This window comes from Python bivittatus, unplaced genomic scaffold, assembly GCF_059951505.1.
Source record: "Python bivittatus isolate LINGU-HERP-01145 unplaced genomic scaffold, Pbiv_v1 ctg000400_np1212, whole genome shotgun sequence".
Classification (NCBI taxonomy): domain Eukaryota; kingdom Metazoa; phylum Chordata; class Lepidosauria; order Squamata; family Pythonidae; genus Python; species Python bivittatus.
The window spans coordinates 8,502,637-8,574,725 of record NW_028277073.1 but is presented as its reverse complement, the minus strand read 5'-3'; the positions used below and the strand labels follow the sequence as shown (position 1 = coordinate 8,574,725).

At 37.4% G+C, this 72,089-nt stretch overlaps 1 long non-coding RNA gene across 2 annotated transcripts; it reads left to right on the top strand.

Annotated features, from left to right (window-relative positions):
- The first annotated feature begins 18,669 nt into the window (after nt 1–18,669).
- LOC148215179 (uncharacterized) lies at nt 18,670–60,445 on the top strand. 2 transcript variants are annotated; one of them, XR_015796721.1, is made up of 5 exons: nt 18,670–18,968; nt 25,747–28,655; nt 39,877–40,009; nt 48,569–48,838; nt 52,655–60,445. It is a non-coding gene; the product is annotated as an uncharacterized LOC148215179 (long non-coding RNA). The 2 variants fall into 2 exon arrangements; XR_015796720.1 differs by having other exon boundaries at nt 18,671–18,968; nt 48,569–60,445.
- The last annotated feature ends 11,644 nt before the right edge of the window (nt 60,446–72,089 follow it).

Sequence of the window (72,089 nt, the reverse complement as noted above, 5' to 3'; positions counted from 1 at the left end):
GCGCTATAGACAAAGGAGAGAGCCCGGAATTGAGGAAGAGATCAGCGCGCGAGGGGGAGCTCCCGGCTGTGCGCGCGACAGAAGCCCCAACGAAGGCAAGGACCACACCACAGGCAACAACAATCAAAGAAACAAGAGAACTGGGCTGAACCTGCCATTCCAGTAGAAAGGGGGGATTACAGGGGGCAACTATAAAGGAGTAATGTAAATGTACCAAGCCAGTCCTGGCTTTGCTTGTGACTGCTACGTTACGCATGAGTAAACCTCTTTTGTGAACCACACGTGTCACGGGAGTTTCTCTGTCGAACGGGGCAAACCTTACAAGACACACACCCTTCCCCAATTGAACTGTAATACCAAATCTGAGTGACCCAGAACTGGTCCCAGATACTGGAGGAACAGCAGGAAATACCCATTTGAGTAAGGAAGTATCTGACATGCAAAATGGGACAACTTGGGGATTTCAGCTTGGACAGGAATGCAGTATCTTGTCAAGACACCACAACTATTCAGGTTTATAAAGTCTGCTGTTCACTGCTACCTCTGCTGTATCTGTTTGTTGCTAAGGTAAACACACATATACATGCACGCACACATAGAGAGACCTTTCATAAGACAACAGCTCTACTTCCCAGGTGCAGCAAGCAAAAGGATGTGGGTGGTGTCTTCTTCTTCCTTAGGGACTAGCCTTGATTGCAATAGCCATCTGTTCTGCCTGATCAGCCCTAGCAGAAAAGTTCCAGTCTTTTTTTTTAAATAATAACTTTATTAAATTTTAAAAGAAAAAGGTAAAATCTAACAAGAATGAATAATTAAGAAAAAGAATAGAAAAAAGAAGGAATAGAAAAAAGAGAAGAAAACAGTGCAGAAAGAAAAAGAAGAAAGAGAAATACAAAAAAAATGACATCCAACTTCTTTTACAGCAGATATAAGTAAACCTTACATTAAACTCTTATTCTCAGTTTACAACATAAGATCCATTTTTCTATTGTCTACTAGTATTACTAAACATCAAATCATATATCATGATTTCATTTTTTCATGCACTGTTTCATGCAAAAAGTCCAAAAAGAGCTTCTGATTAGCATTAAAATTAGTCAATGTCTTTTCTCTAATCAAAGCTGTCAATTTTGCCATCTCGGCTAACTCCATCAACTTTAACATCCATTCTTCCATTGTAGGTAATGTTGAGTCTTTCCACCTTTCAGTGTATAAAAGTGTCACTGCAGTTATCATATATAAAAACAAAGTTCCGTGAGATTTTTCCAATTGTTTATCCATCAACCCCAAAAGAAATGTCTCTGTTTTTGATTGTATATTGGTCTTTAAAAGCTTCTGAATTAATATATGTATTTGAGTCCAAATTTTTTTAGATTTTTTACAAGTCCACCAAAGATGATAAAAAGCCCCCTCTTGTTGTTCACATTTCCAACATATATCTGAAGACCCTTTATACATTTTTGACAATCTTTCTGATGACAAATACCATCAATGCATCATTGTATAAAAATCCTCTTTAAGTTTATAACATATTGTAAATTTCAGCCCTTTCATCCGCATATTTTCCTATTGTTCTATTCGCATATTATAACCAAATCTTTTAGCCCATTTTATCATACAGTCTTTAACTTGTTCATCTTCTGTTTCAAGCCTCAACAAAAGTTTGTACATTTTAGCAATAAGATGTTCATCATTAGTATATAACCCAATTTCAAATGAAAAGCGCCTTCTCTAGTCTTGAGATGTCTAGCCCTTCTCTTTGGTTACCCTCCAGGTAGGCAGTGTTTGCATAGGAAGACTTCTCAGCTATGTGACTCTCTAAATTTTTCCTTACCAAGAAGGGATGGAAAGCAGCTCTGTGAATAACAGTAACGATATGTTACTTGGCATGTTGACTTCATCTGGCTGGGGAAAAAAATGTTAATTCCATCAAAAGTTTTTTTGAGCTGGTTTGTGAGCTGAGCATCATTGCAAATCGGCCATGGTTTTGAGATTGCTCTGTTTGGATTATACATGGTTATACTCTGACAAGATTCCTGCAGGCAAAACAGGTAATCTATCTATAGAATAGATAATTCTGGGCTGAATGGAGACTTTTTCTGCTTAGTTGCTAGGCAATAACAATGGCAGAGAACTGTCCTGCCTGCTTGTGGTCTAGGAGTATCTGATTATCCAATGTGGGGAACAGATTGAACTAGACGGTGTTTTGCTACTTAGGTCTTAACTGGTCAGGTTTAGCATGTATGTGTGTGTGTGATCACAGTGTTGGGGATAACCCTTGTTATGGTATGGGGTCAGGATACTTGAGGACTACCAGTTCTCCAGTAGTTTCTGCCCATACTACCAGATCTCTAGGTCCCTTGTAGGAACAATGCCATCTTATGAGACCTAGGAGGCCTGCCCTCTCTGTCACAGCACCCGCCCTGTGGAACAGCCATCTCTTTGAGGTTTGAACAGCCCTGTTTGTCTTTCAGAAAATCTTAAAAACCAGAACCTTCCCTCAGACTTTAGAGCCAGGATGTGAGTGAAGTTTTGATTCTGTGTTTTGCTCTGTGTGAATGGAAGGGTTAATTGTTTTTACCTTGTGCCTTCTATTGTTATTGTTTTATTGGCTCTTTCACTGTTTTCATGTATATCTTTTGTTTTTATCCCTTGTTAAGACCCAGAGTGGTTTGATTAAGATAAGTGGCCATCTAAGGTTACTAAACAATTAAAGAAGGAAGCAAGCAAGCAAATAAATAACACGTCCTTAGGTAAATTTGCTTCACAGTTTCCAAAGGCATTAAGAGCATTGTGATTTTTTAAAGGAACACAAGTTAAAAATATGTTATTTGTTCAATCTGCACCACTCACAGAAAATGTAGGACCTACAGGGCCATGTTCAAGGTCCTATAGCCCCCTTCAAATGCAGCAGGTGATGGGGACGGATTGGCAACATATCCTTAAGCATGAGGATCTGAAAGGCTTTGATTAATTGGGTCTTTGCATTTATATCCCACCTTTTCTCTGAGAGCTCATGGAGGTTTATCCTAATGTTATCTGCATAGCAATCAAGTGAAACTAATCCTTTCACACAAAAAACATACAAGTATACCCATATATCCCTCTCGCATGGTCAGACAGACAGATAATTTCCCTCCCTTCTTCCAGTAGAAACAGGGAAAAAAAGAATAAGGAAAAAAACCATGGAGATGGAGTAAGGGAAAGAGTAACTATGCTACAAATAGAAAGAAAAGGTACAGAGGGGACAAAACAGGTTGAAGATGAGGTGAGAGTAAATGGTAACTAGACAGGGAAGGAAGACAAGAATCGTTCCTGCTTAGGTGTAACAAAAGGGAAAGAATTCATTGGTCAGACAGCCCCTCTCCATCCACAGCAAATCTTCAAGCCAATCTTCAAAGACATCCATGCTTTGTAGTCTCAATGCTTGCAGCTACTTACATCCCCTGCAAATAGCTTCTTCTAAATAACAAATGTAAGATGGCCATCACCCAATTCAATGATTATCATTATTTGAAAAAAAAAATTCTTATCCAGTAACTGCAGCACTTAAATTTTATATATTTGATAATAGCTTTTCAGAATATTGCAACAAAAGTGTTCTTTTTAGCTTATAATTGGAAGCAAACCAAGAGATGAAAGATAAGAATTGAATTATAAGGCCAAATGTAGATTTGATTTTTTTTTTTTTTTTGCAAAACTGCCTTGTAATGCATTCATTGAAGCTATTCCCAATAATCCAAAATTCATCTTAGTACCTCACAACTTTTTTTAAAAAACTTATGCATTATAGAATTCAACCTTTAAGCAGAAACCATAGTTGGAAAGAACATAGTACTATTTTGAAACAGCAGGAGGCTAAAACTTTTTGTAACTTTTTTCAACAGATGCTCTATGACTGTCATTACTTTTATTTTCATACTAAAATTAAATCTCACTAATTAAAGGGCATTTCTGGAATAAAGCATCTAAACCCATTTTTAAAAGAGTAAATCATGTGAATATACACTTGAAACTAAAACTGATTATTGTTGGCTGATCTTTCTTTAATTGTCACCCAGACAATTTGTTTCTAAATAGAGGTCACTAAATAGCCAAGCTTTTCTAAACTTACAGAAAATATGGCAGAATTGTTAGTGGGAATGTCTTGCCAGTTGTCTTTGATCTACTTCTTTTCCTTCTTTCTACCTTTGTGATTCTCACAAAGATTTCTTTCTTCTTTGGCACTGTTATTTCAATAGACAGCCTCTGGAATGGAGGCTCTTCTGCCTGGTAGAACAGATATACAAAATTTTCCATCATGGTAGCATCTACCATGCGGAAATAATTTTAAGTAGCCTCCGTACAACCATATCATCTAAACAAGTCTTAGATTGTTCAATTTATGTAATGAGAAACCATTCAATTATTATTATGCTGCTAGAATTCCATGATCATTAAAAAATAAAAAATTCCCAGCATCAAAAGTAAAGTAGCTGTTCCAGCCATAATATCATCAGAAGTGTTATTTAGCAAAACAGCTTGCAAACAACTACCAGTCAAAACAGACAAAAGCTTTTCATGATCTGGAGTTAAACATTTGAAATTTATCCATGCAGAATTAATATTTTAAGTCAGATTGAAAACGAGATAAGAAATTCAGAACCCAAGCCTATAAATTTTTTTTAAGAAGTTTAATTAATATAGATAACATTAAAATTAAATATGGTCTTCTGCATTGAAAAAAATGTAATCATAGCTGATAGCATTTTTGCAAACAAACATGTTCCAAAACAAGGAGAAATTGGAAAAACAGCGTGACAAGTTACTTTTGGTTTAACCTAAGTGTTCACTGGTACCCCACGAAGGCTTAAGTTAGACCATTTATTTATTTTTATTTATATATCAAATTTGTCACCACCCATCTCGTTAAAAAGCAACTCTACTGACATACCCCACTAGTTTGATTTCAACAGCCTCACTCATACACATTTGTGCATATTGACAAAGAGTGTGAGCAATAGCACTTAATCTATTAAGTAGCCAACAATTCTAATTTCTTTATTTTGTCTATATATTTGTCATTTATTTATTCATGACATTCCATTTTAGCTTCAAAATAATGCAGTGAAATAAGTTAATTAGATATGAGCGAGAACAGACCAAACACCAAGGAACTGAATTGATATTTTATTTCCTGCATTACACAATTTGTCTTCACTCATGCTGTCATTGAATTAAAGATATGAACAACAGCAGGACTAGAAAAGACTCTGGCTTACTATTGGTATTACAAGCCCAATTTAGTTTGTTAGATTGCTTTAGTGTAAAGGATTTTCTTGACTTTCAAAAGACATGGTATCTTCTCAACAAACCAGCTTCATTCTGTTATTTGCTCTGGACCTTTTGGCTGATTGAAATTAGTTATGAAAAAGTACTCTTGACTCAAAAACAAATGAAAGGACCCTGGTATAGTTACTATATCATTAATATTTTTCCAATGTTGGATAACTGTTGAATCAAAATGTAAAGAAGGGGAGAGAGACTATGTGCTATCAAGTCAGTGGTGGTTCTTAATGACTATGTATGTATATGCATTCTCCAAGATGATCTAGCCCCAGTTTGGCCTTCAAGTTCCCAATGGTGTGTCCATTGTGGCTATAATCAAGTCTATCTGCCTTGCTGCTGGTTGTCCTCTTTGCTCCTCTTTCTTTCCACTTTTCCCAGCTTCTCAAGGGAGTTGGGTCTTTGACTAATGCACCCAAAATAATGTAATTTGGGCCTTTGCATCTTTGCCTCACACGACAACTCTGGATAGCTTCGTTTTATGATCCACTTGTTTGTTTTCTTGGCTATCCATGGTATTCTCAAGTTGTTTCCAACATCAAATTAAAAATATTGTGTAAAAGTTTGCACACTCTGTTAAAGCTCCTTTCATTGGTATTGTTTGTAAACTGGCCTTTTCTGATTTTTTTGGCCACTTTGTTGTTCTCCTGATTTGCTGGGAGAATTTGGATAAAGTCTTTACTGGTTCTTCTTCTGTTGCTTGCCGTATTTTTGTAGGTATTCCATCAATTCCTGTAGCTTTCTGACTTGATAATTATTGGAGCATTGATCCAACTTCATCTTCCAGTATTAGAGGTTCTTGAAAATAGGGGATATGTTCTAAGGTATCTTGGGTGTTGATATCCCCATTACATAAACTTTTGGTGTATTGCATTTCCATTTTTATCTTCTTTGAATCAGTTATCTGTCTACTGGCATTCTTTAGCATATGTATTTGAGACTGGAATTTTTTTCTGAGTTCAAAAATCTTTCGAAAAATGTTCCTTATGTTTCTATGTTTGTTTCCATCTTCAGGTTCTTTAGATATCCTTGTCTCTTCTAATAGCTTTCTAAAATTCCTTCCTGAGATACTTGGCTCTTTTGGCTTGGATGTCTCTTGGCAATTTCCACCATCTGCCCTGATATCCACTTTGATTTCTTCTGCTACTTGGTCTTTGGCAGTCTCTTCATGTTCCTCCTTAACAACTTCTTTGATTTAATTCCACCATTCCTCTGGCTTCCTATTGATGAGGTTCAGGACTTCAGAGCAATTCCTGATGTCTCCTTTAAAATGGTGGGTATATGCTCAAGATCATATTGTGAAAACCAATTGGTATTCTTTTTTTCGCTTTACCTTGACTTGGAACTTGCACATGAGTAGTTCATGATGTGTACCAAAGTCAGCCCCTGGCCACATCTTTGCTGTTATAACTTAACTCTTCCACCTCCTTGTACCAATAATGTAGTCAATTTAATTTCTGTAGATTCTACCTGGTGATGTACATGTATAAAAGCCTTATTTTGGTTGTTTGAAAAATGTGCTAGCAATGAAGAAATAATTGAATTGTAAGAAACTGATAAACCATTTCCTGTTTCATTTCAGCTTCCTAGGACATATAGTCCAACTATTCTTTCTTTCTTTCTTTCTTTCTTTCTTTCTTTCTTTCTTTCTTTCTTTCTTTCTTTCTTTCTTTCTTTCTCTCCCTCTCCCTCCCCCCCCTTTATTTACTTACTTACTTATTTTTCAAATTTGTCACCGCCCATCTCATTGTGGGGTGACTCTGGGTGGTTTACAGTAAAAATAGAATAAATATTGATTAAAATAGATAAAAATTAATTGATTAAAATATGTTAAAATCACACTTCCTTTATGTACTTTCCTCCTTAGTATTTCCAATTTGGCATGCCAGTCTCCAAGCCACAAATAACACATCTTGCCTTGCATGTTCTATTGATTTCAGATTGAATTTGACCATAAAACCCATCAACCTCTTCTGTATCGCTGATTGGAGCATGAACTTGGATAACCATTATATTTTAGGTTGTTTGCCTAGTAAAACTGATATTATTCAGTCATTATCTGCATTGTACTCATGTACTGTCTTTGCTATATCCTTCCTATCAAAGCAGTACCATTCCTTCTTTGCCTTTTTTTTTTTTTTTGCTTGTTTTGGGTGTCCAGAGTAGTAAAGAGTATGATCTTCTGAGTGAGTGTCCAATTCCAGTCCATTTCAGTTCGCTGATGCCTAAGATGCCAATTTGTAGTCAACTCATTTAATATTTCAGTGTGTTGAGATTTCCCATGTTCAGGCTTTTTGCATTCTGCGTTTCCACTGTAATTCTATCTTTACAGCTTCAGATTTTTATTTTTTATTTTTTTTGACATCAGCAACTAGTCATCTGGAAGGTTTTAACGCCATTATGATTCTGAAAGATCCTCAGTTCTTCCTCAATTACATGTTGAGTGCCATTTGATCTGAGAGAACCATCATCTTGCACTCTATTGTCAGTTACTTTATATTGTCTACCCATGTGCTTTTCTTGGTAAAACACAGAGTGGTTTACCTCTGCCTTCTCCCATGCAGCATGAATTGATGCCTTTTTCATTGTCACTAAAGTGATTATCCGCCTCCAACATTTTCCTATACGGTGAAATTCGAAAAATTAGAATATCGTGCAAATGTTCATTTATGTCAGTAAGGCAACTCAAAAGATGAAACCAATATATGAGATAGACGCATTACATGCAAAGCGAGATATGTCAAGCCTTACTTTGGTATAATTGTGATGATTATGGCGTACAGCTTATGAAAACCCCAAATTCACAATCCCAGAAAATTAGAATATTACATGACATCGATAACACAAGGATTGGAAATAGAACAATATCGGACCTCTGCAAAGTATAAGCATGCATATGTACTCAGTAGTTGGTTTGGGCCCCTTTTGCAGCAATGACTGCCGCAATGCGGCGTGGCATGGATGCTATCAGCCTGTGGCACTGCTGAGGTGTTATGGAAGACCAGGATGCTTCAATAGCGGCCTTCAGCTCCGCTGCATTGTTCGGTCTCACGTCCCTCATCTTTCTCTTGGCAATGCGAGGTCAGGCGAGTTTGCTGGCCAATCAAGCACAGTAATCCCATGGTCACTGAACCAGGTTTTGGTACTTTTGGCAGTGTGGGCAGGTGCCAAATCCTGCTGGAAAATGAACTCAGCATCCCCATAAAGCTCATCTGCGGAAGGAAGCATGAAGTGCTCCAAAATCTCCTGGTAGACGGCTGCGTTGACCCTGGACTTAATGAAGCACAGTGGACCAACACCAGCAGATGACATGGCTCCCCAAATCAACACAGACTGTGGAAGCTTCACACTGGACTTCAAGCATCGTGCATTGTGTGCCTCTGCATTCTTCCTCCAGACTCTGGGTCCTTGGTTCCCAAATGAGATGCAAAAGTTGCTCTCATCAGAAAAGAGGACTTTGGACCACTGGGCAACAGACCAGTTCTTTTTTTCTGTAGCCCAGGTAAGACGCTTCTGATGTTGTTTGTTGTTCAGGAGTGGCTTGACAAGAGGAATACGACATTTGAAGCCCTTGTCCAGGATCCATCTGTGTGTGGTGGCTCTTGATGCACTAACTCCAGCCTCAGTCCACTCCTTGTGAAAGTCCCCAACACTTTTGAATGGCCTTTTCCTGACAATCCTCTCCACGCTGCAGTCATCCCTGCTGCTTGTGCACCTTTTTCTACCACACTTTTCCCTTCCACATAACCTTCTATTGATGGGCTTTGATACAGCACTTTGGGAACATCCAACTTCTTTTGCAATTACCTTTTGGGGCTTTCCCTCCTTATGGAGGGTGTCAATGATGATTTTCTGCACAACTGTCAGGTCAGCAGTCTTTCCCATGCTTGTGATTCCTACTGAACCAGCCTGAGAGACCATTTAAAGGCTCAGGAACCCTTTGCAGGTGTTATGGATTCATTAGCTGATTAGAATGGGACACTTTGAGCCTAGAATATTGAACCTTTTCACACTATTCTAATTTTCTGAGATTGTGAATTTGGGGTTTTCATAAGCTGTACGCCATAATCATCACAATTATACCAAAGTAAGGCTTAACATATCTCGCTTTGCATGTAATGCATCTATCTCATATCTTGGTTTCACCTTTTGAGTTGCCATACTGACATAAATGAACATTTGCACGATATTCTAATTTTTCGAGTTTCACCTGTATATATTGCTGCTGCCCGATATAGGCGCCTGCTACTTTAACTGAATAGCTGGGATGATCTTCATGACTTGGGTGACCCTGCAAGGAGTAAATACTGTTGACATACACTCCTGGAATTATCTGCTCATTTCTCCTAGGTACAACCCCATCCTCACCCTCGAGGCAGTACAGCAGGTCTTCGGGGATGGCATATATGTATGGTATTAGCTATATGTCCTGTTTCAGAAGACAAAGCACAGTACACCTGGCATCATGTACAATAACTGGCACAAAGTAATGCCCCAAAATAATTAGCCTAGGGTATTATTATTATTATTATTATTATTATTATTATTATTATTATTCCAATTGAATACGTTTTTGCTGTTTCTCCATGCCATTTCTTTACACTTAGAAATTTGCTGGACAAAAAATAGGCGGTAATTGCTTTTTTGTATTTGTACTCAGAAGCTTATTGCCTAAACTGCAGTAGAATTTCAGTAGAAATGTATGCAACAGGCAAAGATTTTTATGCAGCAATCAATGTTCATGTCTCCATCAGCTTGTGTTTCTGAACTGTAATCAGGTCACTGGAATATTTGAGAACCACTCTCAGTTCTGACTGAGCCTTTTATTCCCAGGTTCCTTCCATAGAAGCAAGTTGTTCCTTCACCACCTTGTCTTTGTTAGTGGCACTTTTACTTGTGAGGGCATATGAGCTAATTTTTATGTCTTAACTCCAATCCATAACTTTTAGTTGGATGAAGTTCCCCTGTTGCATTGGACTGAGTAAACTCAACTTCTGTTTCAGATGAAGCATCCTCCAGGGAAGCCATAGCAACTTTGATAGATGGCTGTTGTGGTTTTCAGCCTCGTGTGGGCATCACACTGTGGTTTGGATCTTCAGTGCACCCTTGCTTTGAAAAATTTGGATGCTTTCCCACTTGAATAAAGGGGACATCAACCAATTCCTATTTTGTTGTTGTTATTGTGTAGAGTTTAGATGACATTGTGAGTCTGGAGAGACTTCAAAAGGATTGCTCCCCCTCCCACGCTTTTGTGAGCACATAAAAATATTTATTGTTGTGTATATTGTGTTTAAACACATACACACATGCACACACATGCATAGAGAGCATTACAGAAATGCTTGCTGTAAGCTTTTAAAGATTTTAGAATATAACCTCATATTCTTCCAAGCAGAAAAGATGTCAAAACCCTTCGAATGCTTTGTTTTGGCACTGAGAAACCTAGCTCATTGCAACAGCTTTACATTAAGCCTGCAATAGGAAACAACTTTCTCTTTTTTCTTTCTTTCTTTCTTTCTTTCTTTCTTTCTTTCTTTCTTTCTTTCTTTCTTTCTTTCTTTCTCTCTCTCTCTCTCTCTCTTTCTTTCTTTCTTTCTTTCTTTCCTTCCTTCTTTCTTTCTTTTCCTTCCTTCCTTCCTTCCTTCCTTCCTTCCTTCCTTCCTTCCTTCCTTCCTTCCTTCCTTCCTTCCTTCCTTCTTCTTTCTTCTTCTCCAGAGGATTATTGAGGAATGTCATGATGACCTTGGAGGGGTGGGGTGTTAATTAAAAAAAACAGTGGAAGTTACAAGAGTAAATGCAAGTGTTAAAGCCTAACACATTTAGTATATTTGTTCTGTCTATATGTATAAATACATGCAAAATATAGAAAACCAGGGACTGCAGAAATGTGACTAATGGACCTTGGCTACAGGTTGCTCCTCATCTGCAGAAGAAGGGCAGCAAAGGTCACTTGTCCAGCTTCAGTTTCCATTATGTGGTTGCCTTGAGCCTCTGGTCTTTTATTATAAATTGGCACTCACAGATCAACTGACTCAGTAGATGTGCTGCTTATTTTCATAATCCTAGTGGCCTTTCACTAGGCTTTTTTCCACAGGAAATTGGAAATCTGATAATTTCACCCTTGACTGTGGGTTAGCCAGGGCCCCCCCTCAAAATAAAGCATGGCTGTTCAAAATGGCAAATATAGAAGGGTTTTGTGAAGCCAATGTTTCAGAGTTTAATTCTCCGAAGAAGTATCAAACATCTCTGTATTCCCAGTAAATCCTGAAAGGATTGAGGTTTGTGTGTGCATAACTATGAATAAGCAGAGAGATGGAGAAATGCAAAGTTTTCATTTTGACATCATTGTTTATATTTGGGATTTGTTTAGATCCGAAAGCATTGTTTGAATAGTCAGGGTTATTGCATCCTCTTCATTTTATTTTTAAGAAATGTAAATCCTGTCAGACATTTCTTTTAGTGAGAGAGTTAGACTGAATGCTTCCAGTAATCTTTAACATGAAAACCAAGAGATTAAAGATTAGGGGACGCTCTGTGACTATCAGGGTATTAAGTCCCTAAACTGAACACATTGCATTAAACTCTGCCTGGTTTTCATTTCCGCCCCTTAAATGCCATCTGTTTAGGCAGAATATTTATGTTTCCTTTCCTTCTTCCAAAGCCATCAGCATCTGGTGCATAGAACAAGATGTTAACTTATTTGCTCCAAATTGTGTCATCAAACTTTTTTTTTTTTAATAAATAGAATATATACAAACACACACACACACACGCACACGTATATAATTAAACTTTTAAACAATAAGATAAAAATTAACACAAACTAATATAAAGTAAGGAAGAAAAAAGAAAAAAGAAAGAAATGAAAGAAAAAGCTAGAAATGCAAAAAGAAAAATAGACAAGAAGGATATAAAGAAATACCTTCTGATATTCTTCACAGCACTTATAAGCACCAATATATTTTACCTTTCTCTCTAAATTGCATCATATTACTCTTCTTCCTATAATCTATCCTATCTAATCATCAGAACCATAAATCACAAGTTTTTTTTTTCATTTTTACACAAAAAGTCCATAAGAGGCTTCCAGTCACCAATAAATGTAGATAGTGTCTTTTCTCTAATCAAAGAAGTCAATTTAGCCATTTCAGCAAAATCTGTCAACCTCACCAACCATTCCTTCATAGTGGGTAGTATTGAATTTTTCCATCTTTGTGCATATAGTAATCTTGCTGTAGTAATCATATATTGAAATAATCTTCCATGGCTAATAAATAGAAGTATTCTTTAAGGATTCTGCCTTGCATTTAAATATATGCAAGTCAAGTTGCTCTTAACCATTAAGAAGTTGTTTTTCTCAACAGATTAACTTCATATTGTTAAAAAAAATTGAATCGATTCTTTCTTGGCAAGAACAAGCTTTTATCAAGAAAGGTAAATTCAACTATTCGCATGTCAATCAATAAATCAGGGGAAGCTTTTAAAATAGATTTCTCCTTGCCATGTTCTTTTTCTAGGCACAAAAAGTTTTTGTTTCCCTTCCAGTATTCAATCATGTGAGCTTCTACCTGCAGTCTTCTAACAAGGGAGGAAGAGTGGTACACTATCAACATAATAAGTAATAATAGCAGCTATTGATAAAATATGACAAAGGTGGTTATATTATCTTATGGGAGGATGACCCTGTACCATCAGGATGTGCAAGTTACTCTCTTTCTTATGTTCTTCATGAAAACCTTCTCTTTCAACATGAGGTGGCTGGAGTAGCAAGGGCCAAAGCTATAACATGCATTTTCTTTTAGAACCTATCAGTAAAGCCACTAGATTGAGATCATTGGCTAAATTTCAAGAGTCCACATATTTAGTGATTGAGGAAGAAATTAGCAGGCACTTTTGGATTCCTCTTTATCTGGAGCCTTTTGGAGGAGGACAAAGTGCATGCAGAGGGGGAAGAAGAGAAAGAGCACTGGAAGATGGGAAATTAAATCGGGTAGGAAGGAGCTCCCAGGAACATGTCTAAGGGCCTGTGCCAGATTTTTCCCAGGATCCTTAGCAGAGCCAGTGAAACCCACAGAAAGCTTTTGTCTGTCATGCTTTATGTCATGTTAAACATAAACAGGACAAAATTGGTGACATACTTAGGAAGTAGTCAACGCTATTTAGATATTGACTTTCTAGATGTTCTAACTGACACCTGAAGAAGAATGTCATTCTCTGATAGGAAAGATGATTCCTATCTGTTAGGAATTTCTAGTTTCATTGAGGAATATCATTCTAATTCTTCAAAATCCAGATGGTGTTAAGTTACATGAAGAGTAGAAATATCTATAAATGCATGAATATACAGTATCTTATACAGCCGTAAGCATGACTCCACCCCCCAGATCAGTGTGGTACAGAAAGAAGGCTCAAAGCAAAGCAGAGGCAGAAGGAGATTTGAGGGGACAACACAGTTCCAGATCCTCTGTCTGATTTATTTTAAATTAGCAATGCAAAGGTGTATATGTAGGGGCATACATTTAAGCTACAATTGGTTGCTAACCCCCCCCCCCCTTTTTTTTTTCCTGAAAGACCTGGCATATTATTTGCTTACCTCCATTTTCACAGAAATCTGCTTCAGTGATACCCAGTTGGTGACACAGAAGATTGGTTGTGTATTTAAAAGCAGAACAAAAACAAAGAAAAACAGCGGGTTCCAATTCTCAATAGGTATTTTGATCAGATTCCTGTATTTCAGTGGAACAATGTAATGCACAAGAGTCTTTAGGTTATTCTACGAGGGTTTTGAATTTGGAGACATCGTTGCTTTACATTTTTGTTTCCTTCTCATTCAACACCTCGTCAGGAAAACCACTTTAAAATGTACATTCGATGTCATCTATATTTCAAAAGGCTCAGAGTTCTCTCGAGTATTTTGCAAATCCATGAGGAAAGAGAAGTTTAGAGGGCCACGTATTTGGTAAAGATCAATTTTAATTATCCTTCATAGTTTCAACAAATCCACAAGATAGTAGATCTCGTCTTTTAAAGCTTAACATAATGCAGTGAACTTTAAGTGGCTGGATTTTCCAAGTTATTATTCTGCATATTTTTAATTAGTTAAAATTTAATTAGTTAAAAAACATCAGATTCATATCTTTGACAGACATTGTTTGAACACTTTAAAATTAAGGTTGCCTTTCACATTTGCTAAACGCTAAACCACACAATTACTTTCTATAGGCCGAATATTTCCCGTGTTCGCTTTGTGCAAGTACAGTTGGCGTGTTTATGAAATCATTCCATACTTTGAAAGAACCCATTATTAGGTTGAGTGCTGACAAGTCATACTGAATCCAGTTTGTAAGACCTGTTCCACTCATATTGTACATTAGAATGTTTTAATTTCATTTCAATTCCTCTGCATTGCCTGTGGATCTCATTGGATATGAGGCTTTCCCCATCACCTGGGTGAGGGTGGGATATCTGGGGGAAGGGCAGAGTTGGATGGGAAGGAGATTGGGGCTTGGCTGACAGGGATGGGGAGCCTTCTTGGGTGCTGATGCTGAATGCTGGGCAGAAGCACCATTAACTTGGGTTGTGCTTGCCTGTCCCTGTTGGTTTGTGGCTGTTGGGATGGGTCCCTTTGCTTTGGGGGTGGGGGAGTGTGGGAAGGGGCAGCGGGTAGGTAAAAGGGGAGAGAGAGAGGTAGGGCATTTCAGTGGTGACAAGCATGAGGAGGTATGGTGGGAGACAGGGAGTGCTCCTGGGAAAGGCAGGTTTGGCATTAGAAAGCAGCACCATGTTCTGGCCTCTTGTGGTGATCCCCAGGACTTGGTTTCTAGAACTTCAGTAGCTCTGGACTCTGGCTGTTGCTCCTGAATGCCAGGTCAGCCTGTAATAAAGCTTCCCTCATCTGTGACTTGATCATGGATAAGAGGGCTAACGTGGCCTGCATCACTGAAACCTGGTTGGGCACTGAGGGGGTAGTTCCCCTCTCTGAAATGTGCCCTCCTGGGTTTTGGAAGGGCACCAGCCACACCTTCAGGGTGTAAGGTTTACCCCGTTGGTCTCAGAGAAACTCTCGTGACACGTGTGTTCAGCAAAGCAGTTTACTCAAGCATAACGTGAGTACAGACAAAGCCAGGGTTGGCTTGGCATAGCTTACATGGTATTTTATAGCTTCCCCGTTCCCGCGCTTTACCCGTTGCTTAGTTACAGATGACCCGCAGTAATCCCCCCTCGCCCAAGTGGCAGATTCAGTCCGGTGCTTTTGCCTTTCTGATTGCAGTCTATGGGTTGTGCTGTTGTTGCCTTTGTTGGGTTTGCCTGTTTGCGCGCAAAGCCAGGAGTTCTCAATCGCTTATTGATTGCTTCGCTTCCGAGCCTCTGCGCTTTCCTTTGTTTGCAGCGCCCGAGGGAAGCCGCGCTGATACAAAGTATCCGCTTGCGGTTTTGAGTTAAGCGCCGCCACCTGTTGCCAATCAGCAGAGCGTCTGCTTGCAGTTTCACCTCCCCTTTTTCTCTGCTCATGCCTGGCCTGCGAAATTGACTTAGGCGAAGCTGAGCGGTGCCTTCGCCGTGCTGGGGCGTGCCAGCTGAATCTGACACAGGGCAGGGCTGGGCCCCTGTTGTTATGTGTGAGTCTCTAGTGGCCCTACCCCAGACATCACTGGATGTGAGACACTTTTTGTGAGATTGGAGATCAGTGGAGATTGCTGATCACTTACCTTCCTCCCTGCAGTGTAGCAGCATCCCTGCCTGTGCTCCTGGACTCTGTGTCCAGGTTGGTAAAGGAGTTCTGGCTTATGGTTCTGGGAGACTTCAACCTGCCTTCCCTGGGCCCAGGTTCTGAGTTAGTCCATGAGTTCATGGCCACCATGGCAACCATGGTGCAACTTATTCACAGCCCAAATCACAGTGGGGGTGGGGGGGGATGGTCACATTGGATCTAGTGTTTGCCTCAGGGCAGTGATGTTGGAATGTTAATATCAGTTCCTCATCGTAGATGGATCACTCCCTCTTGGCCCTAGAGTTCTCCACAGCCACCCCTTGCTGCAGGGAGGCAAGGCCTATTAGATCAGCCTTCCCAGGTGGGTAATGGGCCCATTACAGTTACAGAGGGTGCTTGGGATTTCTCCCAAAGCTGTAGCATGCAGATCAGTGGACCTCACCATGGCTTGGAATAAGCATGCAACGGGGGCCCTGGACCGAATTGTACCTATGTGGTCTCTGGGCATGGATCTCATAGAGCACCATGGTTTACTGAGAAGCTCCGAGAGATGACATGGAACAAGAGACACCTAGAGTGCCAACCAAGCACAGGTAAGAGCCATTATTAGGACTTACCCTCTGGTGATAAGAGTGGCATAACATACTTCTCCAACCTTGTTCAGAAAGCTGCCCAGTGGCCCTATTTCACATGACCAGGTCCTTCCTCAGTAAGGAGGAGCCTGGGGAGTTCTTACAAGGCCACTGTGAGGGATATTCTTGGCATCTATTAGACAAAATTGCTTGACTTCACTCACAATTGAACTCCGGCTGGGCAGATGCTTTGGAAGTGACTGAGACACGTCTGAGCCCTGTTATCTAGGAGGAGTTTGAGACAGTTGATCCTGAGGAAGGGGAAAGGTTCCTTGGGGCTATGAGTTTGGCCACCTGGGTTCTGGCTTCATGCCCCTCCTGGTTAGTCAAGGCCTCCCAGAAGGTGGCATGTAGTTGGCTCTAAGAGGTGGCTAATGCCTCTGTGGGAGGGGGTGGTTTGTCCAGTCTCCAACCTTCCCTTTTTAGGGAAGGTTGCTGAGAGAGTGGTTGGTGCTCAGCTACAGAGGGTCCTGGATGAAGCTGGACTCTTTTCAGTCTGGGTTCAGGTCAGGGTACATTACTGAGATGGCATTGGTAGTACTTGCAGATGACCTTTAGAGGGATCAGGATGGGGTGGTGGCCTTTTTAGATCTCTCAGTGGTTTTCAATACCATCAGCCATGGTATCCTTCTGAGCCAGTTTTGGGACCCAGAAGTGGAAAATACCATTTGCAAGTTTCAGTTGGTGATGGTGGAGGGAAAGGTTGAAATCTAGGCTCCTGTAATCTAGAGTGGCACAGGGCTTGGGTCTCTCTCTTCTCCTCTTTAACATCTACATGAAACTGCTGGGTGAGGTCATTCACCAGCATGGGGTATGGTATCATCAGAATACTGATGATACTCAGTTATACATCTCCACCCCTGGCTAGGCAGGTGGTACTGTTGCAGTGCTGACCAAGGGTCTGGAGGCTGTGAGGGTCTGGATGGGAGGAACCAATTTCAACTCAATCCTGGAAAGATGGAGTGGCTTTGGGTTTTTGGCACCCCAGGGTCTGGGCATATGCCATCTTTGGATAGGATAGTGCTCCCCATGACAGAGCTGGTATGCAATTCATGGATACTCCTAGACTAATGGCCTCTTGTGTGCCAGTTATGCCCTTTCCTGGACTGGGAGGCACTGCTCATGGTCACTCTTGCTTTTTGATTACTGCAATGTTCTCTACATGGGACTGTCCTTGAAATCACCCAGAAATTTCAACTGGTCCAGAATGCAGTGGTGCCCACAGTGTTGGACACCCCTAGGTTCACCCGTATTACACCCCTGTTGCGTGACCTACATTGGCTCCCAGTTTCCTTCCAGGTGCAATTCAAGGTGCTGGACCAGGTTATCTGTGGGACCACCTCTTCCTGAAGGTATCTGCCCACCCCACCAGAGTGGATAGGGTGGGCATCCTCCAGGTCTCCTCCCTCAAGCATTGCTATCTTGTGGGTCCTTGGAAGCATGCCTTCTCGATTGCAGCCTCAGCCCTATGGAACACTTTCCCCCCTGAAATCTACAGGCCCCCACTTTCTTATCCTTCAGGAGAGCACTTAAGACCTGGCTCTTCCCCCAAGCACTGGGATAGGGTGAGGTCAGAGTGGGATGAGAATGTAGCAAGTGGCATCAGGAAAGTGTGGTTGTTCTTTTTCTTTTTTAGTTTTCCTGGTTTTTGTGTTTTTATTTATTGTGTTTTTATTGTTGTATATCTTATTTTATTTTTGGATGGTAAGCTGCCAGAGTTTGGCTTTAAGATAGGCAGCAATAAAAATGTTTTAAATAAATAAGTAAATCCTCATGAGAAGTAAAATAAAAATGAAGAATAGAAGCTGAAATGGTTATGAATAAGTTCATGTGCAAAAAAGAACAAGGCAACCATTTTAGCTGTTATATCACCTAAGTACAAGCAATCTGATTCAGTAGCTAAAAATAGCCAATACAATCTTGGCTGCATTAACAGAAGTATTGCAGCCAGATCACGGGAATTAATAGTTCTATTATACTTAACACTTGTTATACTGCACTTGGAGTTCTGTGTCCAGTTCTGGGCATGACCCTTTAAAAAGATCATGAAGAAGCTGGAGCAGGTCCAGAGGAGAGCTATCAGGGTGATAAAGTCTAGAAACCAAGCCTTATGAGGGATGACATGTTTAGCCTGCAAAAGAGAAGACCCAGAAGGCATACAACAGACATACAACTAAAAGGCTGTCATGGGCAAGAACAGTCAAATTAGTTGTCTGCTGCAACAGATGGAATGGCAAGGACCAGGGTTGAAATTAAAAGAAAGGAGACTCAAGCTGAATATTACGAGGAATTTCCTGATGGTAAGAGCTATAAGTAGAAAAAACAGGTTGCTTTAGGTTTTTGAAAGGGGATCTGGGTAGCCACTTGCCAGGAATGCTTTAGTGGCTTCCTACATAGAGTAGAGACTGAACTACATTAGATGATTTTTAATTTAATTTCTTAAGATGCCCTCTGGACCATTCCAAACCTTCTCCTGGTCCATGCCATTCTGGTGATAGTAACTCTTCTGAACTGGAAGCATTGTGAGGTCTTCCATAGATGACCTGGTTCTGAGACAGGTCTATGTCATCTGGAATACCAATTCTGGATCATCCTGAGACACTTCCATTTGGAGAGTTTACTTCCATTAAGTATTGAAGTGCACCCAGAATATCAGGGTCCAAGTGAAAGTTCAGCCTGGTCCAGAAAGAAATATTAGAGTGCCCCAGAATGTTCTGTTCCTGGATCAGTGAATTTTGCACATCCCTATGTTCTGTGATCTGTGTATGTACAATGTAATATAAGAATGATTGCATATGTATTCAAGATGGCTAGAGCATATTTTATTTTTCCTGTAATACCCTATATGCTTGGGACTTGTATCTTTTTGAAATGGAATGTGTTTGCCCAATACCTCCAAACTCCAAATATAGTCTGCCTGCTGAAGGGCTCTACTTTACCATATCAGTGGATGGAAATGGACATTCTTTATGGGATGTCTCCCTTCCTATGGAACAACTGATCTTCCTTCTCTCACACTTTACTTCCACTAAGTAACCAAGTAAGACCTGGTTAATTTAGAAGGCCAAATTTGGGGGCTGACAACCTGGTAGATGTCAAGACCATGAAACTTAAAATATATAATATTATATAATAATATAATAAGGGCATTATTGTGATTAGGATGTGTCATGTTATTAAATGGTGTGTGAAACTGATTTCCCACACCAATATGATTGTGACGGTAAGGTTAAGTTCTGGATTCCTTAACACTGCTGGTCATGTGTCAAATCTATTTTTGGCACACAAGCCAAAAAATAATGAAGGTGCTGGGTGATTTGGCATTTATTTTAAAGCAATAGCATTTACCTCATTGTGAAGTTGTCTTCTCAAAGTTATAGTGATATGGAATACTGAAATAAAGTCCTGCTATATGTGTCTAGAGTGGTTCTGCAAAGCTTCTTCGGTTATCAAGTAAAGGGAGATATTCCCATTTGCTTCAACAGCAGGAGACTGGAAGCTTTTATCTACTGACCCTAATACAAACTTGACTGCTGTCAGAATGTGTGATGAAAGTAAAATAGAGCATCTCTTGTTGTGTATGAAGGAGGCAAGACAGTAAAAGAACAAAACAGCTGAACTCTGTCTTAAACATAAGGAAATCAGTCTCCTTGGAATAATAGTCCACATCTTTTGATGACTGCTTCATTATACTAAACAAAAGATTGGTAAATTGAGTTTTGTGGGGAGGAAGGTGGGTAACATCCCAATTAGAATAAATAGCCAATTGTACTGATTTGAATTCTTCCCAGTTCAACTGCTTAGAACTATATGACTTCTTAAGCAATACCTTTCAAAACTGAAGTGGGGAAAAATTGGTTATCTAAACAGAGCAGTACACTTTCCTGTAATGCAAGATGCAAAGTGAATGTATAAGAATTAGCAACATCATTACCATTTAACATCAGAAGAAACATAATAAAATATATAATAAACTCTTTGAATTTGCAAGGCAGCTTTTCAATCACAGCAATCATGGATAATAAATATGGTATTAATCTTTCTATAAAACCTCCAAAAATGCTTCTCAGTTTGCCCTTCAACTGTAACATTTAATCCCCAACTAATTTTGTTTGTTCTGTGAAACATGATGAGGCCTGTAGAGATCAATATCAAGAAGAATGTCAAGTTTGTTTGACATTCCATGACAGAATTTCTGCTTTGATGGTACCAACAACCTGGCATATTCAAGAAGAGGAACATAAGATGGATTCCTTTATCCTGGATCAAGGATCTGTCTGAACACTTTTCATTTTGTCTATCTTCAAAAGCTAAGCTGGTTGGGGTTGGACTTGGTTAGTGCTTTGATGGGAGACTACCAGGAAGTCTCAGAGCTGTAGGCTAGACTGAGATGTTGAAAAACATTCCAGAAGAAAGGCAGTATAATGCTGCTAAGAAAACTACTCTCACTTGTGGGCATCTTTACCTTTTCATATATATTCTTTATTATTACAAAGTATGAACTACATTAAAAAAAAAATGCATACACACAATTTTATGTTGGCCCAAGAAAAAGTAAGAAAAAGATGAATTGCATAGAAGTTAATTGATTGTTCCTGGTCAAAGGAATTGAGAAATATCTTTTTTTAAAAAGGTTACTAAGCTAGTGGTGAAGGCACCAGGCTAGAAAGCAGGAGACTGAGTTCTAGTCCTGCCTCAGGCATGAAAGCTGGCTGGGTGACTTTGGGCCAGTCACTCTCTCCCAGCCCAGCCCACCTCACAGGGATGTCATTGTGGGGAAAATAGGAGGAGGAAGAAGTATTAGGTATGTTCGCCGCCTTGAGTTATTTATAAAAAAATAATAAAAGGCTGGATTAAAAAAATCTAAACAAACAAACAAACAGTTAATTGCAAGGGCATGCCCAGGAAGTCATCAGGCTTCAGTTTGACTCAAGGAAAGCTTTACCTTAACCATACTACAATCTCTATGACCATCATAATAATCTACAACATATTTATATCATCATCATCATCATCATCATCATTTCAACATACCATCTAAGTTATTTCTCACAATATGGGCACCACATAGCAGTAGATACAAATTAAATGTATGGACCAACTGTAAGAGTCAGTAAAGGCCTTGGTCTGGCAATTAGGAAACAGCCCAGTTCATCTGAGTTAGCTTCAAAGACTTACCCACCTCACCTGTAGTTTGATTTGAGGCCAACTCTTAATCTCAATTTATAAATCCAAATTTCTGTATCTCTCAATTATTATAATTGGAAATCAATAGGTTATCACAACTTTCTTTTTCCTGTTTGGTGGATTGAATGTAGTTTTCTGCAACCATAAACTTTTATAAGAGGATGAAGTTTTCCAAAATTTCAGAGACAAAAATATAGGCAGGTCCATTCTATATTCTTTTAAATTGTAATTATTTGTTTTTGTTTTTGTTTAAAAAAAACATTGCTGATTATGCTTTTATTTCCAAGCAGAACTGAAATCCATTTTCATAAAAAGTTGATACTTCTGAGATAGTACCTGCCACGTTTTGGATGAATGTGTTCAGAAAATCTGCAAGGACATCTTCTACTTTTAGAAGTTTCCAAAAATGTATTTCTTCTTATGGTTTTGTGGCCATTTGTTATGAAAACGAAATATTATACTGAGAATCTTAAGATACCTGTAGAATTTCAGAAGCTGTTGTGTAGAAAGGAGAATCTTCAAATCTTAGTATTTATTCATTGAGAGAGGAAATTATTCAATCCTCCAGCCCTTTTGGGGGGCAGTTTATATAATTTGAACTTCTCTCTTCTAGAACTATATTTGGAGATCCCCAATGAAAACATTCTCACAGAACTACAATCATTACCATAACTCTCAATTTCCCCTACCTTTGCAGTGCCTTATATGGAGCATCTTGGGAGAAGTCAACTATGTCTACAGATTACTGGATATTATCTCTGTGACCCTTAATTTCCAAATCACTCATGAAGCTTTACAGGGGTTCCAACTTAGATTTAGTCTTCTTCAGAAGAGCCTGTCTCAGTTTGGATATCTCCAAAATTTGTCTGAATTACCTTGATTTGATTCCAATTTACAACTTTTTATTATACTGCCAATACATACTAGTTAATTTACGCTCCCACATTTTCCTCAGCTCTGCCTAATTCCTAGAGGCACAGGCCAGCAGGGAAGTGTCCTCATCTAAAGTCAGTGATTTCAAACTGCTTAAGAAAGCCCATCTCTCTACTACAGGTGGGCTGTGTATGTGTGTTATCTCCTGAGCAATACCTGGAGAATAAAGATCTGAAACTGCAGTGAGTTATATCAGAGGGAAAGCATTTCTCATCTGACTGTTCCTCATGTAATTATATTGACAAATATCTAATTTCTCCCTGAGTTGGTGCCCCTAAGTTGCCCCTATGAGGCAGACCAGGCCAAGAAATCAACTTCACAGAAAACTAAAATCTACTTTTATTTAGATTGGCTAACATAATCTTGCAATTCTGTTTGTGCTCTCCCTCCTTTCTCTTTTATAAATGTGTAAATTAGGGAGGTCTCTGTTTAAGAAGTTTGCACACACTTTCTACATGTCCAGGACTTAATCTATGCTTTCCTTCTCATCTCTGTGGTAACAGCTCTCCCCTCTCTCTCTCAAGATCATCCTCTTTACTCTCTGCAATTGGATGAAGTATTATTGTAATCAGATGTTTTAAGAGGTTCCTTCTCTTTAACAAATCCTTAAAAGATACAATACATTGTACAACAGTTTCTGAGCCTGAGTGAGAAGCATGTTTTTATAGAAAGGATTACAGTTTAGAAGATATGCCTTATTTTATTTATTTTATTTATATTTCAAATTTAGTCACCACCCATCTGACTCAGAGAGTGACTCTGGGCAGTTTACAATAAAAATAAGAATAAAAACCAATTAAAATACAATAAAAACTAATTAGTTATTCATAGATAACTAATATATTCCAAGGAATTGATGGTATATAATAGGTTATCGACCTACAGGAGCATCTTCAGGGTGCCAGCCACTGCCAGGGTTGGTTATCCCTTCTCAAGCCCCATGCACGCTGGTAGTATCAGGTCTTCACACCTTTCTGGAAGGCCAGGGGAGAGGGGGCCTGCCTCACCTCTGGGGAGAGAGTATTCCATTTATTTATTTATTTATTTATTTATTTATTTATTGTTTTTATTTATAGAATAAAAACTATTTTTGGAATTCATGGAAAAAGAATTGGTTTCAAGGAAACAAATGAATCCCAGCCCTTCTTATTTCAAAAAGCAATCACAAAATAACTCAGTGTTTTACTGCAGTTCTGGTTTTAGAAAAGCTAAAATTTGACATATTTTGAAAAGAGGTTTAAGAACACCAAAAGCTTTTTTTGATATTTGATAGCTTTAGGTAATATCTCTTGAATATTACTGTGCTTACAAATAATATGCATTTTTAAAGGAGTGCATTGGAAGATTTATCCATCTTGCCCTGTCATAATTTATTATATAGTCCTGAGCAAGTCAGAGTATTCTCAATTTCAGTTCTTTAGACTATTTTTGCAGTGACACTCAAAGTATTCAGCTAAAGTCAGGCACACTGATGAGAGTAAATTTCTAACGTAATTGCTTGGTAGATAAGAGTGAATTTTGTTAGATGGCAGCTGAGGAAAAAAAAAAAAGTTCAGATGAAAATCTTTACCCCATGTCTGAAATTTAATTTTGAAAGCTCGATGCTAATAAAAAATATTAACATATTAATATTTTGTTGATTCAAATATCCCTCCAGCCTCAAGTTCAGGATCAACAGAAGGTCCACCTGTTACAAAGAAGGAATTTTAATTTTTAAAGTCAAGATATAATATAATTGAGGATGGACAGAAAATTCATTTCAACAATTAGATAAATGATGAGAATTTTGAATATGTATGGAGTGGAATTCTTAATGCTACTTTTTTTTTTCCTACCAACAAAAGCATTTTCACACTTTCAGATATGGCAAATAGATGAGAATTTTACCAAATCCTTATTGCATTAAATATACTTTCTTGTCTAAAAAGGGAAACCACCGGTAGTAATGAACACTTTAAATGTTTCACTGATATTACAAGAACTTTTCCCTCTCTACTGGATTTACAATGGAAGTTTTTTGGGTAGAATAGCTTATATTTTATAAAACTGAGATTTTGTCAAATTTTGAAAAGATGGTTATATGTCTTAAAGAAAACAACCATTTAAATTAAGGCCAATTACAGAAACATAATAAAAAATTTAACATATTTTCTTGCACTTCATGCTAATTTTGAGGACAAAAAGCTTTATTCAAACTCAAGAAACATACTATTGAAAATTAACTACTAGGGCTTCTGAGTGAGGTTCTACAGTAGACTAGATGTCCCTGAAGGAGCAGAGATGGAATTGCAATAGAGATTGGTGATGAGACAGTGAATTCTAGCTGGTGCAGTATCTCTGGACAAGGAGAGATTGTGAGATTCCCCACTTGCACTCTGGACAGCTGCTCCTCATGAGGTCACTGCAGGAACTGAGGTTTTTGCAATCGACTCATGAGTCAAGCAGCTGGGGGTTGAGGGATTTCAATCAAGCTCACAGCTGTAATGTGGCCTATATGGACACAAGGTTTGCAGAAGCCTCATTTGTTAAACACTTTTGAATGTGATTAATTTACAGTTAAAGAGATTTTAATCTTTCTGGATTAAAGGTGGAAAAAAAAGGCTTTAAATGATTTAATTTTTCACCAAAATCTTAAGAATTGGATGTAAGAAAGTTTAAAACAGATAAAGGGGACAGTAGTTTTGAAAGATTAAATTTTGGTAAAAGTGTTTTTGAAAATAATAGAATTAAACAGGCAGACAGACCTGATCTTCATGGGAATATTATTTCTTTAGCATTAGCAAGTGTAGAAAATTGATGGACTTTACAAAAGAAACATAAAGGTAATATGGGCCAGGTTGTGACAGTGACTGTAACTACACAGTGCCATTTATAATTAAAGTATTAAGGACACAGAGAGTAAAAACAGGGGGGGAAAAAGAAGCCTGCCTTTTACTTTCCCTCTTGTTTCACTTTTAGATTACAATATTAGAATGGCAACCACCAGAAAAGCAGCAAAAACAGGAGAAAGGAGGAGGGGATCATTAGAGCAATGTGATGAAAGAGGAGTTCACCAGAATTGCTTCAGAAAATGTTTGCGGAATTAGGCAAAAAGTTGTCTGAATCACTTAATACTGAATTCACAGCTTTTGAAGAGAAAATGGATGAAAGACTTGTAAAGATGTAAGAAGAGATGAAAGAAGTTAAGAAGATGGAAAACTCTGTACAACTAGTGACTGGACATGTAAAAGAAATTAATGGCAAAGTGGAAATTTTGGAAAGTAAGAAAGAGGTTATAAATAGAGAGATGGAAAGAGATTTACTAGATAATCTGGCATTATTGGAGTTGAGAGAGAAGGAATTTTCTTGAGATTCAGAGTGGTCCCAGAGAATTCTGGTGAAGAGTTTAGAGAAAAGGTAATTAAAGCTTTATCATTTTTATTTTATTTTTTTGAATGAGATGAAGAGGATACAGAGGCAGAAATTGATAATGTTTATAGAATAAGTACAACATTTTCAAAATTAGGAAAAGTTCCAAGGGATGTCCAGGTGTACTTTGTCAAGAGACCAAGTTCTGCAGCAGCATGTTAATACAAGGTTGAAGATTGATAATACAGATGTAATTGTGTTTAAAGAAATTCTGATTAGAATACCGCATAAGACAAAAGGTTACTTCTTTCTGACTGATAGACTTAAACAGAAAAAGATTCCATTTCAATGGGACAAAGTGGCAGGAGTAACTTTTACTTTCAAACAGCAGAGGTTTTGACTGAATTCTGTGCAGAAAGTGAAAGAATTTCTAGAAAAATCAAAGAAGAATTGGAGACAATACAAATGGATGTGACAGATGAGACAAAAATCCTTACAGGAAACTGAAAGGGATGATACTAATTAGATGCCACAGATATTGACTTTTCCAAACTTTTGGCCTGATTATGGATTACAAATGCTTAACATGGAATATAAATGGAACAAATGCTCCTCAAAAGAGAAAAAAAAACAATTATTTGAAAAAATTAGAACAAGATATAATTTGCTTATAAGAACATATATTAGAAAAAAGGATATAAAATATATGAAATATATGAAATATAAAATAAAAGAGTTGCTTTATGTGAGATGGGCAGCTATATAAATGTGACATATAAATAAATACATAAATACATAAATATTTGACTTACAAAAATTTGGATGAATAATTTATCTCAGCAGGAACAAAAAAGAAAAAAAAAGAAATGGAGTTGTTTTGTGTATAAACCCCCAATTACAACCAGAACTTATATTGACTGATGAGCATGGTAGATATGTTGGGGTGGAAGTTAATTTGCATGGGGTTAGGACTCTGATATTGGGAATTTATGCCCCAAATGAGGATAAAGCAATGTTCTACAAAGGACTAATGGACAGACTAATGGGTTTTTCTTATGAAAATTAGTGTTTAATGGAAGATTGAAATGGAATGATCTCCCCACACATAGATAGAACTTCTAAGAAAACTATTAAAATTACACAAGGTAAACTACCAAAAGTTTTTTTAAAAAAAAATTTTATGGACAGTTTAGAGCTTGTTGATACATGGAGACATAAAAATGACAATTCAAGAGAGTATACTTATTTTTCTGAAAGACATAGATCTTTTCGAGAATAGACATGATTTGGATTTCAAAGAATTTGACTACTAAGGTTCATAAAATAGAGATATTGCTAAAGACCTTTTCACACCATAATCCAGTGAGTTTGGTTTTTAAATGGAAACCCAGTTCTTTCAGATGGAGGTTAAATGAAATGCTGTTACAGAAAGAAGCAATAGTGGAGGACTGTAAAAAGAAATTAAGAGTTTTTTTTAAAATAAACTTAATAAACATACAGATGTAAGAATAATTTGGGATGCAAGCAAGCTTTCATGCGAGGTAACTTTATACAACATAATAGTGAACTCAAAAAGAAGAGGCAAGAGAAAACACAAGCTATTTTGGATGAAGTAAAAAAAAAAGAAGAGGAATTTAAAAAGTTTCCAATGAAGATAAATATTTCTCAACAAACTGAGCTTCTACAGCAACAATTATCTATGTTAACACTAAGAGAAATGCAAATAAAAATGAATTATGCAAAACAAAACAAAAAAATTGAGTTTACAAATAAACCAGGAAAGTGGTTGGCATACAAATTACAAAAAGAAAAAGAAAAGAAAATGATATTTAAATTACAAGAGGGAGATAATGTAATAACACATAATGTATTTATGCAAAAAGCATTTCATCAATATTATTCCAATTTATAGAAAGGACAAGAAAATAGATGAATACTTAAAGAAACAAAATTTACTGAAGATTACAGCAAAACAGAAACAAATTATGAATGGGCCCAAAACAATAAGGGAAGTTTCTGAAACTATAAAAAAGACTAAAATAGGAAAGGTGCCTGGACCAGGTGGGTTACTGGCTTATTACTATAAATGCTTTGAGGATGAACTTTTACAACTTTAACAAAACATGATGAATTCTACTTTACAGAGGGGAAAGATGTCAGAGAGTTGGAAAGGGGCTAATATAGCATTAATACCTGAAGAGGGACAAGATATGACTTTAACAAGAAACTATAGGCTGATATCATTATTGAATAATGACTACAGGTTGTTAACAATGATTTTGCCTGAAAGGCTGAAAATAATTTTGCAAGAATTTATTCATGAGTATCAATGTGGTTTTTTATCTAAAAGACAGTTAATAATATAAGAAATGTGTTGGACATTTTGGAATACTTGGAGCAACATGACAAGAAGCAAGCATTGATTTTCTTAGATGCAGAGAAGGCCTTTGACAACTTGAACTGGCCTTCCTGTTTAAAGTTTTGGAAGATATGAATTTGGAGATGATTTCATCAAATGGGTAAGATCAATTTACACTTTTTTATTTTTTCTTTTAAAGTTACTTACATTTCAAAGAAAGCACAAATAATTGTCAATGGAGATCTAACAAAACCCTTTGAGATACAAAAAGAAATAAAATAGGGTTGTCCACTGTCTGTTTATTTTAGTTTTTGAAATAGTGAATAGAGATATAAGACAAGATGAGAGAATTGTAGGAGTAAAGGTTTTGAGAAAGAAACATATAAGTTAAGGGCATTTGCTGATGATCTGGTCTTGGTTCTGGAGGATCCATTAAAGGGATAGAGACATTGATGGGAAAATTAAAAGAATTTAGTATACTAGCAGGTTTTAAGATTAATAAACAGAAGGTGAAGATGTTAACAAAAAATATGAAAATAGAAGATCAAACAGAATTGATGAAGAAAATGGAGTTTAAGATTGAGAAAAAAGTAAACTACCTGGGTATCACCATGACTAATATGAATTGTATGTTATTTCAAAAAAATTATGTTAACTGGAATGAAGATAAAAAAGATATGTTAAGATGGGAGAAATTACAATTGTCATTGTTGGGGGGAGTTTCTGTAATAAAAATGAATGTTTGCCTAGAATGATAATTTTTTTTCCAGACAATACTGGTTCTGACGACTGAGGCACCAATTAAACAGTGGCAAAAGGATATGTCTATTTTTGTATGGCAAGGGAAAAAATCATGAGTTAAATATAAGGTGTTACAAGTTGCAAAGGAAAGAGGAGAATTGGGTTTACCTGATCTGAAATTGTATTTTTCAGCCTGCTGCTTAGTCTGGATAAATGATTGGGTTTTGGTGAGAGATAGAAGTCTTTTAGAGTTAGAAGAACATGACCTGAGATATGGGTGGCATGGATATTTGTGCCACAATAAGGTTAACATCGATTTTAAAAATCACTATGTTAGACATGCCGTATTGAGAATATGGAATAGAAATCCAGGTTGTGCCCCAAAACACCTTTGTGGCTATCAGCACAAGAAGCATTTTATAGGTGAGAAGCAATAGGCAAACACAAACGGTTAACATACCATTAGATACTAGAATTCTGTCAAGGGAATACAAAATAAAATCAAGAGAATAACTGCTGACAGAGGGACATAATTATCAATGATTTTCCTATTTATGGTTATCCGAAACATTCAAAGTAGACAAAATAATGTATGACACTGAATATTCTAAGACTGACTTTGAAATGGAATTGTGTACAAATGGTGAACATGTGATCGCTAAAATGTATAAACTTTTATTGAAATTTGAAACAGAAGAAGAAGAAGTGAAAGAATGTGTGATAAAGTGGGCTAAAAGGTTTGGTTATAATATATAGATGGAACAAGGGACACTATGTGGTTGAAAGGACTGAAATTTATACTGTGTTATAACCTTAAGGAGAATTTTTATTAAGTGATGTACCATTGGCATATGACACCAGTAAAATTATCTAGAATGTATAAAGGTACTTCAAATCTATGTTGGAAATGTAAACAACAAGAAGGGTCATTCTACCATGCTTGGTGGACATGCAAAAAAGCTGGAAGATTTTGGGTTCAAGTGGATACACCGATTCAGAGGATTTTAAAGATTAATATACAGTACAATTGAATCCAGAATTTTTCCTCTTGGGACTGATGGATAAACAGTTGGAAAAAAGTCATGGAACTTTGTTTTTATATATGATAAGCACAGTGAGATTATTGTACCCACAAAGATGGAAAGATTTGGCAATACCTACAATGGGGGTATGGTTGGTGAAGTTGATAGAACTTGCTCAGATGGCCAAGCTGATCTGTCTGATTAGAGAAAAAACAATATCTATCTTATTGTTGACTGGAAACCTTTATGGACTGGAAACCTTTATGGTGCAAAACAGAAAACAATGAACTTATGATCTATGGTTTTGACAACTGGATAGGATAAATTATAGAAAGAAGAGAGTCATGATGTAACTTTATACAAAGAGGTAAATCGACAATTGTACTTATAACTGCTTTGAAGAAGTTTAGAAGCCTGTCTAGAAATAGCCATGTCTTTATTTTTTTTTCTTTCTTTCCTAACTTTCTTCTACCTTTTTTCTTTTCTTTTCTTTTTGCCCTTTAGTTTTCTTTTTTATTTCTTCCTTTTTCTTTTTTCATTCTTATTCTATTTTACTTTGTATTAATTTTTACTCTTGTTTTTAAAATATGAAATTTAAAATTTAAAATTTAAAATATGAAAATTAACTACTAGTAGAGCCGAATCAATGAAAGTATTTGTCTATTCATGAAAAATATTTTAAACCTATACTCTCCTGTAGGATTTTAGGCTGGTTTATGACAGTTATAAAGACCAAAATATGCCACTATGTAATGCAATAAAAGTATAAAAGAACTGCACACACTAAAAATAAATCAGACTTATAGCAAACAAGAGAGGAAACTAAAACATAAATCAGCATGTTGAATGTCTTTTGAATGTCTTGACAAATAAACTTGAACTTGTCATATCATCAGAATGATGACACTGTTGTTGTTATATGAGTTTCTGGGCAAAAGGAAATGCCGATGCTAGAGTGTCTACCGCAGATAACAGATCACAGGAGAAGATGACATATGATGGGACATTATGCGTAAGCTTCACCCACAAATGGTTGTCAACAGTTATTGATCTTAGGGGATAATTTTGCTTTGCTTGTTTTATTGAATGTATTTTTATTGGTCAATTACTGAAATAAAGTTCTATCTGTCATATGATGGACCCCATAATATGAATTTAGTAGAAATTGCAAGGTCTATGCCTGTTATTTCCATCCCACAGAACCATTCCAGCAAATGTTATGGTTGAAGCACCTGGATGCCCACCATCCTTTTGAGCACCATGTCCCCAAATGGGGAGATATGGTTTAAGTAAATCAAAATACATCTATAACCTAATTTTAGTGATAACTATGTAGATCATGAAACACTATCAGATGAGTTTTCAGAAGTCAGTCATTTATATTATTTGAGAAGTAGTAAAAAGAAGGATTCCACTATTCCATTGTAGAAAAGTGTGTAAAATAATTGCCAATGTCACCATAAACCAGAAATGTGGCGCTATCGCCGAACCTTATGCCACAACTTGAACTCTCTACCTCTACTATGATAACTCATTAACAGTGAAACTGTTATTTATCTTTGAACAACATTTGAGAATATACTTAAATATTCCAGTCATATGGGTAGGGCCTACATTGTGGCTCTTTCCAACAGATTCTTGGAGTAAACTCTTGAAAGGTACTAGTTCCTTTCAAGGTATTCCAGAAAATGTAGCTGTTCACCCTATGTCTTGTTGTATTCTGTTTCTAACTGATAGCATGCAAAGACATGCATAGCTGTGTTTCCTGAGCCAGTTTGAAAGGTATAAAGTACAGCAACTTCCAGGTTGCCCTCAGGAAATATGGTGTTGAACACCTCCCCAAATTCCCATCCTCCATGTGTAATGCCTGGAGCTTATTATGGAATTTTGGTCCAGAGGGTACCAGCATAGAAAAAGTACAGCTGGGTGAATTCCAAGGCAATCAGTCCTTGAACAGTATATTCCAATTAGTGCTATGCCAAATCTCTCCTCCAATTTCCTGAAAGTTTTCTTTCCCATTTAAAAAAATGTGCTCACTTTATTATTGTGAGGCTGTTGTGGGTTTTATTTCTTTTTTATTATACCTTTCTCCATTGTTTAATTGCCTCATGACCTGCCTACACTTCCCAATCTCAAAAAGCCTCATGGGACATGTTGTCTCCTAAATTCTTTCCCTAATCTTTAATTTAATAGAAGAAATCTTGATTGATTATTTTACCCTGAAAGTTAGAATAGCCTGCTGAACTTTTATTGGTCCCTTGTAACAAAAGTGAATGCAAGAATTCATATTTTGGCCACAAAATTCCAGTGAAATGTTTTCTCTGTTGGTTTTTGCCTCAACTTTTTTTTTTTTTTTATCAAATTAAATGAGAATCTTCACCAAACAATCCAACCCACAAATGTGTAAGATATTTTTAAAAGAACAGTTAGGATCAGTAGAGATTTCTTATTATTGCACAGTAGGAAACATCAAGAATGGATGGCAGGGGAGAAATGAAGGAACAGAGAGTGAATAAATATTGTCAGGCCATATTAATCAAAATAATTCATTCTTAACTTTCTACTTGTTGATGCTTTAACAGCCACACTGTAAGATCAGGCCACCAACCAATTATTGCATCATCTGGCTCTTTTGCATTTTACTAGGTCATTTAACTTTTCTCTAGTGTTATTTCATTGCATTGCCCTTTTCTTACCCAATTTCTTGTCTCTTTACATTCTGTTTCCAGAAACTGGGGAATCAGGAGGAAACAATTTTCCTAGAGTTCCCATTCAGCTTTCTTCTTTTGGCAAAATGCTGAAATCCCATTCTGTTGCCTCTAAATAGAAGATAGAGGTGGAAGAGACCTCTGAGTCACCTAGTCCAACCCAAGTTCTGCTAAAGCATTTCAGACAGATGGCTATCCAGCCTCTAGTTTAAGACCTCCAGTGAAAGTCTTAATGAAGATCTTCATTAAGGTCTTCATTACCACTTTATGAAACAACTGATTCTTATTCCACTGGTTGACAGTCCTTATTGTCAGAACATCTCCTAGTATCTAATCTTAATCTACTTCTATGTAATTTCAATCTATTGGTTCTGGTCCTGCCCTCCAGGGTGAGGGAGAGGAAGCCAACTCCCTCCTCTGTGTAATAATTCTTTAGATATCAGAAAACTGTGATTAAATATTTTTGTGGTGTTCTCTTCTGCAGGATAAACTTACCCCATCCTTTAAACCATTCTGCATAGGACTTGATTTCCAGTCCCCTCATCATTCTGGTAGCTCTCTTCTGAACTCACTCCAGTTTGTCAATATCCTTTTTAGACTGTGTTGTTCAGAATGGTATTGGCCCATATTCAAGGTATGATCCATTAGAACATCCTGATCATTTCCACATGTACTGCTGCTAGGTCTGGTCCCTGCCATCCTATACTTATGGCTTTCATTTTTTTCTCATAAATCTCATCCACTGTTCAAGTGTGTATATATATTTCTGAATCTTCTACTTCGTTTCTAACATGGCAGTCATTCCTTCTAGTCTTTGTCATCTACGATTTTGATAATCATCTTCTCAACCCCTTTATCCAGATCATTAATAAAAATGTTGAAGAACACCCTGTGGCACTTCACTTATTACTACTCCCCAAGATGATGTGGAAACATTTATGAGTATTCTCTGGATAAGGTCATTAAGCCAAGTAAGAATCTATCTAATTGTGGTATCACCTAGCCTCTTTTTACCATTTTATTAATGAAGTTATCATGAGAGACTTTGCTGAATGTTTTGATGAGGTCGAGCTACATTATGTCCATGTCATTTCCCAATCTATTAATTCAGTAGCTTTTGTTAACTGATGCATTTCTATCCAAACACTCATAAACATGCTCTTTAATAATCTGATATAAACTTTTCTCAGTATAGATGTCAAAATGACAAGTCTGTACTTTCCCAGGTCCTCCTCCTTCTCTTTTTTGAAAATAGGGATAACATTTCATCTCCTCCCATTTTCTGGGGCTTCACAGATTTCCTGAAGCTCTGAAAGAGTACACTTAATAGTTCTGTGATCCCCTCTGCTAGTTCTTCAGTACCTATGATATAATTCATCTGGCCATGGAAACTTGAATTCATTTAATTTGGCTAAGTATTCTGTAAAGTTTGAATGGAAAAGCAATGAGACTGAAAATCAATTGCTTTTTATCTAGCATCAGGTCTAGACTTACAGCAACCAGGATCATATTTTAAACCATCAGATCTTGAATAGAACTGAGAAAAAGGTTTCAATTACTCAGTAAATTATATAATTTTAGAGTCAGGGAGTCCTAGTTACTGGATTTCCCCCCAGTCATATGACCTGGGGTGCAATGTTACAAAGGCTGTTTTTGAGTAATTGGCAGCCAGACCATATCTCACTCAATTCTCAAAATCTTATTTTTAACAGAGTTTGTTTCCAATTAATAAGATTTGGGTTGTATTCCCCAGTCTGTTAGGTACAGCCTCTTGCTTCATCTGCAGCATCACAAATCATAACATGCACCACTGTAACTGAAGCATATCATTACAGTCATTCTGTTTTCTCACGACAGTATAGTAACAGAAGGTCCTTTGCTGCGCTGGAAGACTTGATGATAACCTGTATAGTCAGGAACAGAAACTTAAAAAAAAAAAAAAAGCTACAACTGTAATGGAAAGGATTGTATCAAAATGGTTATTTTGCTCAATACATGTCAGGGAAGCAAAAATAAAGACTGGACTGAGGATGAGTCCAGCAATATGATTTGGCATCTAATATTAGATTTAAACTTTCCAGTTTGGGAGGGTAATTAACAACAATAACAAAACAGAAAATAGGCAACAATCTCAAAGACATAGAAAATGGACCCCCTGAAAGCTTCCCCTACCATTGAGCAGAAAAAAGTCACTAACTCAGGCAGAAGATTTGCAATACCATGAAACAGATGCCAATAGATTGTTATTTAATTAATAGAAATACATAGCAATTTTTTTTGCCACAACATGAAAATAATTTGGCTGACTTTAGGCTCAGAGCATCTTGATTTGAGAAGTGTCCCCATTTGGGGGCTTCTGGGGAAGAAATGGCTGATTTCAGCTCTGTTCTTTGTGGTGCCAACGCCCACAGCAATTAGGGGAGCTGGCCTCAGTCCAGCTCTTTGGAATGATCTCTAGATAAGAGATTGACAGGATCACTGTGATGGAATGGAATTATGAAGGTCGAGCTCAGGGAGACAAACATTTTCTTAGCTCGCCAGAACCGCGTGGGAGGATCAAGAGGATGAGACTGGCACCTCCCTGAGGAATTGATTGATGTCAGGCCTAGCCCAAGGAACTCCAAGAGACAATGCTAATTCAGTTCAGCTATGTTTATTAGCTACAACCTCTAGCAAGAATCTTCCCAGACTAAAACCCCAGTTCCCAAAGTCCTCCAGCCACAACAGTGTGAATTCCTCAGGGGGGTGCCAGTCTCATCCTCTTGATCCTCCCACGCGGTTCTGGTGAGCTAAGAAAATGTTTGTCTCCCTGAGCTCGACCTTCATAATTCCATTCCATCACAATCACCCACAGGTACTCCTTACAGAGATTCCCTGTGAAGAGATTGCAATCTAGCAATTTCTAGCAGGTGGAGCACTCTGGGAGTCAAGGGAAACACTGAGCCCAAGCCATGGTGCACTAGATTTACTTTACTTTCTCTTTCAATTAACATTGTAAACTGCCTATTTGTGATTTATTTGGCAATTAAAAACCTCCTGAAAGACAAGTTGCTGTACACTGGGAGAATTTCCTACTATTCTGGGAGGAAGAAGACTAAAGTAAGTTTAAAGATCAAAAAGAAATATTGTAACGTTTGGAAACAGTGAAAGTGAATTAAGAATGTTGATCATGGACAGTTAAGAGACTAGATAGATTTGAAACAGTCTTTTTAAGGATTGTTTTAAATGTTTAAGAAAATACAGAAAGTGAATTTGGATTTATTTGCAAGAAAGTCAGCCCTGGGGAAGTTTTGCTTCTGAAAATAAACACAGGATAAGACTGAGCTTTCAAGGTCAGAGGGAATGAAGGCTAACGGAATGTATGTCTTTTAACATAATGGAGGAATACCCTTCTTCCAGATAAGAATTTTTAGCTGTTTGGAATCAGTGTGTCCAGGAACTATTTTTAAAATTGGGATTAACAGAGGTTGTAGAGGAAGAATAGATTCTACTGGATAAAATAGCAGTGGAGGACAACTTGAATAAGGATTCTAAAATGGACTTTAAAGAAATGCCAGATTATAAGAGAGACATGGAAGATATGGAAAAAGATGCTGTGGATCTGAAGATGGACTCAAAGTTGCTTGATTATGACAATGATATGGAGAAAGAAGCTGTAATGGACCGGAAGAGTGACCCTGAGAATTATCCTATTTTGGACATACAGAAGGGAAATACCAAATCTCTGAAACCTTTTCTGAAAATAAATAGGAAGAGAATGATAGGAGATTGTTATTTGGGGTTTTATTTAGAGACTGAGCTTTTCAAAAAGAAAAGAAAGGAATTCGGAGAGGATTTATCAAATCAAGGTTAAATTGTCCATGTTTTGATCTTGGATTGTTAATAGTGAATTTTCTATTTCTGACCAGGACTGTAAGACAATGATCTATACCTGTAAAAGTGATTTATTTGGCTTAGTTTAAAACACATATGTGATTATTATTGGTCTTTTGTATGCTTAAGGGGAGAGATCTTTTAGGTTTCATTTCTCAGAAAAAACTTAGAAGCTAAAATGCAAAATAGACCTATTGGTTTAAGCTTAAAATATATAGTTTATTATTACTGGCATTTTTGTTTTTGCTGATTAGATTGATTGTTGAATATTTTTGTTATTGTTTAGGGAGGTGATGAAGAAGGTCTTTTTTTTTTTAGGAATACTAGAGAAGGTGTTAAATTACTGTTAATTCATACACTTGTTTGAAGGGAGGGGAAAGTCATCTTTTATATTTCTTTCTTTTTCTCTTTTCTTTCTTTATCTCCCTCCTTCCTTCCTTCCTTCCTTCCTTCCTTCCTTCCTTCCTTCCTTCCTTCCTTCCTTCCTTCCTTCCTTTGTTCCTTTCTTGTTTGTACGTTTTTTAGTTCTGTATTAGTGTGTGTGTGTATATATATAAACTTTAATAAAAATATTAAAAAGCAAGAGAGAGAAGTGTCCCCATTTGGTGTTCCCTCTCAGGAAGTAACTATCTCAGATTAAGCCTGCACACATTTAAGCATACATGCTGTAATAAATAAAGCTGACAGTATTGGGACTATAGAACAAAAACATGGTGTTATCATGGAAAGAAACATTAAAGGTTATTTGAGTGAAAAGAATAATACTGGGAAAACAAGAGTTCCTTTGATCAGGATATAAAATTTACAGACTCAACAGCTAACAATAGAACTACTACACTAGATGTTGTAAGGGAAAAGATTGACCCAGGTTGAATTATTGCCTAATTTCTGAATCTGAACAGAATATGCAAAATACCATGAAAAAGAATTGGGTTGGAAAAGAAGAGAAAGAGGAGATGCTCTAAGCATTGCCTGAGTCCATTCACAGTTATTTTCTCCTGAGACTCAGTCTTCACTTTGGATTAGTCTTCCCATCATCTCTTTCATTTTACTTACATTTTGAATCCAATCTTTTCCTTGTTGCTGTCCTGCATCTTAATGGTAATGTCCAGAGGGGGGATCAAGTGGGCTCAGAGTGACACAAGCAGCACCCCTGTGTTGTGACACACACACACCTTCTTTTTTTGCATGTGTCATGACATGGCATGCATGTTCCAGAGGAGCAGAGCTCACGTGCAATGCTTTAAAGCTGCTTTTGTCAAGCTGATTAAAGCAGCAAGAGCCTGTGGGCACCAGTGTGCCTTAATAAACTAAATTTTATTCTAAATAGGCATTAATGTTGCCAGTTTGTTTCTTAGGAGTTGTAATCTGGTAACACACATCTCAGATGACCTAGGCCTCTGCAGACTGACTTCAATGAGCTTGCTTAAATTGCCCTTGTGATTTTTCGTTTATTCATTAGGTAAGGAAGACATTTTTTTCTTCTTTTGGCCTTGTTCTAATATTCCTGCGAGAAGAAAGAAAAAGAAGGTAGTGCCATCATCATCATCATCATCATCATCATCATTAGATTTAGAGGCCACCCAACCAGAAAAATCACACTCCATATACTATAAAACACAACTGACAGGAGTTTCACAATCTCACAAAGATATGGGAGAACAAGTTTTTAAAGACTTCCAGAACATCGGGGGCTTGGGGGGTGGGGCAGAGAATCTCCTGGGATCTTTGTGCATACGTGTGAAAGTGTAAAGCAATTCCTGATGCTCTGTATCACCCAGGATTTGTCCTAGTTGGATAAGACAGTCTGGTATGGCTAGCAAGACCCTTTACAGCTTGTTGCTATCTTGATAATCTCTTATAGAATAGTTAAATAATGATTTATGCATACATATACCTTAGATCAGGGTTCCTCAACCTCAGCAACTTTAAGATGGGTGGACGTGAACTCCCAGAATTCCCCATGGCTGACTGGGGAATTCTGGGAGTTGAAGTCCACCCATCTTAAAGTTGCTGAGGTTGAGGAACCCTGCCTTAGATAATATGGTATTTGTTCCTTATGTAAAAACATTTCTCAATTATTGGTTTGACAGCAAGAACTTGCTCTAAAATATTACCTAAAACAAAATTTCCAGCCATGCTGGCTTATTTATTTATAATATTTCTTATGTGTCACACCATCACTGCATTTGGGATAGTGCACCTCACATTTTAAAAGCCATTGAATAGAATCATGAATGGATTAGCACATCAGGGGTATCAGCAACATAACATGAGCAAAGTACAGCTTCTATAATTAAATTACAATGTCTAAAAATGTCAAAATTTCAAAATGTGGAAGTTTTGGAGGGAAGATGAACATTGAAGGACAGAATTCTGAAGGACAAGAATTTCAGAGAGCCAAGACCACACTTCTAAGGAAGGATGGAAACCACATACCAAATCTGATTTATTTTCCCTTATATGATTTAAGGCATGCTGGCTTGGGGTGGCAGACTTACCTGGTGGGACACCAGTTTGGGAAAGGGTAGATTTTTCTACTTAGTGACAAATCCACATCTTCACTTGTTTATGTTGCATTCATGTTCCATGACAGCAGTCTACCATGGGAAACATTAGCAATGACTTTGACTAGAAATTTGAAAGGAAGATGCCTTTATTTTCTTTTTCTTTTTAATTATTTATAATATTATAAATATTTTATTTATAAAATAATCATCTCGTATGCCACCTGACTTTCAACATTTGGAACAAAAATCTATTTTCAAAAAAGACATTTTCTACAAATGGACAGGTAATTACTGAAGTTATATAATGAGTGCTCAATATAACATTAATAAGAGATACCAAACTGAGTACATTAAGTTGTTTTCATGATATAAAGAAGTATAAAACGTTGAGCTTAATGCCAAAATTTCCATTATATATTATTATTATTATTTATAAGTGTTAAAAACAAAACACCCTATAAATAATGTAAGAAAATATTTAATTTCTGACTTCCCCCTTCTTATGCTCCAACCCTATCTTCCTTCAGTTTCTTCACAGAGTGGGAAATGGAAGTGAATCATTCACTCTTGAGATTCTAAGAGTCTAAGAAGAACCATCCTGGATGAGACCCAAGTTAAAAACATCACATCCAGCATTCTGTTGCTACTGCAGCCAGTACGGTACAGTATCCAGATGCCAAAGGGAAGCTTGCAAGTGGAAAAAGAAAGATAAAACTCTGCCAGGGCTAAAAGTCCAGGTTGTGTTTGTCTCTCCCCTCTTTCTTTAACAATCATCTAAACTCCTTGAAGAGTTTAGAGACACTTCACAGGACAATAAATGTCAAGCACGCCATTTATAAGAAAAAGAATATCAGAGAGATTGCTATGAACCCACCTACAACAATGTGAATTGGGGTCAGTGATAAATAAAAATACAACAGAGATTAGAACATACTAAGGAAAAATATGTCCTGATATAAGTCATACGCAGAATGTATGGAATATCTAAGTATCTATGAGGGAGGCAGTATATATAAGGCATAGGCAGAGTTCACAAGCTATACCCAAATCAAAGACATCCTGGAAGAGTTGACCAAGGGAACAAATACAGCAGTTTATTTCCAAAACTGTACAGTATTGCTGTACTGGCCTTTTCTTGACTGTAAATATGAAAGCTCTTTGTGAAGGATTAGCAAATAACAAAAATGCTATGGCACGAACAGCCTTATTCTTCATCAAATGGTGTCATAACCTTGCTGGGTTATTTGGCCATAGTAAGCAGGTGTAAGAAGACAGGAGCTTTATTATGTGTATGCATGTAATAGAGTGCAAAATGGTTTGACATTGTCACAGCCCTTTTGAGTGATCAGAGCTTGGGGGGAAAAAACCCACAGTTGTTCCAAGGGTCCTCTCTTGTTCTTAGAACAGGCATGATTTTTTTCGAGCATCACTGTTTGAGTGTTCCAGCTGTTCTGAGTATTGTGATTGGATTGCTGCTTTGTGACTTGTAGTTGCTTTTTCAAATATCTTCCTAGCCTCGAGTTGGAGTTTTGCAGTGTGTGGGTCGATCCACTGCAAATGTATTGTGCTCTGCTCTTTTGGGGCAGGCAACTGAAAAAGTGAAAAGCTGATGACCGCAGGTTGAACAAAGCAAGTGAAGACTAAAAGTGTGTGCACATGCATGAAGTGTGGTGCTTAACACACAAGTGTTGCTGGTGCCGTTGAGCCAGTCGATGCAAAAAGCACTAGTTCAATGCTGAACTTTCAGAGGGTATTTAAAATGCAAACTCTACGTTGGTTTGGGCTGAGCTGGGAAGTGAAGTTTTAGTAAAGGGAAACTGAGCATATCCTTGCGCTCTATTGAAGATGTGCTTCCAGAACAAAGTTAAAAATGCTACAGCTCTATGTTTGTTCTGTGGGAGTGATGACTGATTGATTGATTGATTGATTGATTATGTGACATCAAGTCATTGCCGACTCTTAGCAACCACCTAGATAGATTTGAGGGAGAGCTGCTGAATCTTTTGTCCTGTTGGTGCTGCTAAGCCTTAACTATAAGAAAGACTTCTGGATGCACTTTGCCCCTTCATCCTGTTGAGGAGCTGATGGCACAGCCTGAAACTTCAACTATTTATATTGCTTTTCGTTGTTTTATTTTGCCACTATGCTGTAATATTCAATTTATTCATGAAATAGTTGAGAGCCCAGCTCGATGGTAGCCCTTAGCCAAATGTGGCTGATCTTGCAAAGCTAAGTAGAGCTAGACCTAGTTGGTATTTAACTGGGAGACCACCAAGACATATGAAAACAAGAAGCTAAAGTAGGAATGGGGGTTGGGGGAGGAAACATATTTGAAGAAGCAGCAATGGCAAACTACTTCCATAGGCTTGCGAAAGTGGACAAGCTAGACATGTAATCACCAGGAGCTCAGTGCAGCTTTCAGGAGACTAATTTTTAATTAGGCAACAGCATTTGGCTACAAAAAAAACCAAACAAAAAACCCGGAAAATTCATTAGTTGAACTTGTGAAGTAGGTGAGATGCTACCCAGTGCTGACAGCTAACAACTTGACAAAGGGGATTTGACAAAGGGGATTTTTTTTTAAAAAAAACTCTTTTGAAAAGAAAAAAGGAAAAAGAAATGAAAATAACACAGTACAACTTGTGCTTTCCTAGCTGGCTTATTTATCAATAGGGCAGGAGATACCCTAATTTAAAAGAAAAGGGATTGGATTAGCTCTTTTTGACTAGTTAGTGCGTTGTTTGGACTTAAAATTTAAGTTTACTTAAAAAAATTGAAAATAGGGAGTGTGCTTCTGAGGACAGATTTTAACCTATTTTTCATTGCTGTTTCCAGTATTTCCTATTGGGGAAAAAAAATCCCTATTGGGAAAAAATCTTTTCAAAATAATCTCTGTGGCCATTTTTTATTAAGTAACCACAACCATGAACTGCTATTCCATCTAGTGTTGTGGTTTTGAGGCTTGTTCCAAATTCCATTATTTCCTATGAGTGGAATACTTAAGCCATTCCAATTTTGGTCAACTATCTCAGAATCCCTTTAAGGGACATTTTTAGGAAGCTATTTTGTTCCAAGCTTGAAAAAAAATCATGTTTTCTGCTTTGTGTATGCCCCCATTCATTGAGCAACTCAAGGGTAATGCATGGCAAAGGATAGACAGAAAGTTGATTAGTCCTGTACAATTTTCTGTTTTCTTACGCCTTCATTGGTCATTGTGGTACTGTGCTGTGTGAAGTTCTGAAGGTGGGTTTCACTTCAGTGTTGCTTTGAGGAAAGCACCCTTTGTTGCTTTCTGAAGCAATGTATGCCCCTTCTTTCTGTAAAGAGTGAAGCAAAGGTATCACAGTGCTCACATTGCTCCAGCTGCCTCATGGTCTGGCTACTAGGTTTCTGCCTACTGGACAAGCTGGAGCAACACAACGTTCTTCAACAAAGTGCAGAGTATTCCCTTGCACTGCAGAAACTCTGTTGATGGTAAGGCATACTGTGATCAGTTCACTCAGGCCTGATGAAGAATATCTTCATTTGTAGCACAATGTATATATGTGTAGATATTTTGCTATTAAAACACTCCCTCCAGTGGGACTACTAATAATAAAACATAATCGTAAAACTTAGCAGAAAACAAATTTAAGCTTCATGACAAGAACATCTAAAACTAATTATGGTAGGAACAACAGCTATTTAGCACAACATATTTATAAACACTTCGCTGTCAACAAATCTAGGCTAGGTATTGTAATGGGGAAAGGCTGCTGGATCTAAAAGGAATAGTTCAAAGCTTTTCAAACTTAGATGGCTTTGCTCTTTAGTCTGAGTTTTTCCTTGTGCTTAAGTCTAGTAAAGACTGGTTCTAGACCTCTCCTGCAATTATTATTATTATGGTTGGTCACACAGTCAGCCAGATGCTTAGACTGGATTTGGCATTTTTGTCCACCTGCTGAATCCTTCCCAAGGACCTGGGATAGGCAGATGATGCTGTTTGATGGGGTTAAAGGTATTGTCACAGGATGTAAGCTGTTCCAAGTAAAGGTACCTTTTGGTATGACTGATAGTGATTTTGTCAATGCCGATGGTCTTCAAGTGGTGCTCCAGATGTTTTGGGATTGCACCTAAGGGGACTATTTCTATTGGTACTGTCTTTGGTTTCTTTCGCCATATTTCTATTGGCAGGCCTTTGTCTTTTGGGATTTTCTCCAGTTCTTTCTCTTCTACTCTGCCGTCTCCAGGTATTGCAATGTCCATTATCCAGACTTTTTTGTCTTTCTTATCAACAATTGTTAAGTCTGGGGTGTTATCTGGCAGATGCTTGTCTGTTTGAATTCTAAAGTTCCAGAGCACTTTAGCCTCTTCATTTTCTATTACCTTGTCTGTTTTGCAGTCCCCCCAATTCTTGCTTGCAGGCAAATGATATTCCTTGCAGATATTTCAATGCACCACTGTTGCGACTTTGTCATGCCGTTGTTTGTAATCAGTCTGTGCGTCTGTGTAATCTTCTTGCAGCAGCTGACTAGGTGGTCCACTATTTCTTCAGCTTCTTTGCAGAGACGGCATTTGCTGTCTGTTACTCTCTTCTCAATTCTGGCTTTACATGCATTTGTTCTTAAGGCTTGGTCTTGTGCAGCCAGAATTAGCCCCTCTGTCTCTTTCTACAACTTTCCTGCTCTTAGCCATTGCCAGGTCTTCTTGTTATCTGCCTGCTGTTTGTGTGTGTGTGTGCGCGCGTGTGTGTGTGTGTACTGGCCATGAAACACTTTGCCTTGCCATGTCTCTTTTCTCTTCTTCATTTGGCCTTTCTTATATGCCAGTTTGGCCTTTTCATTATTCAGTAAGCCTAGCTTCAATACATCTTCGTCACTGTCCAGATATTCTTCTAATGCCCTTTTTCCTTCTTCAACTGTCTGATGTACTTGGTACTCCTTGGTAAGTAGAATCTGTCAACTTCACTGCATGGATGAAGGGCATGATTCATTGTCATTATTTTTCTGGTCTTCCTATCCAGGGTTTCTAGTTCTCAAGTCCACTCTTCCAGCTGGGTATCTAATGAGTAGAAGTGCCCAACTGTTAATTGCCTTGATCGCATTTCCTCCACTGAGTTTGGACTTTAAGATCTTTTTCACTGTCATGATGTATTCACTACTAATCTTCTTCTTGACTTCAATGTGCTTGATGTTGTTAGCTTGAAGGATGCCCAGTATTTGTAGTGATCTTCTTCATCCAGACTCTTGATGTTATTTCCATTGGGCATCTTGATTCCTTCAGTTTTCACTATTTTCCCCTGTTATTGGGAAGGGTGGTACATTTGTTCAGTCCGAACTCCATTGCAATATCTTGGGTGTATATTTGGACAGTGTTGAGCAGTGATTCCATTTCAGATGGTGTTTTTCATATAGCTTCAGATCATCCATGTAAAGGAGGTGGGATAGCCTGGCAGATGTTCTTGACATTTGATAGCCATGGCCTGACTTGTCCAGTACTGTTGACAGAGGAATCAATGCCATGACAAACAGTAGTGGTGATGGTGAGTCTCCTTGAAAGATTCCTCTCTTGATGTTAACCTCTCCCAGTCTATCACCACTGAGCAGCAACCGTGTCTTCCATTGTGCCATTGAACTTTGCACAATGTTTCTCATGTTTCTATTGACTCCTGTTATTTCTAGACACTTGATTATCCAGTCATGTGGCAGGGAGTTGAATGGCTTCTTGTAATCAATCCACACTACATTCAAGTTCATCTTCCTTCTCTTACAGTTTTCCAAAATCATCTTGTCAATTAGGAACTGATCTTTTGTCCCTCTGCTGTTTGGGTGGTTTCCTTTCTGCTCAGGTGGAAAGAGCTTGTTTTCAACCAGATGCTGTTGGACTACATCAGCTACAACACCAGTTAGCAATTTGAAAGTTGTTGGTAAGCAGATAATTGGCCTGTAGTTGCCCGGTGCTGCCCCTTTTGTTGGATCTTTCATTATCAGGTAGGTTTTGCCAGATGTTAACCAATCTTCAATTTCACCTCCTTGCAGTATCTGGCTGAACTGCTCAGCAATGAGTGGGTGCAGAGCAGTCAGATGTTTCAACCAACAACCATGCAGTTCATTTTCACCTGGTGCTGACCAATATTTCTTTGGGTTGTCCCACAGCTGCGCCCAGTACTACACTGTTTCTTCTTTGTCACATGTTGACTGGTTCATTGCAGCCTCTCCATTGATGGATTGGTAGAAACATTTCTGATTTGACTGAAATTGAAGATTCTGCATATAGTGTGCAATTCAAGCTTTGTATCTACTGATCTTCTTGGCTATGGCTGTTATTTTTTGCTTTATTATTTCCAGCGCTTCCTTGATCTTCCTTGTTTCTAGGTGATAGTTCTTGATCAGGTCTTCTTTGGTCTTCTTGTTCTTCAGCTTCTTTTCTTTCATCTGTTCTAGCTTGCTTGCATCTGATCTTAGCATGCTGATCTTATTTTCCAACCTGATCTTCCATTTTGGTGGTGCACTGTTTGTTTGTTTGTTTTTTGCTTTTTTGTTGATTTTGCATCCAAGGTATTCAGATCTAACTGGAGCCGTGCTGTACATTAGTTAGTTTGTTTCTTGCAGTGAGCTGGTGCTTATATTTGATATTACAATATTGGCATCCTTTAGTACTTGTGCTAGCTGTTTCTTTGTAACAAGCTTCAATGCAGGCAACCTTATTCTATTCTTTTTGTGCTGTTCTAGATGCTCAGTTATTCTTTCTTTCAATTATTCTTGTTTTTTAGTTAGAGGGCTTTGTTCTTTCTGAAGAGAAGGCAGATGAGAAGGTGCCTGGTTTGGGAACGAAACTGATTCAATAGCTATGCTAGCTTCCTCTATTGCTGACTCCCCCTGGGAGCTACTTCTGGCAGGGCTTCAATTTCTTTGCCCTGGGTAGACCTTTGCCATTCTTCCAATTCTGCTTCTGTGAATACTTTATTTCATAATATAAATCAACGTTGATCTGCTAGCCTCTGTTTTGTTACTTCTGATTCTGGATGTTCTTCTTGCCAGAACTGGTGCATTTCAGATATCCTCTTCTCATTGGACTTGATTTGTAATAGCAGATCATTATTTCTTTGTTTTCAATCTTTGTATATTTACAATGGGTAAACAATTTTTCTTCCAGTAGTCCTGAAGCTGCTGGCCCTGGTTGCTCAGCTAACAGTCCTGAGTCCTGTATCCCACTTGTCACCAGATGTCCAGGAACTAGAACACCTAGTGTAGTCCTTGGTGACCTGGGCAATGACCGATCCAGTATAGGTTTCTGTAAATTATGTCATACTATATTGTTTAAGGGAGAGACACTCTTTGTCTGGCTCCTCTGATGAGACCTGTCCAGTATGGTTGAACCTCTGGCATAGCTGTCATCCTCCTCGGAGCATGCAAGCCCCACAACCATGTCAAGATAGTGCCTCACTGGGGGTGGTTGTTTTTGTTGTTGTTTACATTTTTATCCCACTTTATTATTTTTATAAATAACTCAAGGCAATGAACATACATAATACTCCTTCCTCCTATTTTCCCCAGAACAACCCTGTGAAGTGGGTTGGGCTGAGAGAAAGTGACTGGTCCAAAGTCACCCAGCCAGCTTTTCATGCCTAAAGTGGGACTAGAACTCACCATCTCCTGCTTTCTAGCTTGGTGCCTTAACCACTAGACCAAATTATTGTTGTTGTTGTTGTTAAAATTTATACATTGCCTGACCCCCAACAACTCTGGGTGTTTCACAAGTAAAAACAGAAAACAAACAAACAAAACACAATAAAATAATACAATACTAAAATCAAGGAATAAAACATGGCAAAAAACAACAACCAACCAACCACCCAACCAACCAAACCAGGTAGTAACAAACACCCACCCACTCCTCAGAAGGGGCTACACAAGGCCTTGGCAAAGGGCCAAGTCTTCAAGGCCCTCCAATTCCCCAGCAGAGTGGAGATCACCCAGATCTTGGGAGGAACTTCATTCCAGGAGGCAGGCACTGGGGCAGAGAAGGTGCACTTTTGGGGTCCTTCTAGATGGCATTGTCTCATTGAAGGAACGTGGAGTACGCCAACACTGCCAAATCAAATCAGCCAAGCAGATACTATGGGAGATCCATTGTTCTTTTTATGCTATATGCTAATGGAAGTAAAAAAAGAGATAGCTGTTAAAGAGGAAGAGGAAGAGTTGAAGTAAGTTCTTTATAAAGTTTTCTGAACCAGAAACTCATTAAATATATAGGTGGTGTTTTCAAATGGCAGCTATAATTAATGATACAAGCCTGAGCCTGATTTGCCTTCCAGACAAATAACCTTTGAATAAAACAATACAGTATATTTTTGTAATTTTATCACTCTCCAGGACAAGACATACCATAAAGCACCAAGCCTCCCTTTCTTGCTATTAAACTCTGAAGCAGGCTATTTAGATGGGATGATAAATACAATGACAGTTTCGGGAATCCAGCCTATTGTTCCAGCTGCAATCATGCTGTTCTGCAAATTCTTACTCCATTTGAATTACAACTCACAGCAGTCCCAGCCAGCATGAACAACAATAAGGGACACTGAGATCTAGAGTTCAGCAGTATCTGGATGACCATCAGGGTTACTCCTCCTTGAATTGCCCCCTAATTCTCTTTAGGTTTGAGAGTCCAGGATCACAATGAAATCCTCAATTCTCCAAAGACCAAAAGAGATTCTGAGCCAATGAAAAATGAAATTATTCAGGATGATGCACAAAAAAATTATCTAGTGTAATGTGGCAAATAAGGTATAGCAGAGGAAGGTCTTAAACCAGACATCCATGTCATCAGGTGGCTGTACTCCCATAAACATGATAGTTAATGAGAACCATATAACTGGAAAAACTCAGTTTAGGAAAGATGGATTAGAAAGAATTGACTAAATAACGATATCACCACCTCTTATATACTCAGTTGCTTACTGCAGAAAATCCTGTTAATAATAATAAAAAAATCCACATACAGGGGTTTTTTTTTTTGGAGGAGGGGATGTCAATGTATGTGAAACAAAATGGATTTAAGCCAGTAATACATCAGTTCATGTTTTGGTGCTAAGCAGATGATTTGTTTCTTTCACACTGGTGAATTTAAGACCTGAATTTAAAGCAGTGCCAGCTGCTATTTAAAGTGTAAATAATATCTATTTTATTTTTCAAAGACTAAAAAAATGCATAACATTCTATACCTTCTCTGTTTTCACAGCTGACTGAACAATGGAATTGCTGTTGATGATGGAACAGAAAGGACAGGAGGGCTATAGACTAGCTGATCTCAGAAAGTGAAACAAAAGCTGATTTACACTTGGATGGAAGGCCACCAGAAAGCATCTTAGAAAACAGTGATAAACAAATTCTGTATATTACCAGGAAAACTGTATGAATGTTATCTGTGTCACCAGGAGCTGAGTGTACACAAATGAGCCTTTATCCTTCCTATATTCCAAAGAGTTCAGGGTGACTTACAAGTCTTTAGGTATTAAAACATTTGTTTATAATAAAAAAATGTAGAACTAGTGACAAAACATATGTAATCATATGTATCTTCACAAAGTAGTATTGTAAGGCTTGTTGAACTCAGGCTGTTGAAATCAACAACTCAAAATTATTTAAATTTCCTTTAAAAGAGATCACATAATATCAGGCTGCAGATCAAAGACTTTGGGTATGTTGCGATATTTTCCAATGTATATCTTAAAAAATAAAGAACAATTAAATATTTATAATTAGGCTCTTTATTCTCGGGAAAAAAGTATTTCTGTCAGTTGATACCCAGTATTTGTTCTATTGCCTTTTAAAAATATAACTAACTTTTTCCTCTGTGAACCTTCATCATTCTCCAAATCCATATTCTTTTATCTTTATCCTTCCCCGATCTGTTTGTCTGACCTTTAGCATAGCCCTTGTTATTCTCTGTATCTAGCTGTAAGAACTGCAGTACTCAGTTCCCAATGAAAGCAACTTTCTTCTTTGAATCTGCATTGGTTTCGTTGAGAGTTTAATTTATTGGAAAAGCAGTGCACAGCTCTAGAAGCATAGCTGGAACTGAGTTCCGCACACACCAAAACTAAATTTTATTTCTCCCCCATTGTCCCCCTCCCTCTCGAGTCTTGAGACTCTTCTGCACATGGCGATGAAATCCTCAGGTTCCCAGGTTGGTATGGCCTTGGAAGTCCTGGGTGCCAGATAACAGCCCATCTGCGCTTAACGGTTCACATTCCATTCCTTCCCCCCCCCCCTTCTTCTCTAATGGCACAATCGAGCAAGCGAACTAGCATAGCTGGATTGCAAGGTTCTGACACTAGCCTGTTTGAAGTTCTGCAGCCTTTCCAACCCCTCCCTTCATTTTCATTTTTACCCACTCTCTTGAACACATACACACATACACGTAGACACATGCTATTGTTGATCTTTGTCTTGTCTTGGGTAGTGAGCCTTTTTTACTGTGTGAGCAGGACTGACATAGTATATTTGCAGTTATATAACTGCCTATATTATGTACACTATTTCTTTATATCATAAAGATATGCATCAGTGGTAACATATATACCAATTAGACTTTCTTTTATTAAAAAAAAAAGATGTTGAACAACCAGATCATTATACATCATTCCTAAAAGAAGGTAACCCAACAAGCCATTGATTGATTGATTATGCGCCATTAAGTTGTGTCAATTCTTAGATAGATTTTCTTCATGATGATCTGTCCCTAACCTGGTCCTTCAAGTTTTCCAATGGTATTGTCATCACCGCTGTAACCCAGTCCATCCACCTTGCTGCTGGTTGTCCTTCTTTTTCTTTCTACCTTTCCCAGCATTACAGCCTTCTCCAGAGAGCTATGTCTTGGCACAATGTGTCCAAAGTAGGATAATTTGAGCTTGGTCATTTGTGCCTTGAGTGAGAACTCTGGGTTAATTTGTTCAATGATTTGTTTGTTTGTTTTGGCTATCCACGGTATTCTCAAGAGTCTTCTCCAACAGCAAAGTTCAAAGGTATCATTACTTTTCCTATCCTGCTTCTTCAAAGTCCAACTTTTGCTTCTATAGACTGTCACATGGAATACCTAGCTTGCACTATTCTGATCTTGTATGTATAGACACATCATGGCATCTGTGCCACCCTAAGGCTGCTAAGTGCTAATCTGCAACATATTCATTGACTGCTTGTTCTTTTACTGCTGATGATTGACCTTAAAAGAGAGAAGCTAACTACCACTTTGATATCTTCATTGTCAGTTATAAGGCTGGTTGTTGTACCTGTTGCCATTAGTCTTATTTATATTTAGGTTTAATCCCATTTTTTTTCAATGTGCTCTTTGACTTTATTATTACAGCTTTCAGATCTTTTGCATTTCTAGCTATCAGAGTAGTATCATCAGCATAGCGTATGTCATTCACACTTCTTCCTCCAAATTTAAAACCATGTTCATTTTCTTTCAATCTAGCTTCCCTTGTCTCATTCCTTTGCTAATGTGGGCCCAGTGTGTTTTGTCATGTTCTGTCTGTACTGTGGCTTCCTGGCCTGTATATAGGGTTTGCATGACACTAATTAGATGTTTAGGGATTCCCATTTTTCTGAGCATGTTTCACAGCTTGACATGAGTAACACAATCAAAGACCTTTCTGTAATCCACAAAGCACACACTGACTTCTTTTTGATATTCTTTGGCTTTCTCAATTATCCAGTGTGCATCAGCAATATGTTGATATTCCTCATCTTTTTCCAAAGCCAGCTTGAACATCTGGCATCTCTTTTTCCATGTAGGGTTGTAATCTGCATTAGGTGATCCTAAGCATTATTTTTGTTACCATGGGAAGTTAAGGATATTGCACACTCTGTTAAGTCTCTTTTTTTAGTTTTGGAATGTAGATCGATCTCTTCCAATCTGTTGGCCACCATCATTCTCCAGATTTGCCAGCACAGCTTGGTTAGAACCTTCTTCTTCTGTTGCTGTAGCCTTCATATTTGGTAATGACTGGTTTGCTGATCTAAATTCATTTTCTTGCACTAGAGGTTTTTGTAGGCAGGGAATATCTTCTAAAGTATCTTAGATGTTGACATCTCTATTGTACAGTATTTCATTATATTCCTTCCATCTTTCTTTGTTTTTTTTTTTTTTTTAATTGGTTACTATCTATCCATTAGTGTCCTGTAGCATACCAATTTGAGGTTGGAACCTCCTTCTGAGTTCAGACCACAAGCTATACAGCACAGAAAGTGAGTAGTTAGAAGGTTGTATCCTCTGAGTTCTTTAATAAGAGCAAATTTGTCTTAATCTTTGAAAGTTTCTAATTTTAAATTGAAATAGAACATTTTCAGCATAGATTCAAGAAAGGCCTTTTATAGCTATTTGCTGGATAGATTGCAGACTGCTTGTGCTCTTTCTTCATCTTTGTTTAAAAGAGGTACTAGGAGAATATTTTAAACTTCATTGCAATGAAATCTTTGAAACTGTCTTTCTGAAATTTGTCAGGGTTAATGTCCTTGTTATTTCTACCCCTTTTGTGCCAAAAAATTACAGAGCTGGAGGCATTTTGATATTTTTCCATTATAGCCTATGGCAAAATCTTCGAATAATCTGAACATTGAATCTGTTTGCTTTTGATTCCTGCCACCTTCAAATCTCAATTTTAAATCAAATCTAGGTTGATTTCTAAACATAAGCACACATACACATGTCCATGCATGCAAACATATACACAGCAGCACATTACAATGCTGACAGCAATTTTTGAATTTGGATTTATAGTTTCTTCCTGGACTGTTCACAAGACAAGATGCAAACTCAGTATATCTTGGAAGATCAGCAACTTTCTGCTCTCAGAGAAAGCTTTTTTGCTAGTGGAGCACAAAAAGTCTTGATTATGTAAAGAATTAAGTGGATTTTAATCAAATTTGTTCTGATTAACCTGTGTGAGGTTTTGGCTTTGAAAAGGAAGAACAATAATTCAGTACATTCCTTGCTGCTAGCATTTGGTAAAGTTGTTGTTTTGGTGAGAGCAGCAAAATATTTTCAGCAAAATAATTATTAAACATTAGAGTATATTCATTGTCATACAAAATCTCTGATTGAAATGACATTTAGCAATGGAATGAATTGCAGGAACCTATAAGAGGATTAGGATCAAGAAAATGTGATATACCCATAACTTTAATGTTAAAAAAGAACAGTAAGAACTGGTGGTTTTCTTCATGAAGAGCTGCATCTGTGAAAAATCATATCTTCTCAAAGGCATTCATAATTCCTTTTCAATTCAATTTGTTGATGCTTAAATTTCTTCTTTTTTTTTAGGAATTGCATTCTGCTGCACAGTGGCTGGGAAGTTCTCCAAGACAGCAACATGAAAAATGATTATTTCCCTTTCTGTATTTCATGTGGAGGTGTAGTATTTACTGATGAAGAAGAGCATGTTCCTTTATGGAACCTCAGAAACACAATCTGGGATCTCTTTAGTCAGACAACAAATTGTAGATTGTTAGATTTTAGTTTAAATTCTTGCTAGATTTCTGATTCAGAGGAATCTTTTAAATATTTGGCTTGTGATATGTTCCTCCAGCAACTCAGGCTATGCCTACATAGAAGCCTATCTATCTATCTATCTATCTATCTATCTATCTATCTATCTATCTATCTATCTATCTATCTATCTATCGTTGGTTCCATAGAGGACTGCTAAATGTTCTAACATGATTCAGGAACCCAATACTGCATTTTGAAGAGTAAAGCAAATGCTGGAAGGTGGTATCTCCTGGAATATAAGCACTGTAACGCTCCATTAAAAGCTCCAGAAAGGATGAAATGAATACTTCTGGATACCTGTATATATGCCTGTAGCTCATACAAACAGATAAGGACAGATAATTTGCATGAAATTAGATCTCAGATGAAAAATATACCTGCATTGGTATCAGAAGATCATTCTGTATGTGCTGCTAATATGAGCAACATTGAGACTTTGACAGATGCTCTCATGTGAATTAGCAATTTAGAAAATTATACAGAAAGTTTTAGGTAATGGCAGATCTCCTTTCAAATTTACACAGTGACCTTATGGGTGAAGGTCATCAGAAAAAGATGATGGGTTGAATGTAGATTTCTTTATGTAGGAATTCGAAAATCACTGCAAAAATATCTCCCCAAATACATACATGGATATGTTATGTAAATGAACTAAGGATTTGATCCTGCCTTCCTTTAATTATATAGCCTCCCACTTGCCAAAGAACTCTGGGTTCTACCAGAGGATTAAAAACACTAAAGTACAAAATAAGAATTCATTAAGCACACAAACATACACCATGTCAGGGGCAAATAATTAACATACCACACACTAAATGGGATTACATGATAGGCAGGCATGGTAAAGTACTATTAAGTCCAGGTGAAGATTTTCTGGCACCTGTGTGTCTGGGTCCTGAAAAAGCACATTGCATGGAAGATTGGTTTAGTTTATAAATTAATCCATCCAGTTTGTAGTGTAGAATATTATGATGATTTTAGGATTTCTTAATTGACAAATGTTTCAAGCTTGAGTGGGTAAAACATTAGCTGAACTGAAAACTGTAGTGAATGAAAGCCCTCAGGGAAGTGTGGTTAGTCCCACCCTCTTTAATAGAATGATAAATTATTTGCCTTACATTTTCTCACCAGGTGTGGAAGTAAATTTATATGCAGATGATTGTGATATATAAATAACAGAAAAATGGATATGGCTGTGAGAAAACTGAATGAAGCTTTAATTAAATTGGAAGAATGGCAAAATGTATGGAATTTCCAGCTTTCTTTGACTAAGATTAACATGGTATCTACAAGGAGGCAGTGCCCAGGGGAATAAAAAAATATTTTTTATAATAAGCATATCGAATTGTTAACTAGCTTTAGGTTTGGGGCATACGTGCTGATTCAAAATAGGCTTAGAAGCAACATAACCTATATGTGGTTAATAGATGTAAACCTCTTCTGAAAATGTTGTGCAGTACTTCAGTTAATATTTGGGGTTGGGAGAGCAGATCAGGAAACCCTGTTGAAGTTCTACTGAGTTTTTATTAGTCTAGAATAGAATATGGCTTTTAAGAGTATGCACTAGCTTCAAAATTATTGTTGTTTAAACAAATGTTTTGAGATTGATGCGTAGATCTATTCTTACCCCTTCTTGCACTGTTCTGCAGGTAATATTAGGGAGTGGACTGGATACTTGAAATAGAGGTTGTTGGATTGATTTTTATGTTATAGGATGAGACACAGGAAGTATCTGTGTATACATGTATATGCAAGTTGTTGGGAATTTTAAAGTCTCTGGAAGAAAGTGACGCTATATGTGATTCCCAGATAGGAAATGGTAAACCACTGTAAGATAGACATGCAGCTTCATTATAGCAAGACAACTTCCTTTCCTTAATGGATGTAGATATTTCCAATACTGGATATGAATTGGATGGAGGGATAGGAAGTTAAGTCTCTGGCCATTAGAATTTGAAACTGAGGCTCTGTATATCTGATCACTGGAATCAATACTGTTTAATTTATACTGAGAATTCAAGGAAAGCAGCATTTGAGAAATTCAGGGCATCTTTTAATGTACTTGTCTTTATAGTTTGTAAGAGTATTTGTTTCTCATATTGGCTTTCAATTATGTCAGTTAAGGTAATGGCAAGATTGTTAGCTTGGGAATGGATTATAGATGCCTAAATTTCAAGAATGCTAATGCTATATGATTTTTAGGGTTGATGGTAATCCATAATGGGGGAGTGGGAGGTTAGGATGATTTAGTTAATGAACTTTGATTTTTGAGCACAGAATTACAGATATTGGGGTTTTTTAATTCACTTCTGTTGGATACCAACATATGTGGGTATTTGGAAGTAGATTAAGAAGAGTTTTAAATGGGAGATCAGAGATAAAGGGCAGAGACAGTGGGAGTTGGGATGAACTGAGAAAAGAGTTTATTCCATCTCTCCTGAGTTGGGTGCTTTTTTGGGTTTTGAATGTTTAGGGTATGAAATAGGTTATCCTTTTCTGAGTATTGTTGGGTCATGATCCATTAAAAAGGAATCTCTTCAGAACTGGAAAACATGCAACAGGATTGGCTAATGTTTGTGGACTGGAAGAAACAGTAGATTTTACTGATAGAGTGTAGCTTTTCACAGCTGCTATTTATTGTGAAATGACTTCTGAATAATGACTAACAAAATATCAACACATATTGATTGTCTCACATAGCATTAGCTGAAAGTCATTTCACCAGTTGATCATGTTCTTTAAGACAGAGCCATGCTGGTATAAGGGCTCTCTGGCTGGGTGTTAAAATTCCTTCTTTAAGAAGGATACTTAATGAGAAAACAATTCAAAAGGCTGCTTTGCAGGCCTTCTGGACAGTGTTGTAAGATTCTAGGATTTGTGATTTATAGTATTAGTGGAATTAACATGATCTTTTCAGTAGATAGCAGTAGTAGGACCTGTATTAGCTTTGATAGGGGGAGGAGGAGGAAGAGGAGGAGGAAGAATCATCCATGGAATCCATGTTGGAAGCTTTTTACGTTGATGGTCTTATTTCTGACATGTTTAACTCTTAAGCATGATTCTTAGATCAACCTTGGGTTATTCTTGGTGGCCCACTTCACTTTGTTTTCCTAAGCTAATTGCCTGCTTGACTCAGTCTATCCCTCAGTCTATTTACTAATTCTGATTTTAGAAGCTGACTTTACTGATCATGTCACTAGATTAAGTATGTCACTAGATTGATGATGCTATAATTCTGTTCCTGAAGTTCTTATCCACTTTTAGTAGGATGCTCAATGCCTTCCCTAACCTAGTTTTCTTCAGATGTGCTGGACTTCAATTCCCAAAATTCTCAGCAAGAACACTTGTTGGGAACTCTAGAAGTTGTAACCCAACACATCTGGAGAACAGATAGGAAAGACAGATGCTAGATACTCTATTAACTGTTTCAAATCAGAATTGATGCTAATAGATGAAAATTTGGCTACCCATCCATTTAAGGAATATCAATTCTATATTTGAACTGAATCAATTAAATAACTCGGTATGTCTATACCAAAAGATATAATTCATTAACATGTAATATAAATAAAATATACAGAGAAAGGTTTCTTCAGATATTGATAGATGGGAGTCATTAAACCTCACCCTTTGGGGAAAGGTGAACGCTCTCAAAATGAATATTATTCTCAGATTAATTTATATTCTAGTTTTTATATTTGGAAAATATTTTCAGAAAATGAATTCTTTGATTAGAAAATTTCCATGGGGTTCTTCAGTTCTGTTAATATCTTTACAGAAAATGCAATTACCAATTAATGAGGGAAGATTTGGCTTTCTGAATCTGGAGCTATATCATCATGCTTACCTATTGTCAGGTATTAAATACTGGAAGGCAACAATTGGTGTTAACTTTTTAATTTGGGCAACTTTGGAATATACATATATAGCACCTTTGGTTGGATAGACAATATTAGGATCTAAATATACTAAAACTCTAATATCTCTGGAAAGAATTTCATCAGTTAGAAAGCTATGGAATGCAATGTCTAATTTAAAAAAAAAAGAAGAAGTTTTGACCCATTTTCCCATGCTGGGGAAACCCAACTTTAAACACTGGGAAAAAGAAGTTGATTTGGAAAAATTGGATGGAAGGAGAATATTGACTTTGGACCAACTGATAGATGATGAAGATGAATTTTTAACATACTGTACTCTGTGTTAAGAGATAAATATCATCTATTAGATGTAACCCAATGGCAATATTTACAGTTACAATATTTGTTAACATCATTGTTTGGACCAGCAGTATTTTCAGATTCTGAGAGACCTGAGATACTAGAACAATTTGTTAAATTCTTTAAAATTTAAAAAACAAAAAACAAACACCCTACTATTAGTTTTTATTGATATTTGTTATCAGTAAATCAATTTGATATGCAGATGTTAATAAGTGGAGTAAAGAATTAGTGGTTCCTATATTGCCTAGACAATGGGAGAATATTGTAACTTCTATAGCTAGAGTCTCAATGGACCTCAAATTACGACTTACACAACAAAAAATAATATTTAGAATGTATTGGACTCCATTACGATTGTCAAAAACAGCATTATGTTGGAGAGGTAATAAGGATAATGCCTCTTTAAAACATATGTTTCTACATATGTTTTGGGAGAAAGTAGTGGACCATATAAATGTGACTGTGTGCAAAAGCTAAAACTTTCAGAGGATAATATTCTCTTAAATTACATACCAAGTACATGGAACTTGACAACTGGACAACATAAATGGATTCTCCATGCCCTTACTATGGCTAAAAGACTGATATTGCATCATTGGACAGATAAATGTATGGCCCCATTCACTCAGTGGATTGAGGACCTGATTGCACTTGCCACCTATGAGCGGATTGCCTACAGATGTCGACTTTGTATGGACAACTATAATGAATTATGGGACTCATTTATACAAAATACAGTAGGTTTAAAAAAAAGCATGATAGATAAATGTATTAGAAATATATACGTACTTGAATAATACTAGCTTTAGGTAAGTATATATAGAACTGTGATTGTTCACTGTTATAATGACATATAACATGTTTCTTCTTTGTTGTATTTCATTCACTTTTTTGTTAAAGCACTTTAAAAATGAATGAATGAATGAATGAATGAATGAATGAATGAATGAATGAATGAATGAATGGAAAGTCAGGTCATGTAAACAATAATGGTTCTCCAAGTCATCAGACTTCAAATATCAAGGAGTTGAATTGAACCTGGAACTTCCAGTATGAAAAGGATGCGCTCATACAATGAAATATTCTTTTTCTGTATTTTCTAGAACTACATCTCTGGCTTCCTAAATACAGACACAATGTGGAGGGCTTATAATGAACCAATTACATATTTTGAAATATGTGGAGATGTACTTCAGGAAGGTTTATTTGCTTAAACTGTCTCACTGGAGGTTTTAGGAATATGCATTTGATCTTTTTGTGTCTCTTAAAGAAAACTCAAAGGAAAGGAATCAAAGCATGGTGGTTTAGTGTTTATACGTAAATATGAAAGGGAAATATGAAAATGATTATAAAACATATTCCTATTTAAGAATAATTTTGCATTGCTTTGTTTTCTTAAACCTTTCTTTGACATCACAAAGTACTTAAGTGAGAGAAAGTTGGTGAACCCTTTAGAGCTGTCTGTAATTCTTTAATACCGTGGCCTATAACATGATCTGAGTTTCATTTAAATCCTATTAATAGATAGAAAGATTCTCTTTGAAAAAAACAACTCACACAAAACAGTGTATCATATCATGTCTTTATTGAATATATTGAGCCAATATTGTTGGGAAAAGTGCATGAAGCTTTAAATTTAGTCACACTTTAGCAACATTGAATTCAACCAAACATTTCCTGTGCCTGTTGATCAGCTGTGCTCATTGAAATGGAAGTATTTCAGCCCATTCATATTTATAGAATTGCTTTAGCTCATGAATATTTGTATTATTGTTCATGGACTGGCCACTTTAGGATATGCACTGTATTTCAATTACGTTAAGATCATGGCTTTACGTTAGCCCTTCCAAAAGAGAATTTCTTCTGCTTTAGCTATTCTATTGTAGATTGACTCATATGTTTAGAACTGTTGTTACACTACACGACTCAAGTTTTTTAAGCTCCAGCTCATAGAAAAATGCCCTAACATTTTGTTATTGAATTTGCAAACTCCACTATTTCCTCACTAATTGTAAGCCATCGAAATCCCAAAGTTGCAAAGCATCCCAAAACCACAATTCTCATGTTGTCATGCTTCATAGTTGTGATGCAGTATTTCATTTTCTCCAGATGTAACGTTTCTCATTAATGCTAAAAAGTCCCACTTCCATTTCATCTGTCTACAGTACATAGATTCAGTAGCTTGCAGCATCGTCCAGATGGTCTTTGGCAAACTTCAGACAGACAGCAATGTGCTTTGGTTTCTTCCTTGGTCTCCTCCTATGGATACTGTTCTTTCCCAGTGTTTTCCTCATGGTAGACTCATGAACATGACATCAGACAATGCAACATTGGCTTGCAGATCCTTTGCCATTACCCTGGGGATCTTAGCAACCTCACAGAGCATTGAACGCTTTGCTCTTTGGATGAATTTTGTTAGAGAATCACTCCTGGAAAAAGTAGCCATGTTATTACATTTCCCCCCCCCCCCCATTTGTACACTATTTCACTGGCCATGGACTGATGGAAGCCAAAGTCTTTGGCAGTGGTTTTGCAGCCCTTTCCCAACAATCCTTTCTCTGAGGTGTTCAAAGAACTCTTTTGATTGGAGCATGAGTCAGTTCCACAAGCTTGTATTGTGAAGAGCAGACCACAGTGGTGGAACTTCTCACTTTCTTTCTCTCACTGTGTTATATGGAAGGACACCTCAGACTCACATCTGATTATTACTACATTGATGAAATGTATGACTCAATTTTCCCCTTAAGAAAGCTAATTATCCTTGGACATAACATACTTTTTCTAGCAATGACAATGAATATTGCCTCAGTGTTCATTATCTTTGTTATGTCTGCTGACCGGCCTGGTGTGCTGTTTTTCCAGTTGGCCAGAACTCTTTTTACTGAAATTAATGAACAAATGATGTGTTCAACAAATGCATGATACAGTGCATTGTTCTGGGTACTGTTTGTTTTACCAGAATTTTTTAAAAAAATATTAATGGGTCTTAGATGAAGCTCTGCTTACATTGTTATAAACCATGCATTGTTAATACTATTAACATCTGAAATCTATGGTGATGTTGGGTGGAGATGATTGAAGTTGTACTTGAGAACATATGATGGCACCAATGCCAGGTGGCTATAATATATCAAAATATATGTATAATATCTATATGTAGAATAGATTGCATTAATGACTTTATACCTTTCTCTGTCTCTCATACATACAGACAGAGACTCCCTTCCTATTGAATGCTTATTTGTAGAATGGGTGAATTCCTGATCCTTCCTTTTTCAGTTGCTAAGCTTATACATTGAATTAAAGAAGAGGAATAAAACTTTTTAACACTGAATAACTACAACACACTAGTTCATTTTATTTATCAGTTTAATAAAGTATAGGTTAAGCAATATCACTGCCAGGACATACTAAAGATTCATGCACTAATTTACACGCACCGTTTCAGGTTACTTCCTTTCGTTAATGGAAATGTTGCTTGAAGCATAACTTGCCTTAGAAGATGCATCTCAAGTATCAGCCGTCTGGACAATTTGATTAGCACCCTGAGAAGAAGCCAAGTTAAACTATCTAAAACAATGTGTCACTGAGCTCATATTTTCCCTAGATCCATTTGATGGGAAAAGCCTAGAGCAATCAGACGCAATACAGGCCATGATGGTCCCTGGAGTATTATTGGGATAATGACCTGGTGTGCTATCTTTTTCCTATCCCATATGTGCATTTAAGCCTATAGGCCAATTTGGCTGCCATCCAGTAGCAGACATATGGAAGGACATACAACTGAAAACATGGATAGATTGGGGCATACTCACAATACGTTGTGCTAAATGATAACCTCCTTTGAAATGACCCTCAGGCTTTCTCCTCAGTGAACTTTAAAAAAAAAATGTGGCAGAGAAGAATGTGAATTGGCATCCTTCTGAGATTCAAAATTTAAAAGGCAGCAAGACTCTAACAACCATGTTAAAACAGATGACGGAAAATGGAACAAAATGTTAAGCGCTCACTGTCCCCATGTAACTGCACTCTGCCAGCTGCTTGAATTATTTACAGGCAGTTTGGCACGCTTTCCCTCTGTTGTTTTTGCAATATCCATTTTTTGCAAGCACAGTAAACAAAGAAGACATCTAATGCAGAATATATCATAATGCAAATTTGTCTCAGCTAGCCTCTTCATACAAAACCCTTAGTTTTTTGTTTTCTCCTAAGTATTTTTAGTTTTCTGAGCTTGGAGAAGTAACCAGTTTGAAGGTTGTCTTTCACTTAAAAACAGCAGGCTATGGGCCTCTTCAGATATTACCATAACTTGCTACTGTCAGGCTGTCATTATGCCTTTCCTAATGTTATTTCAGTACAGCTTGATAGTACAGTGTTGCTGAAAAGCCCTCTTAGATCAGCTGTCTATAGATACTCAGGGTTATATCACTTGATCTAATAATTTTGAGTCCTTAGGTTAAGTATCTGGCAAACTCTGGCAAGCTGCAGGTGTAAATATTTGCCCAGTTAGCACATCCCAACTGCAACACCAAGACATTTTGTCTTATCAATGCCCTTTGTTATTACAGGAGGACCCAAGTGGTTCCTGGAAAAACAAACGTTCATACTCCCCTATTCAGGAGGAAATTTTATTTCTCCAAATTTTAGCACCCCCTCAACTGATCCTCCTGAGAATATCCTCCTCCTGAAAAGACTCCTGAGAATACCATAGATAGCCAAGGAAACAAACAAATGGATCATTGGACAAATCAACCCAGAATTCTCACTTGAGGCACAAATGACCAGACTCAAATTATCCTACTTCAGACACATGACGTGAAGACCCAGCTCTCCGGAAAAGGCTCTAATGCCTGGAAAAGTGGAAGGAAAGAAAAGAAGAAGATGAGCAGTAGCCAGGTGGATGGAGTTTGTTACAGTGGTGATGAGATCAGTGTGGGAAGACCTGAAGGACCAGGTTGGGGACAGATCATCATGGAGAAAATCTATCTATGTGGCTGCTAAGAGTCGACACTGACTTGATGGCACATAATCAATCAATCAATCAATCAATCAATCAATTCATCCACTAATGTTTGTCCTGTCCTGTTTGTTGTATGGCTGGCTGAAAGTGTTAATCTTGCAGTGGTGTTAACAATGAGTCCAAGGTCTGTGCAGTGAAAGAAATGTTGAGATCCAGGAACAGTGTCAGAGTTCAGGACTATGGAAAACCAAGATGTGCACTTGAGCAGAAGGTATTGAAAACATTGTTTCTAATAATGGCTATTTAGAAAATAAATGTGTGGCAGTTTTGTCTTCAACAAATAGAGCATAGCTATTAATACAGTGTTGCTTTGATGGTGATCAAGGCCTTTTCTTTTTCTTTGAGGAAGCAGCTTTTTATACCCACAGAAAACCTGAGATTTTCTTTCAGGCTTCTCTCCACAGATATATTCATGTAGGACTGGCTATTAGTTATTCCTAGTCTTAATGGCATAAATCACAGCTGCTGGACAATAAGAACAAGTTTAAGAGCCTCCAAAACAAGCCACTATTTGACACAGAATGCTGGATTAGATGGGTGTGGCTTAATCCAGCAGAGCTTTTCTTATATTCATAGGGAGAACACTCAGATGGTTGGCATAGCTTTTTCACAAGCTCTGTCAAATCTAGACTTTTCATCGGTGTGTGTCTTGTTTAATAGAATCTGAAGTCTCAAGCACCAGAACTTTGAAAAGTGTACCAGAGACAAATGTGTTTGTTCAGAAGGTGCCTGATACCTTAACCACTATACCAAACTGGCTCTTTTTGAAATCATCACTTGTTTTATTTCAGGCTGAGGCTTAATCTACAGCAGAAGGACAAGGCTTCACAACATCTGTAAATTCTCTCACCTTAGCTCCCCCTTTATAGGATTCATTCCTTATTTTCACTAAATTCCTAAGTGCTCTGTTTCCTTAGTTTGACCTAATCAACCTCCTTTGGTGATGCTTGTTTGGTTGAATAATAGTCCCAGTCAGTTATTCAGTGCCAGTGTTTTTCATGCCCATATTTAGCTTTCCATTTGCTAGTTATAATTTCTGCTGATGGCATTTCATCATGTTTCTTATTCTTTTCAATATGTTTTAATATTTATTCCGTATGAGCAAATTAAGTCCATGCTGATTTTCTTAAAAGCATTCAGCTGTACAATTTGATTGTTATGTATGGGTTAATAGATTGTACATTGTTGGAAAGAATTTGTTCTATGCATGGTTATTGGATAAATTCACCAACAAGCATTAATCCCTGGGGAAACATGTGAAAAACAAATTTATTTATTACTGACCAGAACTCTATACAGTTTTGTAACAGGATTGTAGTTAAGGTTGCATCAAAGAAGATGATTCTAAATAAATTGGAAATAATGAAATACAGCAAACTAAAATACATTATGAATACAAATATTGGAATACTGGTTTAAATATCTAAAACTAAATTGCTAAATTATAAAAAAATATTTGTGTAGGAAGCACTAAACTGCTAAATTACTAAGTGAATAATGTGTTTTTTTAGTTTAACAAAGTTCTTAATACTAAAACACTTATTCAGTAAGCTACTAAAATATTAAACTATTAGACCACTTAAAAATATGACTGTTAATCCATTGATCAATCATCAATATAATGTATTTCATCCTGTTATGCTTACCTCACTAAATGTTAAGCTCCTCTTTATAGCAGTGCTATGATCAACACATTGCTAGACAAATTTCACTACTGGCCACATGATTTTCAGCTCTTTATCTGCAAGTAGGCAGTTTATATTAATTTCATTTGGTGTTCCTGAAATGTTTTTGCGCTGGGGTATCAGAATTCTGTGAGCATCCTATTGGTGAGGTGAGCATACAGAAAGACATGGGCTATTGTCTGCAATGCATTCAACCCTCATGGGCAGAGTCTTTCCTTATGAGAATTTTTCTTCAAGAATTGCTGAAGGGATTATATTAAAGTAGTCTAGGATTAACACTTTGCAAAGTGTTTTTGAAAAATAAGATAACTGGCTACTTGAAGGGTTATACAGCCAACTTCTATCTACCTCATTTACAGAATCCTGCCTTGATCTTCTCACAGGCTCATGTCTGTAAAACCTCTGTATCAGTATGTCTCTTGCTTGGTCATGTGCTGCTCTCAATAATATCTGGGGAGAAATCTCATACTGCAGAAGTTTTGGTTTGCATCTGATGTAAAAAGATTCCACTAGTGTCAATGAAGAAATTCAGCTTTAACTAAACTTGTACTTAGCCAGGTCTTAGTTTCAATCTTGGGTAGGCCTACCTCCAAGTGGAGTACCGCAACTAGTATGCAGCATGTCGTCTGCAAGACTTTCCTCAGAAGTTTGGACAAAGTCTCAAAAAATGTCTCGTTTCCTAGCCTTAATTCTACTCCATAATGGAATATGACTATGGGTTTGGTCACAAAGAGGTTGATGGTAGCTGGAATACATTATGAACCTCATGGATGATATCCAGACATTTATTCTGAATACTATAAAAACAGTGAGCTTTCCAGTTCCTAACTGAATGAAAAATCATCCTGAGATAGTTCTGACAGGTCACCTGCTCAAAAAACTGCCCATTCGTAATCCTGTTTGGTCTTAGATCTTTTTAAAAACACTGTCATCTTTGTTTAATTGCAGTTTAACAGTGCTTGCAAAAGAGGTGAAAAGGTCAAAGAGCCCTCTTCAGTCCTATTTCACGACTCTGAAAATCACTGTATCATCTGCATACAGTGAAACCACTAGAAACCTGCCTGATATATTCAGTGGGTGGATTTTTTTCCCCAGTTAATCAGCCATGAAATTAATGTAGAGGCTGAATAATAGCAGGGCAATAGTCCAGCCTTGTTTGACTTCTTTTGGGAGGGGGAGATGTGCATCAAAACACGGGCCGGGGTTCTAGTCTTGCTTCTGGAGCAAAAGAGGTAGCAACACCTTGTGGGACTCTTTCAGATCACAACCCAGCGATGGGAACATACATTTCAGCTAACTCTGAATGGTGCAATGCAGTGGTCCAAATAAGAATGAATTTACTTATTTATTACTGATTTGCACATTCATCAAAATGGTAGTCTTTGGGTGGAGAAGGATGACTTTTCCAACAGAGAAATGTCTTATCCATTTATCTGCAGGGGAGTTTAATAGCCTCCTGTAAATCAAATGCAAATGGGAAGGGGGTTTGAAGAATAAGCAGTTCTTGCTAGCAATAACATTTATTTCACAATGGAAGGAATAAAGTCCAAAACACAATCACTTCATCTGCCTATTGCAGTATATTTCATGCTGTTGTAAAATTCTCTTGTCCTGTCCCATTTTTTAAAAATATTAATACTCTATTTCACTATTCTCTATTATACACTGCCATTATCTTTTAGAAGCATTAGCCCATACACATGATCCAGTTCTCCTTTAATAGGTTCATAAAGTTTTATGCAAATTTTAAGTCTTTCCTATTGCTTTTATTTTAATTGTCTAACTACCTGTCCCATTATATTATAATAGTAAGGACAGGTCATTAGTTATGATTTCTATAGAGTCATATTGGAAGAGCAAACAATAACATCAATGGCAGAAAAACTGTTAAGCTTTTATTGCTATTTTGCTCTACCCAGAATGTGCATTTGACATTCTCTGTATCTTTCTAGCAAGTTTGGTCAGATGTTTCTTGCAAGTCATTTGTTATAATTCGTATTAATTATTTTTATTATTATATTGTTATTGTCATTATATCTTTACAAATATATTTTGTGATGTTTTAATTTCATGACAAAACGTTATATTTTAATTTAGAATGATGTCATATTTATAATGAGGCTACTGATAATTACAAAAACAGAGGGCATAAAATTAAGTGCTGTGTGGAGAAAAAACTTGATTAACAATTTTCTTCTTTTTGCTTTCTCCCTTCCTTTTTTTTTTTTTTTTTTGCAGCTGGTTTTACAGTATGTTTGGCATCTGGGAGTTGGGCTTTCTTGCTCCTTCTTGGGAGCAAGCTTCTAGGCTATGTTTTAAAGAGTGCCAACTCAGAGGCAAAGAACAGTGGTTAGACATGAGCTAGGAAATAATATGATGCCTGTGCTTTTCCTTACTTATTTTTTGAACAAACCTCCTTCTTATAAAATATCTACATCCTGAATATATAAATCAGGTATAAGGAGAGTGATCTAGCTCTGCCTTGAGGGCCATCTCAGTGATGCCATTTGAGAAGATGCCTCAGCTCAAAAGATGGTGTTATTCTGACTCAATGCCTCCTGTTAAAATGGGCTACCTTAATCTGGCTTGCCACTTCACTCTGCAGAAAAAGGGCCTTCTGTGCATGTACAATGCAGGCTCAGAAGACCCTTTTAGTATCCACATTAAGGGGAAATGCTGTTTCAGGCCAGCCACACTGGACAAGACTCGACCAACGTGAAATGCCTTTTGGAAGAACTGCATAGATATTATCTAAATGTGGGCTTCGTCCATTGGTCAACTCTGAATTTAATTAGCTTTCTTGAGAGCCAATCTTGCAATGCTCTACTAGTAGAAAAAAGCCAGAAAAAGTGAAAACTTAGTTTGTAGAGACAAAGGAACTGATCAACCGTTGATTCTCCATTGCTAACTTGGAGGCACACAGGGACTCCTTATTATTAGAGTTGCACAAAGCTTTTAAGGGATACTTTGTATCAACTGAAGCCTTGATTGAAGCCTCTGCAAATGATGAGATTCAGGTTGGAATTTTCTGCTCAGAAGCAGTTTTAGATTATCTTTTTAGAAAGGGCCAATTTTTCATTCCCAAAGTAGAAAATTATTGATGCCAGAATTTTGGGGAAGGTGCTATTTTTGGCCCCAGAGAGGAAAATTCCCAATGCTGGCAGTAGGTGCATGTTATCGGAGAGGGAGGGGTATCAGGAGAAGTTCAGTCTGAAAGCAAAAATGGAAGGCAGGGTGAGATTCAGGGTGGAATTTTATCCTTAGAACTAGTTGTATATTCTCTTTTTCAGAATGCCTTATTTTAGATCCCAGGAGAGGAAAATTCTGTAGGTGGTAGGTGCATGGTTCGGGGAGGTCAGATAAAGTTCTCTCTGAATGCAAAAAAGGAAGCCAGGATGAGATTCAGGGTGGAATTTTATGCTCAGAACTACTTCTGGATTATCTTATTTGGAACAGCTGATTATGGGTCCCCAGGAAGAAAATTCCTGATGCTAGAAGTAGGCACACGGTTCCAGGGTTTGGGAAAAGTTCAGTCCGATTGCAAAAACAGAGGCTGGGATATGATTTGGGGTAGAATTTTATGCTTAGAATCTATATTGGATTCTATGTGGGGAACTGGCTGATTTTTTGTCCCTGGTGTGGAAAATTCCTGATACCAGCAGTAGGTGTGCGGTTCAGGGGATCAGGAGGAGTTCTATCCAAAAGCAAAAATGGAAAAAGATTCCTGATCCCAGCAGTAAGCACGTGGTTCAGACAGGTCGGAAGAAGCTTAATCCAAATGCAAGAATGGAGAGCGGGATGAGATTCAGAGTGGAATTTTATGCTTAGGACTAGTATTGGATTATCTGTATGGGACTGGCTGATTTTTGGTCCCCAGGGCAGAAAATTCCTGATGCAGGTAGGCATGTGGTTGAGGCAGGTCAGGAGAAGTTCAATCCAAATTCAAGAATGGAGGCCAGAATGAAGTTTGGAGTGGAATTGTATGCTTAGAACCCATTGTCTTGTGGGGAAGGGCCGATTTTTGGTCCCCGGAGAGGAAAATTCCTGATGCAGGCAGTAGGCATATGGTAAAGGGGGTGGGGTGGGGACCTGGTCCACAGAAATTTAGTTTGAATGCAAAAATGAATTTTCCTCTCCATGGACCAAAAATCAGCCCTTCCCCAAAAGAGTATCTAGACCCAGTTCTAAGCATACAATTCCACTCCAAACCTCATCTCGGCTTTTGGATTCAGACTGAACTTCTCCCGATCCCTTGAACTGTGTGCCTATGACCAGCATCAGCTATTTTCTGCTCTGGGTACCATAAATTGGCTCTTCTCCAAAAGAGGATCCAGAACCAGTTCTTAGCATAACATTCATCCCCTTCTCCCCTCCCCTTGCATATATTGTGGGAAAACCTGAAAAATACATAATGGGGAAATTGTTGCCATTTTTCCCACAATTAGAATAAAATGAATACAAAAATATGTATATTAGGAGCAATGTAGGAGTGTGTGCATGCAGATTTTTGTTTGAATTCGCAAAGCGATAAGGAAATGAGACTGAACCAGATTTGTGGTCACTAAAAGGAGAAAGTGACAGAAAGTGGAAAGTGACAGATTTGTTCACCCCTAGTGAGTGGGCTCTGCTCAGTTTGCCAATGGCCAGATGCTTCATTAGATGTAGCAAGACAGTTTTATGCTTATGGTACTGTCGGTGAAACATCAACATTTCTCTTGTCATACGACTGGCGCATTCAACAAAGCAACAGATGCACTGTGGATGTGTTAACTAAAGAAAGATCCTGAATTCTGGACTAATAGGATCCCCCCCCCCCCCCACAAAGGAGGCTAATTGATTTGACAAGCAGCAACATATCTGAAAGAGGTACCCCATAATTATATCTTCAGAACCGAAACACAAGCTTTTAGCTACAATGACTTGCTATACTTTTGACTTTTGAAGCCTTATTTTTCACCAGAGGCTAGATGCTGAAATGTCATTTAGTCCAGTGTACGTTGAAGAAGAAAATGCGATTTAAGCATGTCTTTCAGAAAATGGAAATGAAGGAAAATACATTTCCAATACGGTCTCCAAAAATGTCTGGCACATGGGTGTGAATATTTGTATGGAATTTCTCTCTTTTTTTGGCTCCCTGAATTTGATTGCTATTTGATTTGTTCATTTAATTCCTAATTATCTTGTTAAAATGGAGCTTTTATTCATTTGTTTATTATTTTGCCTTTTCAGTGAACCATGAAATGGGACAAGTGCCATTTTATTTTTAAGTAATCAAGCTTTGCCTAGCATCAGTCTTTGACGGTGTGGGGCCAATTCTAGGAGTTGGCTGATTTCTTTCATTCATTTCAGTTGATTTTCATGGAAGTCAGATGACCTTTGAGTGTGGAGTTCCTGAGACCTATTGATGTCCCTCCAGTCACTGATGAGGCCAACAGTTCCCCCCATCATCCCCTTTTGAAATAAGTCACTAGTGAAAACATAACATCATCTTCTTAAGGTGGCTCATTTTGAGAGGTGCACTGTATAAACGATTACTAACACAAGAGATATTTTGAACCTGAACACACGTAACTCCAGACCTATCCTACCCCACATCCCCCAAAATGATAAACGGGCATTGATCAGATGGCTGGAATACTGGGTTAGTGCACTGCATGTTGCAATATTTTGGTACAGGAGGTCACATTTGCATTTGCTATGTTGCCATGTTCAATACGTAATCACTGAATTATGAAACTGCAGGGCTGTAGGAAACTGAAAAAGGTCATCCTTACTAATCTCTTGATCTTGTTTCATGTCAATGGCAACACAACATCTTACTGACATTTGAAAAATTAAAGTTACAGCACTCAAAAAACATCAGAAAAAATACCCCAGTCCAGATACCGCAATATATATGGTAAAAATCAAGCAGAGAGGGAAAACAATGCAGGAAAAAAATATATTTATGTATTCATTCGATTTTTTTTTTCAAATATTGGTAAGTTTCAACAACCCTTGACACATTAACCCTTGAAACTGTACCAAAATTTTATTTTCCATGCACTAAAGAGAAACCTTTTGACAGATAGTGTGCTAAGTTCTTTGACCAAAGTTTGTCACATATGCCACCACTGACTGGGCTACATAACTTGAGAATCCATGCTTTTTAAGCTTCAATGGTCCATTTATCATGCTAAACCGAAACAAAGAAATCATAGTACGGCTTAGTATGATGAGTAAACCCAGTCACTGGCTGTTTTATATCTCATGCTACAGCATTTTTTATCCAATGGGTATTCAACATTTTTATTTTAATTTCCATGCTTCATAGAAACTGCTGTTAACTCAGTTCTTCACTGCACTGTGCAAACTATGACAGAATGATTATATGTGTATCTGGACGGGAATCTTGAATTCACTGAGTTTACTTTGAGGAAGTAAGTGTAGGATTGCAGTCTTAAGCATTTCTGGAACATTAGTGGTTGTTTTTCTTCTCTGTACATTACTTTAGACTGAAGCTATTATATAGAAGAAAGATTTGTGGAATCTTGAAATACCTGCTAATAGAAAGATCACCAGCTTTATTGGCCAGTGGAAACCTTTGCTTTATATGAATGTTATGAACACTTGAAGAAAATGACTGCCATGGGAGGCCTGCCTGATTATGGTTCTGGGTTTGTTTAATATTGAACAAGCAGGTTAAAATATATAGATAAACAAGCTAAAATAAAATAAAACGGCTGCCACAGGGTCAGAGTGCCAGTCTCAAAACACCTATTTATCAGAACTGGAAGGGGTGAGGTGTTTCCTGCTACTATCACTACCGTCTTGGGATATTCACTAATGTCCTAAGTGGCATCAATCATCAAGTGGCTGCTTTGCTTCAATGCAAGCTTGAGTAAAGCACCTCCATGAAGCTGCTTCACCAAGTCCCCTTACTCCGAAAAGTGAAACTGAGAGTTCATATGTTGCCTCCAGAGCATATGAACTTCAATGAAGGTTCCTCAGATAGGGCTACCTAACTATGTGGATATCTCCATTTAGCTTTTTTGGCAAACATTTTGGAAGTAGTTTGCATTGCCTTCTTTAGGGAATCTTCCCCCCTCCTTTCCCTTTTATTTTGTACTTCCCAGTGTAGTCCACAGTCTTGGATTTGCTGAGGATTTCTGATGGTGGAATTTTGAAAGGACAATTCAATACAATATTGAATTATCGAAAAACACAGGATAATTACTGAGCCATAGAAATTAAACAAAATTTTGTGCTCAGCATGGGATCAGCTATTTTGAGCCATTTGTGTCCAAAAGAATACATTAAAATTACTCACACTAATTATTTACTTTGATAAGTATGCTCCGTTTTTTCTGCATATGATATTTAGAACTATGAATATTTGTTTTTCAGGTATAAACATATTTTGGGTCACTGCTCACTCACAAGTATTCTCAAGATCTTTCTTGCACAATTTTTAAGAGCAAGAGGATGGGAATTTTTGATAATGGGGAAAGGGGTGATTTTGAAGGCAGCTAAAATGAACTGTCTTTCTTTGCATGCGCTATGGAAAGGGATGGCCCTTAATTAGACATTACCTTAATTAATTAGGGATTATTAATTATGTAATAATTATCATTAATTAGAGATTATAAAAGAGACTGCTGCCCTTATGGACAAGCCATCATAAAAAAAGAAACAAAAGAAACATTTAAAAAGAGTCTACTTTGGCAGAATTTCTAACCCAGCCATGTTTTTGTTTTGTTTTTTAATTAAAAATCCTCAGGAAATTTCACCAACTCTGGACCAGTAACAGATAGAAGTTATTCTTACTTTAAAAACATTACAAGATAACCCAGAATCTCTTCGATCTTAATTTTTTTTTAACCCCAGGACCAGATTGCTTGAAGAGTAGAAGGTTCTTTCTCAGTGCTTCCTAGTATGGCCATTTGCACCTAACCATGACACAAACATGCCCTGGTAATATCTTTTGTCTGCTGTTCTCCCCTTCCCCTGCTCCTTATTCCTACAGTGTCAAAAAGCAGCCTTAACATATATAAAATCTGTCATGCTTTGTCACAGAATACTTTGGGAGAAGTCAGGTGACTGCAGTGACTTGAAACAGATGCAATGAGACAGGACTGGGATCAGCAAGGGGCAGCAAATGTCAAGTTGATATAGGCTTCTGCTGACTCAGAGAAGAATGGGTAGGCCTTTAGCTCAGTGGTGGGGAAAGGACCATTTACAATCCAGGAAACACTGGGAAAGATTATTCTTTAGAGCCCAAGTACTAGTATAAGCATGCTGGG